Consider the following 70175-nt stretch of genomic DNA (forward strand, 5'->3'; position numbering starts at 1 on the left):
TTGATCAAACCTTTCTTCTTTATTTAGGTTAGTTTCTAAGAATAGGTGTGCTTGTGGAAAATTTCTCTCTATCATCAATTGGTGCTTTTCTTATTGTACTCATGCGCCCCAAAACCAAGGAAGACTTTTGACAGAAGGAGTCGTCAGTCGGTCATCATGATTAAACTAATCATTGATTTTGATATCACTTGTTGGGGAGAAAAGGGAGCCCACGAGTCAACATCAAGACCACCAAGAAATTTGAACACCAGAACTTTACATAAAACCTTAAGACGTTGAGTTTATGAGTCATATTCTTTATAGAGTCTTCACCTCACTCATTCTTAACCAATATGAAACTCGAACTCACACTTGAGTTCTCAACATTTATATCATTCGTTTTCATCTTGTAACCTGAAAAAATCTTATATCATTCATTAGTTACAATGCCTTCTTTTTCATGGGTAATTTTTTCTTAATAATAGTTATTCCACTATTTATGACTATTGAGTTATTAACTAATGTATTCCCTTATAAAAACTAATATCATTATAAACATGTAATATATTCATATCAAACTTTGTACTATATTAATTATTTATTATTTGGTACGTTGAAAAGATAAATTGCAAATCGATCATTGAATTTTCTCATCCCCAACCCATATGTCTCGTATTAATTATATTTTACATAATATTATCCTTATTTAATTCTGATTAATTATGCCGCATTGAAACCTTCACACACTCCAACCGCAGTACTGTTCAGAGTCAATTCTCTTTTATTTTTCACTTTTACCGTCCCCGAAGATAGCATGATTCATTCTGGTGAAGCTGCCAAAGAAGATGAAGAAATCAGCGAGAGTTTCAGCACAGAGGGGAAGGGGCGAGGAAGAAGAGTTTGTCAAACATTTTTACTATTTTATCATTCATCAAATCTGACCATCCAACTAAAGAATATCCATATGTAATCATAATGCATTAGTGTACCCAAATTTAAAACGCTCACACGCTCGTTTTAACCTAATCTTAATCATATAGTAAGTTATATCTTTGAAGTCATCAAAATATCGTTATTATTATTCCCCTGTTCTTGTTGTATGATGTATCAATTTTAACTCTTCAAACTTGCTTCATGGCAAAGTGAACTTTTACTGGCACACGTCACACCGCGAATGACAAACAAGTTTCATTTTCTTCTCCGAAGTTGTTTGGAAGCAACGATGCATGCCGCCGGTACAGAGAAATTGGCAAGAGTTTTCCGCAAATTAATATGAACATAAATGGGTGTGGAAATACCTATACAAATGGAGTTTGACTTATATGATGGAATCTTCAAACATCCAAACACGTCTTAGCTATAGTCGTCAATATTCACGCACCCGTAGCAACCACGAAAGGGTGAGCGTATACCCCCCTCAACAGTCAAAAGTCAAAACTAAGAATTACAACCAAAATTGAAAACAAATATTCATTATATTATATATATATATATATATATATATATATATATAGTTTTTCTAGTCAAAATTATTCAATATACTAAAAGTATAGTTTTTTAGTAAAAACTTTGGTGAATTTCCTAAAGCTTAAAATATTCTAACACGTTCCCTTACATAAGAGTTGAAGAGTAGAGTTAATAAATACACAAACCTGCACAAACCCGCCTATAATGTGCTTAAATTCCATTTTTAAGTAGAAAGTGAAGGAGTAAGGATCGAACTTCAAACCGTTAAGTCATAAAAGCTCTGATATCATGTCAAACAACCTATTATCCAAAAAACTTAAACTGTTGGATAAAGGTTAAATGAATAATTTTATATTATATTTTAAATTCTAACAACTTATAAGGTACAATAGTTCAGGTTGTTGTTTAACGATGGAAGTCGAACACACAATCTTTAAAAAAAAATACGTGAATCCTCATTCCTAACCCGTGTCAACTGAGGAAATTAAGAAACAAGTGTTAGTTATTCATTATAATATAATATTGTTGTCTTTGTTTATTTAATTTGAAAGAAATATTTCATTGAACGCATGGTACACGACTAAGCCAACCAAGGAACCTTCCAAACGCGTAGGGACGCGCAGTTTAACCACTTCCCACAATATATATACCCCTCTTGTTCCTTCTCTTCTCTTCAGCAATCCTGATTACATAAACAATAAGAAAAGAAAACCTTAAAATTTTGTGTATCCTCTTTCACAAAAACAGTTTCTTTATTTTGCTAAACTCAACCCATCATGTCTTTCTCAGCCAAATTGCCTTTGGTTCTTTTACTTTCTTCCCTCTTCATCCATGCATCTTTTGGTACGTATTATCATATCCTAATTAACAATATTTATATCTTTATAATTTCAATGCATGTTATTCATTCATTTTAATTTCTTTAATATGTTCTAAAAATCTCATTATAAAATTCATGAATTTATTAATTGCAGCTGAGATGGTATGTGAGGACTTGCCAAAGGAGGTGTGTGCTTTCTCAGTGGCTTCATCAGGGAAGAGATGCTTGTTGGAGACGGAGAAGGGCGCCGATGGTGGCGTCGAGTACCAATGCAGAACATCTGAAGTGGTGGTTGAGAGGATGGCAGAGTACATAGAAACAGACCAGTGTGTGGAGTCATGTGGTGTTGATAGGAGCTCTGTTGGGATTTCTTCTGATGCTTTCTTTGAGCCACAGTTCACTGGCAAGCTTTGCTCCCCTGCTTGCTACCAGAAGTGCCCCAACATTGTTGATCTTTACTTCAATTTGGCTGCTGGAGAGGGTAAGAATAAATAACCATTATCACTTTACACTTTTGTCCAATTCAACAAAATACAATTGATTTACCTCTCTTCCACTTTAGAAGATAATTAAAGTAAAGAGTTAATTATAATAATTAAATAAATAAATAATTAACTAGCAGAGTGAAATTATATTGTTGTCATGTATACATACACACATAATGAATATGAAAAATTATTTTAAGGAGCTAAATCAGAACAAAAAAATATGAAACTTGAAAAGTCATTTTTAAACCTATGAATAACATTAGTATTATATGTTTTAAAATTACGGTGAACAACCTCAAAAGTTAAGAAAAATTATTTGTGTCTTGTGTCGTGATTTTTCATCATATACTAAAACATTACTTATTTTTTCTAAAAATCAATTTCAACACTCAGGAACTAGAAGCTACTATGAAAAGTTTTTCCTCATAATAGACTCTAACTTCACAATTAATTTTGTAAATGAATTTTCAAATAGTAATCTTGGTCTTAGGTACATAGAAAGAGAAAGAAAGAAAATGTGATATCTGAATGACTTTTTCAATGATGGAAGTTTAACAAACAAGAAAAAACCATGGAGGAAGTTCCTGAGTAATAACGCGTGTGTTGTTTGTTTAGTTCAACGCTCTTGCTTGGATTTTCCTTAACTAACAAAAATAAGGCCATCTCACCAAAATAACAAAAATATTGCTTGTTACCTATGTCCTGTTGAAAGCGTCAAGGTACCAAAGCATAGAACAATTTAATTAACTTCAATCCTAATCAAGGTATATATGGTTCTTATTCCTGACCAAATCAAAGAAATCATTAAGAAAAGGTGGAGGGGGTGCTTTGCTTCTAATTGTGGTTTTTTCTGTTCGATTACTTGCACAAGACTCCATTTTATAAAATTCATTTTGTTTTTCCATTTTTGTGTAACTAAGCTTGGTTTGTTGTGATGCAATTGCAGGTGTATTTTTGCCAGAATTGTGTGAGAAGCACAGAAGCAACCCCCATCGTGCCATGGTTGAGCTTGTAAGCTTTGGAGCTGCCCCTGGCCCTGTTTCTGATGTTTCATCAGAGGACATTGTGTCGGCACCAGCCCCTGCCCCTGAAATCTTCGCTTAATAGCATGTTTGGATTAATTTCTCTTTCCTCATAATCAATTCTAGCATCCAGGAAGCTGCTTGTATTCCCGGAATTGATTTTGGCTACAGAATGTAGAAGAATTTTCAAATCATTATTATATGCATATTACTGTATTAGAGGATACAAAGGGAATATATATGTGTTCATTTTTACGGGTTGGGTTGTATAATCAAGATTGAGTTGGGAACGGTGTTGAATATTCATTTGTAGCTTATGTTGTTCTATAAATTTCTTAGATTTCGGATTTGTTTTTGTATTTCGTTTCTGAGGTATTGTGAACTTGATTTTGTCTCAGCAAGGCAATTTTCTGCTTAAATACTCTCATCATCAATAAGGTATTTGTGAAATTTTTCTCCAATTCTGATGAGTATTCCTTTGTAACAGAAAGCATGTGGGTTCATTAAGATAATCATACATTGACAAATAAAAGAAAACATTCGTTACTCCTAGCACGTAGTATTTTAAGACAAACACGGAATCGGATCATAGAATAAGAAAATTTAAATAGGAAAAGAAAAACGTGTTTGGCCCCTTTGTGAACTTGGAATTGACCATTATTCAATAATTCAACCTTGGAATATGAAATGGAATTGCGCCATCATTTGAGTTTCAACTATGATTTAAGAATGGAAACTCCAACTTCTCATAACAATTTTAAAGAACTGAAAACAAGAAAAACCCTTCCCAAATTTCACATCAATCCCACATATTTACTACGGTCTCTCACAAACACAATTCTTACATCGAGAGTGAGAGTCGAACATAATTTTCTAAATGGAAGTGGTTTGTTCTTACCAACTAAGCCAAGTTGTCTTTATAATTTTAATTAGGTTTTAGATGAATATATATGCTAGACATATATTCACATGTTAAGCTCTAGAAGCTTGTAGAAGCAACAACAACCACTTGTTAAAATTGATAGATAAGTAGGTAACTAATGAACATCAAGTCAAGTCTAACTCAGCATGAGCATCAAAGCCTTGTCATTTTTTTATCGGTCAATGCCCTTTTTTTCTTCAAAGCAGAGTAGGGAAAAGTTAACTTCGAAGACAACTTCCTCCCGAAGGTCTTGTTGCATGGAAAAGAGGCTAGCGTGAAGGTAACGTCGTCTCGCTCAAGATGTGGGAGAAGGTAGGATTGAAAATCGGCCAGGAGCCTTGGTTCCACTCAACCAGAGATACGACATCATATTAATTCAACCAATTTCATGAACAACCCTCTCGAGTCAATGTCCTTATACTAGTTATTTACTTTAATTTTAATCCATTTATGTCCATAAGATTAATATAATTTAACTCTCACATTAAATATATATATATATATATCATTAGAATAATTTGAAATTAATAAAATTTACTTTATAAAACAATATAAAATATTTTGTTGAGCTACAGTTATGTGGTTATATTTTTTTTGAAGCAACACTAATTTTATTAGTCAAAACAAGACTTGAAAACAACAAGTGGGCTTTTATTATCTATACATATACGAAAATGAAAATGATTAGTAAACTACTATACAGTATAAAACACTCACGACACTTATGTTTGTAGTGACTAAAACCGCCATAAAACATGTTATATGGTGTTTTTTTTTTCACTTTATAATAATCTAAAACTTCTACATAAGTGAGTGTCCTTTAGTGGTTCACTATCACCACTAATACAAATATTCGTTATATAGAAATCCCTTTTTAGTTTTTACCAGCCCATAAATCTTGTTGTCTGACCACATCCTTATTCGGCCAAAGGCATCAGCAAAATTTATTCCTTCCCTACCAATGTAAATAACCTCCACATAGTGAACCAAAATTAACCTCTTAAGATGTTGATCCTTCTTAAGGATCTTTAACAACTTCCATAGTCTATTTGTATCCTTGTTCAGCCATCAAACAAGTGAGGAATCATAACAATGACATATATTTGGGTCGCATGATGATTTCTTTAAAATGACTTCAACTTTTCCATCAAAAGCCTCTAAACACACTGCCCAATGATTTATGAGAGCCGGCCCAGAACAATTTTAAGGTCATTTCTAACTACCCCATCAATTGGACCAAAAATAAAACAACCTCACCAATTCCAATAGGGCCATATGTTACCTCGGTAGCACCTATCCCATTGACGAAAAAAGAAAAGGACCCGTCTGTGTATGTTTAGAAGAAGAGTTTAATTTTAATGCACCGACGGTGTAAAGTTTTTTTACACCGTCAACCAATTAGATTTCAAGGATGTGACATGTCAATTAAAGAAATTAAATGAAAAGAAAGATTTTCTCACATCCTTGAAATCTGATTGGTTGACGGTGTAAAAAAACTTTACACCGTCGGTAGATCAAAAGAGTGATAACAAGAAAAAAGAAAAAAGTGATTATAAAATTCATATAAAAATTGATTTTATTTTAATATATTACCAACGCTAAAATGAGTGGGTAAAAGATTGGCTAGGATTGTTTTTTCTCTTTTTTTCTTTGCTTCATCTGAAAACTAACAAAGCTACAAAAACTAACGAACAAACAAAAAGTCCATAAGGACTAGCGTTTCAACATCTGGAGGAGGGTCTTCCAAGAAGCAAACGTCCACCAAAGCTGATCGAACTCCTGTCTTGACGAGGGAATCCGCTGGCGCATTGCATTCTCAACGAGCTACATGAATGCTCAAGCTCTAATCCCTGGTCTTGAAGCTGCAGATGACGTTCAAGATGGGCAGAAAACAGCAGTTCTCTTCATCCTCCATCGCCTGCAGCAGCTCCCCACAGTCCACCTCCACCATGACATGAGGATGACCCCGATCCCACACCAGCTTCAGGCTTATCAACAGTGCAGTAACTTCTGCAATTAACGCATTCCCCCCTCTTTGGTGAGCATAAAAACCGGACCACCATTTGCCTTGATCATCCCGAATCAAGCCACCCGCCCCCATACAACGATCCTGCTCCCAAAAACTTTCATCCACGTTCAGCTTAACAATCCCTTGCCTCGGCGGTTGCCACCTGGAACTCAGCCAAGACCCAGGATCCCATGCATCCCCATCTGAAAAAGTAATGAACTCATCGTGCTCATGGTTTTCGAGGATTCACCTTGGTCAGTTGATAAAGTTTTTGCTATATTATAATGGACCAATATCATTAAAGATAAAAAAAATAAAGTTATCGAATTTTTTACTTACCCATTTATCTTAAACATATGCATTGTTTGGAAACACAGCTTAATTAAGTGCTTATGATTATAAGCTATTTTAAAAATTATAATGAAAGAAATAAAAAATAAGCTATATATAATCATAAACTCTTTTTCATAAGCTATCTTGAGTAACTTATGAAAATAAGCTCAAAACAGTTTATGATATATAAACTCTCCCAAACACTAACATAAGAGCTTATGTTATCAAATAAGCTCAAATAAGATCTTCCAAACGGGGTCATCGGCTCTGATACCATGTGTTGGTTCTCAAGCGCTTACCACTACGACAAAAGCAACTGTTGTTAATGAGGGGCACCTCTTATCCCTTAAAGCGTAGCAGCTGGCGCCTTATTTTAAACTCTGCAACACAACAGGCAAGATGCTAACCAACAAACCCCCTAGCGCCTGTCAGCCAACCCAACTGCAAATAATGTCTTCCATGAGATTCGAACATGAGACATGCTTTTTTTTTTTTGATAACAAGAGCTTACAAAAACAAAAACAAAAAGGAGAGGGTTAAGCCCGCAAGAACAAAGTGCCCATTTGGTCCTCTCTCAATAAGCGCAGAGTACCCTGAATGGGGGTATCCCAAATCAGAAACTCAGTCATAGATGATGCTCCCTGCTTTGCTAGGAAATCCGCCACCGCATTTCCTTCTCGCAAGATATGCTGGCACTGAACACGCCATGGCCGCTGAATCAAACCTTTAATCTGACCAATAATGGAAGCATATTGGTGTAACACAGGATGGGGCTCCCGAATCAAACTCAAAGCGACCAGAGAATCAGAAAACAAATCAACAAACCTATGGCCACGGTCCCAACACGTTGTAAGCCCACGGAGAATAGCTAGCAGCTCAACACATAAACTGTCTGTTTCACCAACATGGCCTGCGAATCCCAGGATCCAGTTGCCATCCCCTGAACGCACAACACCACCAATGCCAGCGGCTCCCGGGTTACCAAGCGAACTCCCGTCAGTGTTAAGAGCAACGTAGCCTTCCCTAGGAGACTGCCAACGAACCCACCGCTGCACATGAGGGGGAACCTCACGGCGATAGACATCAGCAATAACCAGCCACAGTTCTCGGGCCTCCCGCACCACTTTATGCACGACGAGAGGCTGCGCCGAGAACACAAAGCGACATCGCTCCTTCCAAAATACCCATGTTGTGGCCAAGACAATGATCAGACCAAACCCATCGAACTCCTGCAGCACATCACCGAAGGTCTGTAATGCGAAGAAAGATTGTGGCAACACGAAACCAGTTTCGCGCCAAATAGGCTTGACGGCGACACTGTCCCTGATGCAATGGAGAATTGTCTCCTCACCGATGCTACACCTGGGGCACAATCCATTCACAGCCAGGTTGTGTCTAACAAGCAGAGAGCAAGTGGGGAGTGCATCATGCAGAACTTGCCAGAGGAAAAGACGGATATTTTCAGGGGCACGCACCTTCCAGACGGAGCTCCATCGCTCCCCAACTAATCCAGCGTCAGTAACAATAGCATCAAGACCAGACAACCACTTGTACCCCTCTTTGACAGTGTACTCCCCATTTAAATTAGGCTTCCAAATAAGACAATCACTAGTACCTGTATCAAAGAAAATGTGTTTTAAGGTGAACAAGAAATTGCTAACCTCAGGAGGTAGCGTAGTATACAGTAACAGCGGGTTAAACACTCTCGTCGAGAACACATCTCTCAAAGACAAATCCATATCATGAATATCAACAATCAGGACCCTGTCACACAAACGACCCAGCGGTGACCAAGTTGAGAACCAGAAAGATAAGCTGCCATCCCCAACTCTGACACCGTAGCCATTCCGCAACAAGTTACGAGCCTTGAGCATGGATCTCCAAAAATAAGAACCCTCCGAAGGTGCACAGGAAAGCAAAGCTGGACCAGCAACATGATGGGCACGGACAATACTCACCCAAAACTTATCATCCTGCTGCACCAAGCTCCAAACCTGCTTGCCTAGCATGGCAACATTATTCTCCCTAGCCCACCGCAAGCCTAAACCCCCATGCTTCTTAGCCCGAGTCACCTTGTCCCAAGCCGCCAAGGGGATACCATTCGTCTGCCCATTACCCCAAACAAACCAGCGAACCACCGCATCCAACTGGTCACACACAGCTTGAGGTAACCAGTTCAATTGCATCACATAAACTGGGATAGCTGACAAAACAGACTTCGCAAGCGTAATGCGCGCCGGCTTATTCAACAGATTAGCTTTCCAAGAGGCTAACCGTGAGGTCACCCGATCAATAATGAAACCAAAGTCCTCCTTGCGAACCCGACCGAGGTGAATAAGGACCAATGTTATTTGTGAACGGAATGGAAGTAACAGCGGAGATCCGCTCTTTAAGAGCACTGTCCACACACCAAGATGCCATAGCCTTAGATTTTGAAAGATTAATTCTAAGGCCTGAAGCATCACAACATGCTTTGATACCACTTGTAGTATTAATAGTCATTTAATTTAATTTTTAATAATACATTAGAGATCCCTATGAGAACCGCCGCTCCCTCCTCGCCCCAATATCATCCCTAAATGACTAAATCATACTTCATCCGTTTCTAAATATAAGACATATTCTAAAAAATTACGCTTATTAAGAAAAAATGTAAATATATTAATTATTGTATTGGTTTTATAAAAAGTTAAATAATCTTTTCTTTTTACCCTTGATTTGTATTGGGTAGCATCATAGAGAATTAAATGATATTCCCTCTGTTCCTATTTATAAGACCTAAAATAAAAATATTAATGTTCTTTTATATAAGAATGGTGAGGATTAGGGGTTATTTGGTTTTAGGTTTAATTTGGGGAGAAAAGTGGGTTTTTTTTTTTGGAGAAACAACTGAATGAATTATTTTTGGTTAATGCTAAATGGATTTTGGCCCAAATTAAAATTAATAAGATCAATTGAAATATATTAAATTTGTTATATTTGACAAAATTTGTTATACTGTTATCGAAAATTTGAGCATGATTTAATTGTTTTTTAAAGAAGCATGATTTAAATGTCAGATAATATAATTTAAATGTTATATTGTTATCAATATTTAAATTTAAATCATGCTTACATGAACATAAAAAATATAAATATATGAGATATAGTAGTGCTCAACTAAAAGTAAAATAAGCAATCGTGACTGGAGCGAGATTTTGGACCCACCAAAATAGTGTTTAAACAACTCAACTACCAATCTTGCATCGGAGATGCTCTTACAAAGTTTAAGAAACATTTATTATTGTTTTTCAATTTATGCCCTCGCATTTAGGTCTTATAAATAAATAGGAACGGAGAAATTAATAGATTGGAGGATAAAATTGTAATTGAAGGGGACACATGGGCATGTTCCTTAACCCCTGACTCCACAGTGTCACTCACTTGATGTTAAAAAGTACCGAGACATTGGCGCGTACAATTCTACTCGCTGTCTTTCTCTTTCTCACTCTTCTCTTTGTCAACTGACGTCAGAAATGGAACCGGAAGAAGCCGCCGACGGAAGCGGCGACGAGGGGATGCCGGGGTTAGCCGAAGGTGGCAGCAGCGAAGGCGGCTGCAGAGACAGAGTGAAAGGTCCTTGGTCTCCGGAAGAAGACGCCATTCTGAGCCAACTGGTGAGCAAGTTCGGCGCCAGAAACTGGAGCCTCATCGCTCGCGGGATCGCCGGAAGATCCGGCAAGTCTTGCCGCCTCCGGTGGTGCAATCAGCTCGACCCTTCCGTCAAGCGCAAGCCCTTCACCGGTGCGTAACTAACTAGTTTCCTTGGAATTTGATTCTGTTGTGAAGTTCTTATCTATTTTGAATTTGGTAGTGCATTTCGATTCTCAGTGTACATTGTTGTTCCTTGGTTGATCATTAGTGTTAAGTAATGCCTTTCACCTAGATGTTACTTGTTACTTGATCAATTATCAAGTGTTAGGTTATTGGGATGGTGGTGGTGGTGGTGGTTACTGTATCTAGATTACTTGCTGAATGGTGTTCTTGTTTCTTGCCATTGACCATTGTCATGTGGTTCATGTTTGACAAGAGGTCTCTCCTCTCTCTTGCTTGGAGGAAACCAGAAAATTTGGGTAGAGGGATTTAGGAACCAGAAAAATTAGGTATAGAGATTTAACACATCAAACAAAATCAACAATGACTAATTGAAGAATGTAGTATAAAATTTTGAAGGGGACAAATACTATTCTATTAACAAAAGTTTTTTCTCCCGGGGGCGACTAACCCATTTGTAATGAATGCATGTGGTTCCGTCCATGCTCTCGTGTCTTGCACTTGAACCAATCCGGCTAGTAGGACATGCAAATTTTGTCATTGAACAGGAGGATTGCGCAGTCATAAGAAGAGACCCCTAACTGTAAATAGGGTTAGAGCCTGTTTTGTTTCCACGTGTCTGATGCTCCAAATGGCCCCTTGGTAGCAACATATTTAGAAAACAATAAACTGAATATTCTGGACCTTCACCAATTGGGCTTCTAGAACCTTGAAAGGTTTTAAATTCCAATTGTCGTTGTCCTTATGTCAGTCACAATTTTTATATCCTGGACAATTGCAGCCAATGTGGTTGCATTTGTGGTAGTGATGTGGTTGTCGAGACTACAAAAACCTTGATGTTGTGAGTGCAGTTACTTAGACCATTTAAAACCATGAAACCTTGTATTTTGCAGCTAGTGGATTTTTCTTCTGGTCCATTTTTGTGATGTTTGATTTTGAAAATAGGAAATCGAATTTGTAATTATGGTTTGTTTGATGTATTCTTTGACTTTACATTACTAATATGTGGTGAGCTTGCTAAAATGACATCCCATCAACAAGTTAAAGGAATTCATTCCTAAGCCTTATCTCAAGTGGCACAGGTAACTAGTCAATTCATAGAAAGAGAGCAGAGTATCAGAGAAGAATAGAAAAAGCACTTCTATAATGGTTTACTGAATCACAGAGGCCAAAGGATTCCAGGTAGTTCCCATTTTGTAACTGGGCCACTACTTGATTCCCAAGACTACCAAATTTGAATGCCTCTTCCTCTAACCCTCTCATCCTATTTAGCTTAAATGCCTACTTTTTACAACTGCTCAACCAATTCTATAACTGCTCTAACCAACGACTCCAGGCCCATTGATGCTATCCCCTTAAGTTCCATCTAGTCTTGAAGGTTGAAATCGGAGAACTAGCTTTTGACTGTTGCAACTTAAAACATCCTTCCCACAATCCCACTGTACTTCTACCTGGTATTCCATCTTAATAATCTTCCTATTCACATCCACCTATTCATATTCTGCCAAAACTGTAACCCTCATATTGTTTTCTTAGAACTTGTTCATGGGACCAAATGGCTGGCTGCACTGAAAACATCTAACCTCTTCCCTTCTTCCTTACATATTCCTGCTATATTAGCTGCCTAGTGATAGAGCTGGACCCGACATAGGATGAAGTGATGAACATATTGATTTTATTGCAAAAACAATCCTGGTCATGGATTAGTATTGTTGAAAAGTCCCACATTGACTAGAGATATGACCTAATAAGTGTTTATAAGTGGTAGAGAAACCCTCGCCCCTGAACTAGCTTTTGGGGGTAGAGTTAGGCCTAACTCGAGTTCTAGAAAGAGAGCATTGGGCATGTGCACTGTCCAAGCTTCAAGTTCTTGCGTGGGGGAGCATGCTAGAAATATAATATAAAATCTTAAATCAGTCATGTGTCATTTACCCAAGAGCTTTAGCTTTTGAGATAATTGTTTTATGACAAGTATCAATGCGATACAGAATCATATAGCAATAATGATGAACTCTCTCCCTCCCCCACTCTCTCTCTCTAATTCTCAGGTGTTTGAGAGACTTGGGGTTTGTTTGATTACAGTTTTTGAAAACTGTTTTCTGTTTTTAAAAACTGAAAAATTGAAAAACATGTTTGCTTTTAAAAACTGTTTTCGGCAACAGTTCTCATTTTCAGTTTTTAAAACTCTAATACCAGAACAGCTAAAAGATGTTTTCTGTTTCAGTTTTTAATTTTTAAATTACAATTTTTTAAGTGTTGGAAAACATCTAAATCAATCAGTTTTTTATTGAAAAACAATTTTCAAAAACAGTTTCTGAAAACGGTTTTTAAATACAGTTTTCAAAAACTGCAATCAAACATGCCCTTGGTTTTCTGGCTCTCCAATTTCCTATTCCAAGTCTGTAACCTCCCTCTATTATTTCTCTTGTATTGTTTAGATACACTGTCCTGTAATCTAAGTTCCAACTGACTGACTGTTGATACAGTTTTCAAATAGTCTGTCACCAAGGTGGCCAATCTTGGTACACTCTGCCTAGACTCCTTTTCCAAAACCTTCAAACTATACAACATTACCAACAACTGAGCCTTTCCTTCTAGGTGGAGTTTTCTACATGAATCAAATCAAATGACACCAAGATTCTCTGTTATGTATTAAGGAATCTTTGAACCTTAGCTACTGTCAAATTTTCGTCCAAAGTCTAGCTTTTTCTTCCTCAAGAACTGGAACCAGCTCATGGCTGCTCATTAACCCGAGTTGCTGCTGAAGAATCTCTGCATTTGGACTACCCAACCCACCGGGTTGCTGCCATCAATTTAGTCAATTCAATCTTCCTTGCTCAGGATTTCCATTCATAGCAGAAGGACTCAAAATCAATTTGCAGTTGTAACTCTACTTTGTCTTGTTTACCTGCAACTTTGGCATCTCATAAGTGGGTTGTTCACTGACTTCTTCCACCTCAAGGCTAACACCGTGGTTCCTCATTCCTTATATACCATACCATCCATCTTCTGAATCTCCATCACATTAGAGGCCAGGGTACATGATTGAACCCCGTAATCACTGTTATGAGTTATCTTCTTCAAGTACCCGACCGAATTTTTTAAAGCTGTTATCCTCTGTTCATTCGATGAGACATCTGGCAGGTCAGATCAGAATTGTTACAGCCCAGGATTGAGATAATGATAAATATCTTGGGAACCAAATACTCCATGATATGAATACTTAATGACTTTTGTCTTAATTTTTTGTGATTTCTGAAATTATAATGGCAAAAATGACGTATTAATCAAATTAGGTAATATAAATTGGATAATTTAGAAACTTGAAAAATTAAACGAACTCGTTTGCTAGTTTAAGTTTGGGACCTAATTTGTTATTATGCCTCTGATAAATCTGGTTTATAAGCAACTTCAGCAGCATATGACTCAAAGCTATTGGCAGGCTTGCACACGATGAGGACTAGTTATATCGGATTGGGTTGTTATGTCTGTCATTTAGCTTTTTGTGCTTTTAAAGTTTCTCCTATTTTAACTGAGTTAATGTTTTTTATGTTTTTACCGTTTCAGCTATGGAAGGTTTAATAATTATGTGAACCTTCACATCTACTGTCTAATGGATATGGATAGAAATCCCTGATTTTCATTTCTGAACTTTCTTAACACACTGGCTTTGTTAGGACTTAGAAAACCCTAACAGCAGCCACAAGGTAAAAGGAGGAGAAAAGGAATATTTTTTTGGTATTTTTGAATATTTAAAATTGGGAAATAGACAAGAAGAGAGAAGAGGTAAAGAGAGAGAGGGATAGGAAAAACAATTGTAATGGATTCACAAGATGGAGAACCTTCTTTCATGAGAGAATCCCTTCCAAGGGTGAAACCTCTTTACAAATCTAAGACCCAAATCATACTCTAACTTAAGGAGAGTACTCTCCTATAACAAAAGTAAATAAACAAGAATCAAATAAATCTGGCCTTTGAGAAATAATGAGATTAATGAATTCCTTGTCAAATTCTTTACATAACTCAAATCCAAAGTATTCTTTTGTACGCTACTGGTCAGCATCTGCAATAAAAAAAATGCTGAGAACAATGTTTTTTTTTTCCTTCTTAGAATATCAGTCTACATAAAGTGGTATATGAAGAAAAATTCTGATCCCTTATGATAGTATTAGAGCTCTTTACTATCCGTTTATTGTCCCACAAATGTGTTTTCTGCAATCTGCAGCTAAAAGTAAGTCCCCTTGCTTGGTATTATTATTATTATTTCTATTTTTTTTTGTGAAATTGCCAACAGGAACAAATAATAGCTGTCTACAATCTACATTATCTTATGATTCAAGGCATTATAAAATAAAATTAATGTAGAAATATGATGGTAAGCTAGCTTCCAGCATGCAATGTTGTCTGGATTAGAATTAGAACATTTATATTTGCTTCGAAACTGATCTATTAAATCTTATTGTTCCACATTCCTGAAAATCTAGACAACATAATACATTTATTTTCAGATGAGGAGGATCGGATTATAGTTGCTGCTCATGCAATCCATGGGAACAAATGGGCAGCCATCGCCAAGATTCTTCCTGGAAGAACAGACAATGCCATTAAGAACCACTGGAATTCTACTTTGAGGCGTCGGGGAGTTGAACATGATAAGATTAAGTTAGAATCTGGAAACATGGTGGAAGACCTTAGCTTGGACAAAGCCAAAGCATCATCAGAAGAAACTCTATCATGTGGAGATGTAAATTCCTTAAAATCCTCAGAGGGAAGAGATGTCAGTTCTATGGAGATCATCGATGATAAATGTGAAGACAAAGCTCAGACTGAGGTTCAATTATACCATGAAGTCAAGGATCCACCAACCCTTGTTCGGCCGGTAGCACGTGTAAGTGCTTTTAGTGTATATCACTCTTCCAATGGTTTACAGCCTTCAACATCAGTTCAAAGACCTGTTCCTATGCAAGGTCCCATGTTACAATCATCAAAACCAGACTTTGAACTGTGTAAAATGCTTGAAGGAATTTATGGTGACCAGTCAGTGCCTTGCCAGTGTGGCCATGGATGTTGTGCTGCTCCCAATGGTAAAAACTCGAAAAGCTCTTTGCTGGGACCAGAATTCATTGAATTTTCAGAACCCCCATCTTTCCCAAGTTTTGAGTTGGCTGCAATAGCTGCAGACATCAGTAACCTTGCTTGGCTTAAAAGTGGATTGGAGAGTAGCAACGCAAAAATGGTGGGTGACACAACTGGCAGGGTACTATCTAATGGATCTCAGGTACATAGTGGCCATTAGAGTGCTGAATAAATTATCAGTAGTCCATGAAGGCTATACTGATATCAACCTGTTTGCCCTGCAAATGTGCTTGTTGTAGGCTATGTGAATCATTGTAATAATGTAAATGGATTTGCTAGGTAGAAGTAGGATATGCTCATGAGTTAAAAGAACACTTATTTTTGTTTTCTTGGTGTTGACTAATTAGGACTTGACTTGAGAACCTGCAATTCCTTACACATGACTATTGTAGGGGGAAAATTACTTAAATTAATTTAAGTTGAAGGAATTTTAAGCTGTTGTAACAACAATGTTATATGTTACGAAGAAAAGTTGCATGATGATGTGGCAACGCTAACTATGTTACTTGGAGGAGATCATGAGGGATAGTTGATAACTAAAATACTTCTTGGGTTTTGTATCATAACATTTAGTATTTTTCTTTGTTGTAATGCCCTAGTTCATTTTGTTCCACAGCATGAACCCTAACACGATGGTCGTCCTTGATTGCAAGTCTTTCTTGCACCTCTTTGACTTGACCCCATGTTAGGGCATCAGAGACTTGCGAACGTGATCTTGAGTCAGTTAAGAACAAAGCCAAGATGTGAGCATTGTCATTGTATGTTTATTTAGACAGGTTACACGAGTTTGATGGCTACATTGCGGAGGAAGAAAATATAAATAAGCAGAGGAAGAGGGGAACTTTGCAAGATGGAGTGATTCAAGTTCAGAAAACAATTGAACCTTCAATGAATCCAACGGTGTTCCGGGGTGGGTTTTTTCTTTTCTTTTCTTCTTGTCATGATATGGTGTTGGTTGGAAACTTGCTATCTCAAGTGTGTTTTAATCAACCAATTCCAGTGAAGGGTGAAGAATTGAACTATTGATTCAAATTTCACCAGAAATAGAAAAAACAAATTTGGGGGTCTCTTGGAATTCGATTATTATAGTTTGTAATTAAAATTTTCCCAATAAACTATTGATCTTGTCGATGATTAATATTCTTATTCATTATTTACATGGTTGGTAAAAAAAAAAAAAAATTATGCATACCAGTTTTTCGACGACACTGGGGACATTTGCACTTTGTGGCGGTTTTTACCTGCTACCAACTGTAGCCCATAAACTAGTGAATATCACGGTATCACCATTGGTTGGTAAATGTGGTCCACCGATATATCACATAATCGGTAACTTCAACTCAAACACAACTTTATTAATATTAAATTTTATTATTGATTTTTTCTATATGTTGTCATCACACTTTTTTCCCTTGTCGTTAGTGTTGTAGTTTGCGCCTTCAGAAAACGTAATATTTTTTGTCGCATGCCATTTTTTTGCGTTTTTCTTACGTATTAAGGGTTGCCTTTCTCTTTCTTTCTAAGATGGCATCCTTGGCTTTGGAGCCTTCATGCTCTGGTTTCACCAACTCTGCAGAGTAGATATATATCCATTCTATTAAAGGAAGTTCTTGATAGAGATATGAAAAGCACAAAGATGCAAACTTAGGGGTTTCATGCTCTGTCTCATCCCCTAAGGAAGTTTTTTTTCTTCTTTCTTTCTCTTCTAGGTCTCTGAAACTATCAGCTACACAAATATCTAACATGGATTTGGAGCAAGGATGGCACCACCATTCTATGATTGGAAGTGACACAAGCATGTGCTTCTATGATGTTGGTGATGGTTCCTACCATTATCATTTATATTCTACAAATGTGATCACATATGGTAATTACAACAATGCTTGTGGTTTCAATCATGAGATCGGAAATGGCGCTGATTCTCGGAGGGTATCTTCTGTTACTGATTCATTAGAAGAGGTGGAAATTGAAAGTGAGGTTCCAGAAATTAAGGTAGAGAAGAATTGCAGAATTTGTCACCTGGGTTTGGAGAGTGATGATGGTCAGGAGCTTGAAGCTTCCATCACCTTGGGCTGCTCTTGTAAGGATGATTTATCTATTGCTCACAAGAATTGTGCAGAAACTTGGTTCAACATTAAGGGGGATAGGTAAGTGTAAAATTTTATCATTTCTAATTTGGATATTGAACTTGATTTATATGACAAATTTTCATAGGTGTGCGAAATAAATAAGAAAATTGATACTTTTTTTTTGTTGGTTTTGTTGCATTAGAAATTCTTTGATGCCAAAAAGTTAATTGTTACTAACATTTTAATGCTTACCTTAAATGATTGTTTGAACTGTATAATTATGTGTCAGTTGGGGTTGCGGAATGAGTATTAAAAGCAAGAGTTTGATGACACCTACTAGAACTATTTTGATTTATGTAAATATCTTCTCTTTTCTTTTATACATCGGAAAATAATACTCCCATTGATTTGCAAAATTTAAGTCCAACTCTAAATACCTTCTCTCCAATTGCTTATAAAAAAACATTCTCTTCAATCTCATACTTCTTTTTTTTAGAAAAGAGAATCAAATTAATAATAAGGTAGTCTTGGAAACATGCTCTTCCAAGTGAGCTTTAGGTATAAGAAAAGCAACAAAAACCAAAAATAGAAAAGCATAACAATCTAATTCAATTTCATACTTCTACATTTTCTAATATATTTTCTTGTTTTAATTTTTAATAGGACATGTGAAATTTGTCATTCCATTGCACAAAATGTTCATGGAGCGACTGAGGAGATACCAGACACTTTGAGTAACCAGAATAGTCCTGCTGAAGCATCAACACAAGCTCCTTCAGAAGAAAGTCAAAGCTTTTGTCATGACCATCACTTCTTGCCTTGTCTACTTGTTTTATTAATCTGTATATTTGTTATATCAATGATTTTTCACTTCAATAAGTCTTCATCATGATTTTTGGAGACTTTTATTTTAAAATTTGAAGAAATATGAAATTTGGTTTGGTTAAAGAGGCCAAAAGGATAAAACGAAAATGTGAAGAAAAACAAATTGGAGTCATAAATACTCTTTATTGTCCAATTTTGTCCTTATTGATAAAATAAAAATATATTTGCTCTATTGAAAGTGATTATGTGTAGGGATGGCACCCTCGCCGGCGGGGGCGAGGAGAGCCTTCCCACTCCCCATCCTCATTCCTCATGGCGGGATGAATTTTCACCCCATCCCGTTCTGTATCTCCTCACAGGTCCCCACGGGATCCCCAATATGTCATCAAAATTTTAAATTAAATATATAAAATACATAAGTTAATGTAATAAATTTAAAAAATACAAGTGATAATGCAACTGTATCAAATTCCATACGAATATATAACAAAGTTAAAATAATATTAAATGAAATTTATCACACAATATGCGAAGTTTACTAAATAATCAATTTAAAACGTAAAGTACAAAATTCAACTCATTTAAAATGGGAAGTATATTCTCTCAAGCATTTAACTCATAAAAAATGTGAAGTCTTTATCGTAGGTAATTCAATATTTGGAAGTACATTATTGTATTTTTTACTTATATATACAGGGCGGGGACCCCACAAGGAAGGGAGAGCGATCCCCATCACCGTCCCCAAATTCTTATTGGAGGTATTTTCATCCCCGTCCCCATCCCCACGGGGAAAAATTCCCCAAGATCGGGGCCTCAAACAGGGCAGTCCCCACGAGGATCTCCATCTTCGGATGGAAATTGTCATCCCTAATTATGTGTCTTTTTTTAATATAAAATCTTCCGATATATTATTTAAGTATGATAGTGTGATTTTTTTTAAAGAAAAAGTTTTATTAGATGAAATGGTTGACTGTACAAACATAACTACAAAAAATGAGCATAATCTCCTCCAATATTACACAGGAATACATAAAACCAAATTCCTCTAGTGCGCCTAATGATAATAAACAGTATAAACTTGACAACTTTATGGATTTTGAAAGGTTGGAGGATGAGTAAGCAATTTCAATAAAATATTCTCAATGAAATTAAAAATTTTATATCTTTAATTTTTAATCATCTCAGTCAATCTAGAAAAATTAAGTTAAAAGAATGAATGATCATCTATCGTGGTATGTATTTTACAAAGTGGAACTTTCGGATAGAAAATACTAAAGAAATTGTCATGGTGATGGCAATTGTACATGCAAAAAAAATTAAAAAAAAAAAATTAAATTTTCTATAAGGTTCTTACTTCTTAGACAAAGGTCAACTTTTCTAAAGTCATTAGATGGGAGTTACTTCATATATTGAAACCATGTTTGAAGTCATCTATAAAGAAATAAAAATGTGTACTCCTATATTTCCAATTACTTTTAGCTGGTAAAGTTACATAATGATGTCGAATATATTTTGTGCTGCTAGCTTTTTACATTATGTTTTTTCTTATCTTGTATATCGGATTCAAGCACCCCTTGTGTTTGGTTTAATTTAATCTGTTCTTATAAAAAAACCTGAAGATGTCGAATAAATTCATTTTTCAATTGAGAAATTAAACTATTTTGATAAATTTGATAAATAATGTAGAAATTTCCTTTCTATAATGATGACTCTTTTCTTTTCTTAAAATCATACAGGTGACTAGAAATTGCTAACGACATATATTAGAATCTAATAATTTTAACAATATTGGCTCACGAACCCTAATGATACACAAATTATATCAGCATATGCATTTAAGGGTGCGTTTTGATAGCCTCTAATGTGAAGTGTAAAAACAACATATTTATGACTATGTCAATCAGCCACAAAAGTTGTGTAAAAATACGCATGAGGATTTAGAGGCAGCTTGACATTGCGAGAAAAATGTTTTTTTAACACTTCCCATTTAGCGATGGTTGAAAACCGCCATTAAACACATATGTCAATCGAATATTGCTAATCGTCGGGCCTACAAAAGAGAAGCGAAGTGATACGTGATGAAAATGATGACCAAGATCTCAATATATAGGTTTCCGACGACTTAACCTATCAAATATAAAAATTACCAACGGTTAATGGGCAGTGAAATAATTGCATCGATTAGGTAGCATCTTTACATGTAGTCTAAGCCATCATAAAATGGCGCCATCATAAAATGGCTCTGTTGGCTAAGGTCGTCAGTAACATTTTCTGCCAAATTTTCACGCCAATTGTTTTTTTTTTATCAAGCCTTCCCTCCATTTATCGACGGCCATAAACGTCAGTATTTTTTATATTCTTCTTTCTAAAAACAAGCATTATTGTTGATTAAGCCGTCAGTAACAACAAATAATACCGATGAATTCGTAATATTGGTAATACTGTTAATAATAGCCAATATTTTTATAGTGAGTGTAGACTCACACAACATGCAAGGGCTCTACTCTATACCCTTATGTTGTAACGTATGGGTGTATGACACTCACTTTCCAGATGACATAAAAAGTGAAGCATTACTGTATAGTCATGCTTATCTGGTCCTTACACATTCAAGATAACATATAAAGCTAAAGTTCAATTTAAGTGTGCTCCACTTCATGAGTACATTATAATATAATATTTAAAATAATATTTTATTATTAAAATATAATATTTTATATCTTTATTATTTCCAAGAAATCATTAAGATTATGATGTTAGCAATAGGTATTTCACTTCAGATGCAATATTATTAATATTAAATTTTCTCTTGCTTTTGTTTCAATGGTCCACCTTTACATGTATGCAATATATTATTTTTTTCTATATATTTTCATTGTGTGTTTCTTTTATTGTTTTTAGTGTCAAAGTCACAGTCTTCGACTGGCGTACAATTTTTCGTCTGATACACCAATTCTTGCATTTTTTCTTAAACCTTTTACGTTTTTCTCTTTTTACTTAGAGCAACTCCAACCCCAAAATTCTTATTTGGTTTCTTAACACACTATTCAGCACTATTCAGCACTATTTTTGTGGGTCCTGTCTGCCACATCAGACTTAAGAAACTCCTAAGAAACTGAAGCAGATTTTGCTCCAACCCATGGTTTCTTAAATTACTATTTGAAGGGTCCCACCCGTGTCCCACCATACAACATAAATTAATAATATTTATTTTCACCCAATTTAGATTTAAAATTTAATACTAAATCAATACTTCAACTTAAAAATAATTTAATTAAAATTAATACGAATTTAATTTAAATTTAATTTTACTTAATATTTAAAACAATTAAATTTAAATATCGGCATGTTAACTTGAAACAAAAATAAAAAAGTACATTGTGTTATTTCTAGCAAAAACAATTTTATTGAATGATAGAAATAAAGACGAAAGAAAATACATGACAATGAAAAATAAGCAACAATACATTTGAAATGAAATACATAATAACACTTGAAGGTTAATTTTCATTATTCTCGTTTTCGGGAAGCTGCCAAATATGCTCCACCAAGTCTGCTTGAAGCTGGTGATGAATTGACCTATCAATTTGATGTGCTCTTCTTTCCAAGATATTTCTAAAAGCGGGAATAGGACCACTTACTACTTCAGCATCCAATATGTCATTATTGACCTGATCATAAACAAAATTACCTCGGTACGTGTTGCGCTCATCTTCAACAATCATGTTGTGCAATATGATGCAAGCATACATTATTGACTTCATCTCATTCGGATGCCAAAAGCGTGATGGACCACGAACTATTGCAAACCGAGATTGGAGAACGCCGAATGCACGTTCAACGTCCTTTCTTGCTCCTTCTTGTCTTTTCGCAAATTTTTGCCTTTTTTCTCCTTGCGGCATTGAGATGGTCTTCACAAATGTAGCCCACGGGGGATAGATACCGTCTGCTAGATAGTATCCCATGTTATACATTGTTCCATTCACGCTAAAGTTCACCATGGGAGCATTTCCACTCAAAACCTCATTGAAAACCGGAGATTGATTTAGCACATTAATGTCATTGTTAGAACCTGCAATGCCAAAAAATGCATGCCAAATCCACAAGTCTTGTGATGCCACTGCTTCAAGCATGATTGTGGGCTTTCCATGATCACCTCGGGTGAATTGACCTTTCCACGCAACTGGACAATTCTTCCATTCCCAATGCATACAATCAATAGAACCCAACATACCTGGAAATCCACGAGACTCGCCCCATTGAAGTAAGCGGGTAATGTCTTCCTGGTTCGGGCGCCTCAAGTATGTTTCACCAAATACTGCACACACACCTTCCACAAAATTCTTTAAGCACTCAATTGCAGTACTTTCACCAATTCGAACGTACTCGTCAACACTGTCAGCAGGTGATCCGTACGCCAACATACGAATAGCGGTGATGCACTTTTGTAATGGTGACAGGCCTTGTCTTCCAACTGCATCGACAGACATTAAAAAGTACGGGTCATGAGACCCAAGGGCCCCTACAATTCTGAGGAACACATGCTTTCGCATTCGAAACCTTCGTCGGAAAAGCTCTTCCGTGTACACAGGATTTTCGGAGAAGTAGTCATTCCACAACCGCTCGTTCCCAGCTTCACGATCTCTCTCTATCACCTTTCTTGTTCGCTTGGGCCTAACGGTGTTGGCACGTCGTTGATAAAACTCCATCTCCTCCTGCATCATATCTTCTATAGTCGTGTCATTGATAAGTTCGTCAATGACAACGTCGTAAATGTCCAAGTCGGCCATATTGTTTGGATCCATTCTATGACACAATGAGAAACTATCAGTATAATTGGATAGGAGGAAGACGATATGAGAGGACAAAACAACTCTTGAATGTTGAGATGAATGAAATATGACATGTATAAATAAGAGAAACAACAACGGCTATATTCCACAACGGCTATATACCCCAACGGCTATATTCCCCAACGGCTATATTCTCCAACGGCTCCCCAACGACTATATTCCCCAACGGCTATATTCTCCAACGGCTATATTCCCCAACGGCTATATTCTCCAACGGCTATATTCCCCAACGGCTATATTCCCCAACGGCTATATTCCCCAACGACTATATTCTCGAACGACTATATTCCCCAACGACTATATAGAACACATAAGTAGAAACGCAGTACACACATTAAGAAAAATTCGAATACTGAAATTACAACATTAATGCAGATTACATAAGTAGAAATGCTAAAATTACAACACTGATGCAATACACATAAGTAGAAATGCTAAAATTACAACACTAATGCAGAATCAATAAGTAGAAATGCTAAAATCACAACATTGGCACACGCTAAGAAAGACAACAACAAGAATTAAGACATTCCTAGTTCTTTCATGGCGAATTCAACTAGGCGCTGATGCGTTGCTAACTGCACCTCGTTCATTTCAGATGTGTCCTCCATAAGGATATCTTTGTATTCCTTCAATAACCGCGCCTTTTGAAGTTTGTTTTTTTCCTTTCTCACCTCTAGTTCTTCAGTCTTGAGCTTCTCAAAACTCGCAAGGAATCCCAGTTTAGCTTTCCCAATGGCTATCATCTCGGAGTTAGGAACATAATCGAGATCACTTGAAGCTGTGTCTCCTACTTTGGCCTTCCTTTTCTGGTTCTTTTTTCCCAACGGGCGGGTTGCTGGTTGTGTGGCCTCATATTCGTCGCCCTCGATTGATGCACTCCGGTCAGACGATGTTGCATACACCCCATCTACTGACTTCTTCTGCCTCGTTGAACTGGTTGTCATAAATGTTCCCTTCCACTTTGGTTCATCCTTCACCAACCGCCATTCATTCTCATGTTTGAAATCTTTACCTGTATCTACATGATATAATTGATGCGCCGTAGCCATGATGTCCTTATCTGAGTGTCCACTTTTCCAATGATTGAAGGCTTTAGTGTGGCAACCGACAAATTTTTGAAGATCAGCATTCAATTTATTAAAATGAGATTTCAGGGATAACCATGTCCTCGAAGGAGAGGCATCGTCGCGGTACTCCTCATATTGGGCTCGAATCTTATTCCAAAACAAATATGACTTTTGCTCATTTCCCACGACCCGATCGGTAGAAACGTTGAGCCATGATTGAAGAAGAAGTATATTATCTTTACCACTCCATTTGGTGCGTTTCTTTCCGGATTCTTCAAGATCAATATCATCTAGACCCCGTTGAGTAGAAAATTCAGGCTCATCGGGCATAGCCTCACATTGTGTACTTGAGACTTTTGAACTACTGCTGCTACCAGTAGGAGGTGCTTGGTATTGTGGTGGATACATGCAATATTGTGGATTGTTTGGATAAGGCATTTGTGGTGGATATGGTCCCATTTGACCCTGAGGTTGGTTTTGATGGTAGAACGATTGTGGAAACATTTGATACGAAGGATTTTGAACATTACCACCGGTGTGAGGAGGTTGGTTTTGAGGGTGACACATCTGCGGATGTTGGCTTTGTGGTTGATACATTTGCGGATGTGGGTTTTGTTGTTGGAACATCGGCTTAGGTTGGCTTTGCGGGCGAATCACCTGCGAATGTTGGTTTTGTTGTTGGAACACCATCATAGGTTGGCTTTGCGGGTGAATCATCTGCGGAGGTTGGTTTTGTGGCGGAAACATAGGCGAAGGTTGCAAACCTTCACTTGTAGGAGGTGTTTCATTGTCGAGCAGTGGATAATATTGCTCATAAGGATTAGACATTTTGAGAATTTTGAGAATTTTTGGACAAGAGAGAAATTGTGGGAGTAAATGTTGGTGTTTCAAATGGTCTACTGCACTATATATAAGGTAAAGAAGCTGAGAATTGAAAAAACGGTCGGTAAAGAAGCTGATAATTGAAAAAACGGTCAGAAAACCGGTCAAACCGGTCAATTTAAAAAAATTCAAAAAAAAAAGCCCAAACGGGCAGAAAACCGGCTCCAGCCGGTGGGATGACCGGCTCAGCCGGTCACCCACTATATAATCTATTTTTCCTCACTCTCACCCTCAGACCCAACCCTCAACCCTAGCCGCTCCTCTCTTCTTCCTCTCTTCTCTCACGCTCAGCTTCTTCAACCTCTCTCACTCACCTCCTTCCTCAAGCTCTCACTCACCTTCTTCTTTTCCCCTTCCTCTTTCCCCCTTCCTCTTCCACGACCTGCAGCGTCTCCTTTTCCCCTTCCTCTCACCCACCACCGCAACAAACACCCACCACCGCCAACAAACAACCTCAACCGCCAACAAACACCCACCACCGGCCACGATGCAGCATCCACCGCCACCAAAACCCACCTCACACCCATCGAAACCCACCTCACCACCACCAAACACCCACCACCGCAGCTAAAACCTACCCCAGCCGCCACCAAAGCTTCAATCAAGACCCAGATCGCCCCTCAAGCTTCTGGATCAGACATGCAAGGTGCTTGATCGGTGGTCCAAGCTTTAATTTTTGCTGCTCACTTTGCTCCCTCTTCCTTATTTTTTTTCATGTAACCCAGATCATGAGGGTAAAGTTTTAATTTTTATTGTAAAGTAATAATTTTTATTTTAAAGTTTGAATTTTGTTGTAATCAAATTGTTGTTTTGGAGTTCTGTTGTTCATCTTCTTCCAAGTTCCTTCAATCTGTTTTTTTCCCTCTGAATTCTGGAGCATTCGGTTGAAGAAAGTGAGAGAAAATAATAATTTTAAATGCTAAGAAACCAAAAAGCAGAGTTCCTTGTGCAAGGAACTCTGCACTGTTGCTAAGATACCAGAAGTGCCAACTAGGCATGCTCCAATGCTGCAAAAAATAGGATACGGTTTCTTAGCAACTCCAGCTGGGTTAAGAAACCAGCGTTGGAGTTGCTCTTAGTTGGTATCTTTGGGTCTGGAGTCTTCATGCTATGCTTTTGAATGGTCCACCTCTATATTTATGCAATATATTGTTTTTCTTTCTATATATTCTCACTAGTATTTTTTACCCGTGCGATGCACGGGGATATTCATTTTTTTATGGCGTAAAATTTTAAAATATGTGTTATTATTGTTATATGTATTAAAAGATAATGGACATTGATATTAATATCGCCCACACCTATCATTATCATCCCCAATGTGTATCACACTTTAAAGTGTGTTACATTTTCTACCGCTACACATTAGGATGATTGGTATTAATAAGAGTGCGTGTAGTACTTTTAACAATGACCAAAAGATAATTTACAGATTAATAAAGGATATAGTTTAATTTTAGATATAAGAACATATTAATTTGTAAATACTTTTTCATGATAAATGTGTTGGTTTTTGTCTTGCAGAAAAGAAACTATTATATATATATATATAAATATATATATATATATGTGTGTGTTTTTCATCCTTATTTATTTTAATCAATAAACATATAAAAAGAAATCTAAGAAATAAAAGGGAGTAAAAAAAGAGAGAAAAAATGAAAATACATAAGAGTTTTAAGCTAGGCAAATTTGATGTGAATTTAGGTAATTTTCATATAGATTTTTATTTTTTGTTTCATGTAGAATGAAAGTAACTTTCCCCTAAGAGAGATAACCTCATAATGATATGAATGTTCTGGACTCGAATCCTTCAAAGAAAGAATTCTTACCCAAAAAGAAAGTAATTTTCATTTTTCTGTGTGGAGGTAACAGTAGTTTTCATATAGAATAATTGTTCATTGAGCACAAAAACATTAAAAAATGGAAAATATAAATAGGTTTTGACTCGGGAAGTTTTAATTCAAGTCATAGTATTGTGACCCGTGAAATACATGGAGATATTCATTTTTGTTTATCATGTGTATTTTTTCATATTCTTAGTTATTTTTATAGATTTACTAAAAGAAGAATCATGAATTAAAAGAATACAATTCATTTTAAATATAAAAATTGTTGAATCTGCTTCACACTGGTGTTGTCATGCCTGAAGTCGATGAGTTTAGTGGATGTTCTTGGAAGTTTATTCATCTTGGAGTTCTGGCGGATTTGTTTTGCGTTTTTTTAAGCCAGGAAAAGGTTTTTACTTAGATATCCAAATAACTTTACTATGGAGTATGTATATGAATCTCACATAGAAAAGAAGAACTTACCTAGAAAAAATTGGCGCCCTTGACTGACTATATCCCAAAATAATTTGTGCACTTGGTATTTTCATCATTGCACCTTGAATTAATCTCAGTTGCAAGGTCTTCAGAACTTACACTTAAGCTACTTAACGCTCAATTCCTAATATGCTTCTACCAAACATGGTTCCTTTCAACTGTGTACCCAACCTCGAACTTCATCATCAACATCACAAGTTTTTGGTCTTACACGGATGAACTATCACAACTAAAATTTCTTCGTTATTTTCTTGGCTTAAGTACACCACCATCTGGTCTGCGTATAAGCCTCAAAGTGTACACACCAGTTGATTGCCTCTGCAATTTTCATTCTTATTTTAACAAAATAAACCTAATGATTTAGGGGAGTCTAAAAAATTTAATATAATCAATCAATGTATTAAAAAGACTCACGCCGAATCGTGCAGCGCAACATTTATATGCATATTTGTCTTCCCATCCTTTTCACTTTCTATTAATCCACCTTTTTTCAACTAAATGCCCATTAACATCTAACATAAAAAAAGATAAAGATTAATAATAAACTACAATGTGGAGCATGCAATTGTTGTTGTATGAGAAGTAACCTAGCAAGTATTAGTCATTAGCAAAACCCGTTTTGCTAGATTTTTTTAACCGTTTGGCAAGGTTTTGGTAAGGTCTGCAGAATCCTAGAGGGTATTTTTTGGCTGGTTTTGCTTTTTGTATCCCCTTTGAGGAGGGTGAATATCATGTATATCTCCTCATCTTTATTTCAATACATTTTCACTTTCAAAAAAAGTATTAGTCATTAGCGGTTGTCTGAATTTTAGGAAGTGGTACATTATAATATTTTGCTCCATAAATTGTGTCACTTGTAGTCTCTTTAACTTTAGAGATGTCCATTAAAGTAATCTTGTATTTATACTTTGTGACTCTACATTTCTTAGCAGATGTTTGAGCCATAAAATTCTGAATCATATAAACTTGTCCTTCACACAATGTGTCACTAAACTGTGCTATTTGACTCCGGCCAAAGGTTGCATGGATCATCGAGATCTGTTTTATTTTCAAAATGAAAATTTCCAATTATAAAAATTCATGGTTTTGTATGGTAAAAATAAATAGTTTGAATTAGGTACCATGAAAATGGGAAAAACTATTAAAACAGAATACATGTTCATCGATTAAGAGCAACTTAATACTATTAACAACTTGAGGTTTTTTGAAATCTCTTATTTCCCACACATGGAGCACACAAACTCTGAAATATCGGATACCTTATGCAAAGTTTGGGCCATCAAAAAGAAATATTTTATTAGGTGTTTCAATTTTACATGATGAAATCAAGTTGAAAATCATCATGAAAAAAAAAATGTTAGAACACATATAAACATTCTAGGCTAGTACGTCAATAGTTACCCCTTGAATATATGTACATGAGAAAAGGGCTTGAACCTTGAGCATTTGAAAAAACAAAAGCAAATACATAAACAAAGATTATGTGAATAACACATGTTGAATGAGTATTGACACTTATTTATATACTTGTAGAGAGAAGGGTTATCGTATTATTTTGGTAAGATGTTATTTAATATTAAGTTTGTCTTTTTGAATTTCATAACCCATAAGAAATAAATAATAATAAATTTATTTAAAATATTTTTGAAGTTAATAGTAGAACTCTATAGAATGGCATTGATGAAGGAAGTTCAAGAGGAAGAGATATGAGAATTTTTTTATTGAATGACCTTTAACTTTTAAGGTTTAGTATTACTATTAATTATGAGTTGATTAGAGCTTAAACAAATCTAAACTAATAAAATGTATCTTATGGAATGCCCTATGTTTTTTAGTGATATCATATTTAATATTAATTTTGTCTTATGAAATTTCATAACCAATATGAATTAAATAGTAATAAATTTTTTTAAAATAATATTGAGATTAATAGTAGAAAGTTATAGACTAACATTGATAGAGGAAGTTCAAGGGGAAATGGATAGGGATGTTTTCTTTTCTTTTTCTATCACATGTTTGGGATATTTATTTTTATAATTATGTATATTTTTATTTAATATTAAATTTGTCTTTTTAAATTTCATAACTCATAAACAATAATAAATTTACTTAAAATAATTGTGAAGGTAATAGTAGAAGTCCATAGAATGACATTGATGAAGGAAGTTCAAGAGGAAGGAGTATATGAGTGTTTTTGTTTATTGAATGACCTTTAACTTTTAAGGTTTATTATTAATATTAATTATTAGTTGATTAATGTTTCAACAAATATAAACTAATAATATGTGTCTCATAGAATTCCTACTCTCAAGCGGTTAAAACTATAAAGACGAAGAAATGAATTGAAATTGAAACCGAAAGTTAGTATTTAAATAACATTTAATATACTTATATTATGGTTGAGTTATAACATAAAAAATTAAGATTCAAATAATTTAACTTGAATGTCATTGGTCCTTCAATTTCAGTCAAAAAATTAAGGATTTCATTTCAATAGGGAAATGAACAAAAACAATGAAGTACACTCAACCAATATAGTTGATATTTATAAAAAAAAAAAATAGAGTTGATAGATAAAAGAAATAAGAAGGTAGAACAAAACCAAAAATTGAAAAAATAATGTAAAATTAGTGCATTTGTAGTGTAAGTGACACCTAAAAATGACAAAATAAATTAAACCTAATGTATTCGAAGAGAAGAAGGACGATGAAGATGACAATACTGTATAAAGTGAAATAAAATAAAGATGACTCTCATTCAGTAGACCAAGTTGACAATCAAACAATTAAAAAGTACAAAAGATGCAAGAAACTTACATATTTTCAAGATAGTATATTGGAAGAACGGTAACAATAGCAGTAAAACCTGAAAGAAGAAAAAATTGAAATGAAATCAATTAAATGTAAAATAAGAACAAAGACTTCATTGTATTAGATTAGAAGAAAAGAAAATCAGTTAGTTGATTTAGTTGATAATGAAAATGAAAAGAAAAGCAAGAAACTTACATTAACTAAAGATTGAACTGTCAAAGAAATGGAAATAACATCATAAAATTGTGCATGAAAAAAATGAAACATAATAAGAGAAATGATAAAGAAGAAAACATAATAGAAGTTAAGAAAATATCATAGTAATTTTATTAATCCATAGAAAACTCTTACCGGATGGACGATGATGATGGAGAAGAACATCAATGCCTAAAGAATGAAAATTGATTGATGAAGAAGAAGTGACTGATAAAAAAGAAGAGATGAAGTAGAAATTTTCTAACCTGACAGAAGATCTTCTTATGTAGGGGATGATGCTTTTGGAGAATTCAAATGAGAGAGATTTCTTCCATAGAAATAGAGGTTCTGGAGATCAAGATGGGAAAGATGAAAGAAATCTGAAAGTGGAATGGAAAGGTGTTTCATATCTGGTAGAAAAAGGAAGAGACTCTTGCTATTTTTGTAACCACATTCAAGAGTTACAAAAGCAATAAAGAAAACAACCAAGAATGTCAAAAGGTTTCTCAAAGAGTTTTGTAAGAAAATGATGCACGGTTAGGATTAGAAGCAATCAACGGTCAAGATTGATTTTATAATTAATTATTCACAAATTTACATATATGCCCATGAAAAAATATTCACTCATGTGCATTGATTTATTGAATTACTATCTTACCCTCAAAGTTGCAAAAACTCTCTCTTTATATAGTTTATAGATTGTGTGTTTCTTTTATTGTTTTTAGTGTCAAACTCATAGTCTTCGGTTGACGTACAATTTTTCGTCTTACACACTAACTCTTGCCTTTTTCCTTACACCTTTACATTTCTCTCTCTTTTCTTAGTTGGCATCTTTGGGTCTAGAGTCTTCATGCTATGTACACTCCATTTAGGATATGTAGAGAAATATTTCTTTTAATACTAGAAATTCTTGATGAAGAGTTATTAAACATAATGTTAAAAACTCAAAGGTTTCATGTTTTTTTTAACCTCTGAGAAAACATTAGCTCTCTCTCTCTCTCTCTCTCTCTCTCTCTCTCTCCTGGGTTTAAACTAATAACAATTTAAATCTCTAGTATGGATTTGGAGCAAGGAAGTACATCTTTCTATGATTGGAAGTGACACGACCATGTGCTTTTCAAATGTTGGTGATGGTTCCTTCCACTTCCATTTATATTATACAAATGTTGTCACGTATGGTAATTACAATTCTGGTTTTGGTTTCGATTCTTAGGTTTCAAATTTTGCTAATTCTAGGAGGGTGTCTTCTCTTTCCGAATCGTCAAGAAGAGTGGACATTGATTTTTCAGAAATTGAGGCGGAGAAGAATTGCAGGATTTGTCACTTGGGCTTGGAGAGTGATAGTCAAGAGTTTGAAGCTTTCATCACTTTGGGTTGTTCTTGCAAGGATGATTTATCTATTGCTCATAAGAGTTGTGCAGAAACCTGGTTCCACATTAAAGGGGACAGGTGAGGGTAATGTTTTATCATTCTTATTTTGAATTATAGAACTTAATTTTCTGGTAAACTTACATGGGTGAGGAGAATAAACAAAAGTAGACAAGTTTTTTCTTCATTAGAACTTCTCTAGTATATGAAAATTCATGCATATTAGCATTTTACATTCATGGAAAGGGTCTGACTCCTCTAAAGTGAGATTAAGGGTAAAGTAAGTCAGCGCAACAATTGATTGAGTTGTATTATTGATTTTTTAAAGTAGGGTAATCACCAACAGTTGTGATGACTTATTTTACCTTATCAAGTGACCACCTCGCTTTAGAGGATCAATCCCCTTTGAAATATATAAGAGCAATGAGATTTCTTGTAATTTTGACCCTTTATATAAATATAATAATTTTCTAATATTACTCCCTATTGTTTTAGTAAAGTCTCAAGTTAGATCTCTAGAGCTACACCGATTATCGTACTAGTCCTCTAAATATTTTACCAATTCCATCTCTTAAAGATTTGAAGTTCCCAAAATTAGTCTTTTAATCTTTTAAAACAAAATAGCTATTCAAAGATCTAAAATTTATCGTATTCAACTTTATGGAACACTATAATAGTGGTAAAAAATTGTGAATTTGATCACAAATTAAATGTTATGAGACTAATTTTGGCAATAAGGAACTTGAAGTAATGTAGGGACATTCTAGATTGTTTCAGAACTAATTTGATGATCAATTTTATAAAGGTATAAAATAGTGATCTATATATATAAACTTAGAGGACTGATATAAGAAACTTATCTTATTATTATTGTTGTTGTTATTGGTTTTTCAGACAATATTTCTACAAATTTGTTTATTAGTGAAAAATAATGCATGATGTTTTATTTATTAGTTTTTAAATCGGTACACAGATATCTTAAATAATAACATACGTTATCAAATTAGAATTAAGTTTTTAAATCAATATATAGTTAAAAGAGATGGAGGAAAATGATTTTTACAGAAGGAAGGGAGAGATTTTAATTAGATATTTTATTTTGTTAAGAGGATGATGAGGGTAAAAAAATTCTTGTGTAATTCACAAAGATTACTAAAATATTTTAAACTCATTATTTTTTCTACTTTGGTATGTCCTTAAACTTACCTCCTCTATTATGACTTTTTTTCTATTAGGACTTGATACAAACAATATGTAAAGATGATATCAATAATTAGTAGTTGGTTCTCTTTTTCATACTTTCTTTGAAGCATTAATATGATAATATTTTTAATGGTTGTTTGAATTGTATAATTTTGTGTCAGTTGGGGTTTGGGAGACAAGTATTAAAAGCAAGATCTTGATGAGTAGTGACATAGTCAAATTTCAACCTTAGAGGGCGAGTACCAAAATGAGAATTATTGCAAGGATAGAGAAAGAGACAAAAACCAGCATCTCACCTTATTATTATTGTTGTTATTGGTCTATTTTGTGAAAAAATTATGCTTAGAGGAAAGAAGAAAAAACATAGTCTTCTGCCTCAGCTCACGAGGCACTAGCCCAAAAACACTAGTCCCAATAGGCCGACCTTGCTTGTACAAGCACCATAACATTATTATCAAACTTGACCTTTGTTATTCTTGACTCAATCTTTATTACATCAAAGAACAACAATTTCATTAACTAGGAAAAGGAATGAACCTAAGAAGTTATTAACATTAGCTAGAATCTACTATTTCTACAACTAGGAAAATGCTTAGGAAGAGACAAATGCAAACATATTGTTCTCAGGAATTAGAACAAAATTACTTTGTTGCCTACATATGAAAGAAACGCACCAAGGTTATCAACCTACATCACAAAATACAAACCCTCATATTAGAATTTATACAAAAACTTGCAAAATATTGGGACAGGGGAGGCAGGGCCCATGTTGGTCACCCTGCATCTGCTTATGTTTGATGAGATTTATCAGAACTGCTAATTTAATTTCTAATGCTCTTGTTTAATTTCACGAGTTTAAGATTTTCTAGTATGTTCTCTTATTTATTTAAATTGCAATAGGACTTGTGAAATTTGTCACTCTATTGCACAAAATGTTCATGGAACAGAGGAGATACCGCAACCTTCAAGTCCTACTGAAGCATCAAGCCATGCTCGTTCAGAAGAAGCTCAAAGATTTTGTCATGACCGTCACGTCTTCTTTTGTCTACTCGCCTTTTTAATCTTTATTTTTGTCATTTCAGTGTTTTTTAACTTCATTTGGCCTTCATCATAATTTTTTAGGGCATGTTTTATTTTAGAATTTGAAAAAATTGAACTTTAATTAAAGGATCTAAAAGATAAAAAAATAAATAAGTATTGTTTAGTTGTAAATGGCGTCCTTATGATATAATTTTGACAACCTCCACCAAAAGTGAGTAGCATTTTTTTTTTCCGGGTAGTCTTTCTATGTTATTTAATATTTAGGTATGACAATGTGTTTTATTTAAACAATACTTTCTATAAGGAAGAAACAAGTTTTCTTAGTCTTTTTTTTTGTGAGCAACAGAATTTAAAGACAAGAAAAGAGCAAACTAAGTAGAATCAGCAGAACAACGCCGATTCAAAGCAAGTAAATGATTTAACTCAGCTAAAGGCAAGGACTAATTCCAGAAAGAGATCTGAAACGGCAACCCCAAGGGACTTTCTTAGTCTTAACTTAAGCATGTATTTTTTTTTTGAAAATAACCTAAGCATATAACTTCAAGGTTAATATGACATTTTTGTTTTTAATATGATTTAAAGGTTTGTGTATCGTTAGTATAAAGTCATCCAATTGCCACAATGTCATCCAATTAAAATGAAACTTACTATTCTTTTTACATGGCATGATATGATTGATTGTCAGTGTAAAATTGTTTTGCACTAATAGTGCATATATGGGTGTTTGCGGTTCAGTTTGGACCGGTTTTATATGAAACCAAAATCTGATCCAATCAAAATTTATTGGTTCGGTTTTGATCGATTGTTAGCAAAAAAGTTTCCAAAACCGAACCGAACCAAACCAATGATGAACGGTTTGGATCAGTTCAATTCATCGGTTTCACAACTTCTTTTATTTGTCAATATCAATTACACAACTTTAAATATATAGCAATCAATATGATTCACAACTTGACAATGCATAAAAATGGCAAATCAATAACTCAATCATAGCTTAATCAATAATTCATAATCCATAATCAACAAATTAAGTATTTAACAATGTATACATGCTTAATGTAGTGTTTAATATTGAAATTCAGGTTCCCTCAGGACAAATGTCCTACGCGATGCTGGGACAATAAGTTCGACAATCGACTAACAGTAATATCAGTAAATAAAACACATGTAAACCAGACACAAGAATTGTTAACCCAGTTCAGTGAAAAACTTCACCTACGTATGGAGGGTTTGCACCCAAAGAAAGGAAATCCTCTATCTCAAGATTCAGGAATTACAGACACTCATGAACACCACAATTCATAGTTCACTTCCTAATCTACCCACTGTATTTCTGCTTAGTATTTCAACCTAAGTATGAGAGCCCCTCTCACTTTCTCTCAATCACTGCCACAATGATTAGTAATAAACAATCAACACTCATAGTTTGAAGAATCAAACAACATAGATCACTACTTTGCTTTATAGAACTAGGGAGCAAAGTATGATCACAAATAACAAGGACAAAGAACGATGAACAATCCTAAAACACTTGATCTCTCTATTTGCTTCGGTGGTCTTCAAGATTTAGGTATTCATCATTTTATACACTTCAGTAGCGGTAGCATAGGCACTAGGGTTTGCTTGGACTGAAGTAACAGATTGCAACAACCAAACAAATCAAAACTGAATCTCCAAGATATTGTTGCGTTTTTCCCAAGTAAAGATAGAAACAAATCTTTTAACAAAGATTGTTTCAACAAATAACAACTCACAATCAAAACCCTTCTGGTACAGCTACTTGATCCTCAAGTAACTACAAAAACATATCTTCATAAAATCTTCAGGACCCACAATCACGTTTCAAGCAGAGGACTGATGTCCTAGCAACACAAAGTCAGATGCCACGGCATCGGCTTCGACATCCGGTTGTTTATGACAAAATGCAAGATAACAAAGTAACAACAAATATTAGTACCATTACAAATTAATAATAGAAAACAAAAACATAATAAGTCTAACCAACATAAAAATATAATAAGTCTAACATAAACAATATCTATTCAAAACATTTCTTAAATAAATATATATACATATATGTATTTTAAAATATTTTATAAATAAATATATATCATTGGTTCGGTTCATCAGTTTATTAAATTTTTATTTTTCAAACCGTGAACCGAACTAATCTTCATTGGTTTTTATCGGTTTTTAATCGAATAACAAAAAAAAACCAATTTAATTATTGTGGTTTGGTTCGGTTCGTCGATTTCATCGGATCGATCCAATCCGATGAACACCCCTAAGTGCATAGTTGAACGATTCAATTTGTTACGTATTTTGATGATTCTCATATTTTTAATTTATACTCTTTATTATACAATTATATTTTGGTTGATTGTTGAACAACTACAGTTTTAAAAGGTCAATAGTAAAGTAGAAACTCTTTAAATTAATAATGTCATGCCCATAGAAATTTATTAATTTAGAGAGTTATTAATTTATCGATAAATTAATAATTATTAATTTAAAGAGTTTTTAAGTAATTATACTGTACATACCAAACAAAAAGGCAAATTAGTCTATGCCTCTTAGAACTACGTTGCAGCGAATCTTGGGACTCAACGTAAATTAGTAACTACTGTGTTCATATGCATTGGAAATCGATAATGACTTTTGAAGTCCAGTAAATGTAAACAAGAGGGACAAATGTTAGAGATGAACTCCAAATAGACTTGAACTTTAAAGGAGAACAGACAACTATTGAATCATATTTCAATAGAGTGTAATATATTTTTTTCAGTTTCTATGAATTATTAATTTATGATTTTCTTGGGACCGAAAATTATAAAGGGATCTCCCGAAAAAATATTATCTTATTATTTTATCGAGTTTTTCAATTTTTTACATCGGACCAAGTCGGGACCAAACAAATTTATTATTTTAGAGAGTTTATTGATTTACCGAGTATTAATTTAAAGAGTTTCTACAGTAATTTGGTTATTTTGCTACCAAAGCATGTGTGAGAAATGAGAATGAGTGTAGAAAATAAATAGAGAGAGATTTTTATGTTTGAAACAAAAAGACTCCATTGCAGAAATAAAAAGCCCATTCACTCTGGGCCTGAATGAAACCCACATTTTCCCTCCTAATTTCCCAAACCCTCATCTTGTTTCCCTCCTAAATAGTTAACTGGGGAGTTGGGTTTGGCACCCCACCTATGGGGCTTGGCACCCCACTTTATCAAATACGGAATTTAAAATTCCGTATTCTCCCTATTGAATACGGAACTTAAAATTCCGTACTGTATTTAAGCATGCGTGTCACATTTTCAACCACTCATTATATACTAAAATAGATACGGAATTTTATTTTCCGTATTGATACGGAACTTTAAATTCCGTATTTAATAAAGTGGGGTGCAAAGCCTAAGGGGTGGGGCACCAAACTCAATTCTCGTTAACTGAGACAACAAGTGAAGAACCCTAAACCTGTGAATCAGAGTCAACAAGCCCCTTCATCATCAGCTTCTGGTTAGTTACTTAGATCCCTTCTTTTTTGTGTTTAAGAATGCTCATTTTTCATTTTTGTGTTAAAGATTGTTCAGTTCCCTTCTTGCAATTGCTTCAAGTTTTGGCGTTGTGATGTTTGTCGTGCTATACTGCTATATGGGTGTGTTTAATTCGCTGAAAGGTGTTACCTTGTGTTTGATACCGTGGCGGCATTTTGCAATGGCCATTGGTACTGTGGTATAATCTATTGATGCGTTTAGATGCTGTTTGTGTCACATTCAGTTCTGGGTATTGCTGTGGGGTATGTTTTTATTTACTTGTAGCTCTTTGAAATAGGATATTGGGTTTCTTAGAACTACACACTTGGCTTTTAATATGACATTTAGGTACTTGTTGTTGAAATGTTGGAGGACTTGGAAGTAAACATCAAACATGGTTCTTCCTTTGCGTTTTTTATTTGATTTTAATTGTTCGAATTTTTCTGAATTTTGTTTTATATTCAATTTTTTAGTTTTAGACCTAGCTTATTCTTATTCTTATGTTTATCTTTACATTCATTTTTACTCCAATCTCCAACATTGCAGAACGCCCTTTGCCTACACCATCAATTTCACTAGCTAGAATGGCCGAGTCCCACACCAGCAACGGTTCCGAGATCCAAGAGCCATCACCCAAGATCCCAAAGCTCCACCAAAATGATGACATTTCTAACATCCCTCCTCTTCTTCGAGTGAAGAAGCTCTCTGACAAGGCTGTTTTGCCCGCTAGGGCTTCCCATCTCTCTGCTGGTTATGATCTCTCTAGGTATAGCCTCCTTTATCATATTAGACTATGTTTGGATATCAGTTGGCACCAGTACAAAGAGACGTTAGCACACACTTTGGGATAAAAAATGAATGGAATTTTACTTATGGATTATGATTAAAGTCCATTCATATTACACTTAACTGGTATCCAATCACATTCTATGTTTATATGTATCAAAATGTCTACTTTTGACTTAGCTTTTTTCTTTCTTTCTGTGTGGTAGTGCTGTGGAGACAAAGGTACCTGCTAGAGGGAAGGCTCTGGTGGCTACTGATATTAGCATTTCAATTCCAGAAGGAACCTATGCTCGCATTGGTAATTGTAAATTTTCTCTATAAATCAGGCAATTCAGGATTTGTTTGTTGCCGCGTTGATATAATTGTGAGTTTGATTTGCAGCACCACGATCAGGGTTGACTTGGAAGCATTCGATCGATGTGGGTGCCGGGGTGATTGATGCTGATTATAGGGGTCCTGTTGGGGTCATACTGTTCAATCATTCTGATCTGGACTTTGAGGTGAAGATTGGGGATAGGATTGCACAGCTGATCATCGAGAAGATTGTGACCCCGGATGTAGCTGAGGTTGAGGATTTGGATTCCACTGTCAGAGGTGAAGGTGGTTTTGGATCTACTGGTGTTTAATTAGGATCTTGTATTAATGGGATGTGTACAAAGCTTGCTGGTAAATTGACTAGAAGGACACCTCTTCTGGATTGGTGCTGGTGAAGGGCTCTCTGTAGGAACTTTAACTAGGTGTGGGTGTTAAGTAATCGTAGTCACAACCTTGCTTTGCATATCCATGAAGTGTTTCTTTCCTGAATATTTACTTACCTGAGACTAAATTTTTTCACTTAATAGCCTTTTATACAGCATGTATTTAACTTAACCATTGAGATAAGAGTTTTAATTAAGTTGATCAAATGTATAAAATTTAGAGTCTTAAAACTGATTGTTACTTTGGATAAAATTTTAAAATGTAGGTAAATTCAACTATAAGATTACATGTGAATGTCTTATTTAATCAAACATTGATTATTATGTTCTTTTGATTTTATGGTTAGATTTACTAAATTCATATTTCACAAAAGAAAAAAGCATGCAGGTGCCCAGAAAATAAGGAGAAAAGGCATATAAAATTCCAAACCAGTTAATATCTTTTCTCCCTAATGCATTGCAGAAAGCAAAATGAATTAAAAAAATTCACTGATGGACGAATAACAAAACTACCAAAAAAGCATCGCATAATGCTGAAGATAGCAAAAGAAAAAAAATCTTTACAAATTTCAGTTTTTGTTCTTTTTGGCCTCCATGTTAGTCCCATCTTTGAGAGTCTCTTGTGCATCATTTTCCATTCCAAGACTGAAAAGACAAGCTGCCTGAAGATACAAAGCAGTAGGCCACTCAGGAGATACAGCTTGTGCTTGCATAGCATCCCCCAGAGCTTCCTGTGTCATACCATTCATCAAATAAGATAAGCAGCGCCTTGCATACACTGTAGGTGACACCATAGTCCCTCCATCTATGAACTGAAAAACAAAATTTGAGATATATTTATATTTATAGTTGACTCCTATTTGCAACAAGGAAAACTTTTACATTTCAATAATATGCTAGAAAGAACATACATGACACAGGACAGGACACAGAGATATGGAACAAAGTATTTATGCTGTTGGAAAGTTGAAAATTGAAATCATAATGTGGTTTTATTCCAATTTTAGGGAAGACTGGCAGACTTTTAGTAGCTTCTTCATTTAAGTATTATTACATTTTCAATGTAGTCCTATTTGGTTAAATGATCCTTTTAGATGTTAAGCAAGATAGTGTGCAACATCACAGTCACTGCAAGTTTGCAACATTAACATTATGCATAACATCCAATTTATGAAATAGTCCTCTTACTTGCGTGTAGCATTTAATGGCAGTGGCAAAGTCCTTAGCTCTAAATGCAGTATCACCATGCTTCTTCAAGTTCAAGGTTTCCTGCATTTGACTTGTCCACAATTGAAAGGAAAGCTGCAATTTCATCATAAAGAAGGATCAACATTGGAGTAGGTAACTGAAAATTAGAGGGAAAAGTGTGTAAATAGAGTTCATGTTCCAATTTATTTTAGGCAGTGACTATTTGCGCCTCCTATTTTGCTAAGTGCGTCATCCCCAAAACTGAAAAAAGACCAAAATACCCTTCAGTAATTTAAATTAAAAAAAAAACTACCGTATCTTTCCCTACAAACCCTCCCCCCTCTTTCAACCGTATAACCCCTCTTCCTCTCCAACCCAATTTCAAAATTTTCAACCCTCACAAAATCAAGTCTCTCAAACCCACATTAACCATGGGAGGTTGTATTTTGTGTTTTCATTCAGTCCCTCGATTTGATTCTGCCATGGGAGGATGTTTCGTGACTTGCCCGCACTCTAAACTGCGGACAGGTTTTATGACTACCGCATATTTAAGTGCGGTTAGCCTGTGGATGGTCAATTTTTTTTAATTCTCTCTAAATTTTCTCTGAATTTGCCTTCCGCAGTTTAACTGCGGAACTATTATTCCAACACATCACGTTCCGCACTTTTAAGTGCGGGAAAATCAATTTTATTCAGGTAGCAGTACCAGACCTTAACACGATTGAAATGACTAAGTTTTTCACTTCCGCTAACAAGTTAGCGGAAGGTATAAATTTCACACTTCCGCACTTATGTTAGCGGGAGCGTGTAATTTGTTTCACTACCGCATGTTTAAGTGCGGGACTAACCAGTTACGTCGGGAAGTCACGAAATCGCGATGAAAGCTCGGAAAAAGGTAAAAACTTACATGAGTAAGCTTCTATTCTTGACTTGAGATCACCCAAAAGAAGTTGGGAGTGGAGGATTAAGAGGAGGGTGAGGAGGAGGGTGAGGAGGAAGAAGGAGATGGTGTGTGGGAAGTAAAAATAAAATATTACCTTTTTATGTTTTTTTTACTAAGGGCAATGTTGGAATTTTTAAAAAAGGAGATGGCGGACTTAGTAAAACGGGGAGGCGCAAATAGTCACTGCCTTTATTTTATATCGTATTTAAGTGAGATGAAACCCTCTTGTATAAGTTGAAGATGGGCAAACCTCATTGGCAATTCCTTCATCATCCTTGTAACCAGTCTTCTCTAATATTTCATGTATGGCAGTTAGATCCAGTCTCAAACATGCTTCACCAAAAGGTGTCAATGATACTGGCTTTGTTGAGGATGCAGTTTCATTCCGGAGACCCATCAGAACATATGAAGGGACCTGCTTGTTCAAAGGAGAAGTTTTAGTCTTCCTAAGATAGGTATCACACTTCTCACATTTCTTCAACACAAGTATAGTACTATAGTAGTTAAATATATGTAAACATTTCCTATTCCAAATTGAGTGAATGGTCAATTTGGTACTTAACGATTTTTCCGTTGGAAAGTTAGTCTCTGAAAGAAGGAAATGCATTCGAAAGTCCCTGAATGTGTAGGGACTAACTTGACTGACCTTTTAGTTGACAAAACCGTATGGACTAGCTTGACTGACGTTTTACACATTCAGAGACTTTCAAATGTATTTCTTTCTTCCGGGGACTAACTTTCCAGTGGCAGAATCTTTCAAGGATCAAGTTGATCATGCACTCATTCCAAATTACATGTTTAGCATTACCATGCATGATAAGCTTTGGTAATTGCTTGTGTATAGATAATAGGTCTAATTGATCTGTTATTGTATATCAATGCTTTGATACCTCTGTTTCTTTCTGAAGTGGCATAAGAGATGCAACAAGGGACTTTGCATTTGGCCTCTCACGACCTTCATACTGTAAGCAGCGCGAAGCCAAACGAACCAACTCAGTTCCATCATCTTTTGAAAAGTGACCCTCTAAGGCAGAATCCATCAGCATCAAAAAGTTTTTGCCACGTATCAGGTCCAGTGCCTGCAAATGAAGAGAAGTGAATTCTGCAGCAAATATAAAATATTTTCACTTCATCAAATTTACCACATCTCTAAGAAGAATCTCAAGTGACTACCCGTTGGCACCAGAGCTAATGCTTTAGCACTACTTTGAGGTAAAAAGTGAGCGAAACTCTTCTTTTGAATTAGGATGATTGTGATTTCACATTATCTCAACTGGTGGACACACACTTATAAACTGTTTAGTACCAATGATCATTTTGTGAGCAAGTGCAATACAAAATTTCTTAATGATGATTTACATGTAAATGACAATATGTCCTACTGCTACATGCTGAATGTGTATTCTTAAGCAATTATATCAGCCATTAACATTCTTGTCTAAAATCAATGGTCTGAACATAAATTAGAGTTTGTTCAGGACTTAATAATGGATAGAAATTAAAACTTACATGGCTTGGGGGAATATGTTTACCACTCAAGAGGTCTAGCAACAGGGTTCCGAAACTGTAAACCACACTCTCTTGCGTCACTCTACCTGCATATAAGGTCAAATGTACAAAAAAATAAAATTGTCACATACCAATCCATGCAAGCATATGCAGACTGATTCCACATACGTTTCTCTCAACATGCTTTCTATTTGAGAGAGACCATACAAAAGGAGTATTAACCTTAGGGTAATGAAACAAGAAAAAAAAAAGAGAGAAAGATGTCTTTTACAAGATGATTTTCAACATAAATATCCAAATAATTTAGCCAAAATTTAATATTCCTAAAACTGAAAACAGAACAATTAAACAAAGCAATATGTTTGCACAAGAGGATGTAAGACTAAATGCATTTTGACAGATAATTTAAAGCATGTAGTATTGCTACTGCAGAGGGGTGTAGAGAGTAGTTGGCTGCAATTGATGCAAATTCGAGAATTTGTAGCAGTTTCCTAGATTTCTCTTATTAAAGTTATGCCAAAGATCAAGGACATGCTCCCATGCATCACACACTAACATCCTAAGAGCTATACCAGTTCTTAAGTACTCAGGAGGAGTGAAAGCCAAGTTAGTACTGTAACTCTTGCCATCTCTGCTGTTCTTCATGAGCCCGAAGCAAGACAACCTAGGATTGCCATCCTGTTGATACAACATAAAAAGCAAGAAACAAGGATCGATTACAAAGGGAACTTGAAGCATATAGAGCCCGTTTGGATGTGGAACAAAGAGCACATATTGGAGCTTATCCAGTGATTTTTCTAGGTGTATAAGCTTCAATAAGTGCTCTTTATTTCGTATCCAACTGGGATCATGATACAAAGCCCTCATACCTGATCAAACAAGATCCTATAGGCATTGAGATCATGATACAAACCCCTTCCTTTACTGGTGCAATATTCTAGAGCTTGAGCTAAGTAGAAAGCTACCCTCAACCTCATTGCCCATTTCATAGGCTGTGCCTCCCCTGCACCAAGTTAACCATAATATATTTTTTCCCATGTTCAGAATTCAAAGACCAAAGACAAACTTAATGAAAGACTCGGTGTGTGTTTGGATAAGGCGTTAGCAGAATTGATTATGGAAAGAACTGATTCTACTTAAATTGCGTCTGACAAACGTGAGTTTAAATGTTATGATTTATGTTGGGGTACCTTTTTGAAAAAGGGGGCTTTGTAGGGTAGTATTATGAAATTCAATTAAAAAAATCTCAGAATTGATATGTTCAGCGCATAAGAAACTATATGTTGTGGTAAGTGAATCCAATTCTTGACCCATGAAATCAATTTTACCGGTACATTCAAACATAACTTCAATGGGTTTAAATTAATTTCAACCAAGTAGAATTGATTCTGTTTTCCAAACATGCTATTTAATCTAACATAGTTGCAAAAAGTTATAGTGATCACAAAAAACCCACAATGAAAGAGATGTTTAGCCAGAGTTTCATGTGGCATAAACTCTGCTACTAGCAGCCTCTCATCCCCTTCATAGCAGTAACCAACCAAATTGGCCAAACGTTCACTTCTGAGGCTCCCCACTTGTGTGGCTTCTTCCTACAACCACACACAACACAACATCAAGCTCAATACAAGAAACCAAATACATGAATGGTAAGAGTAAATGAAGCACTGAAAGTGCAAGTGACAAACGATGAATTGGCGAGAATCAGGCCAAGCAAACTTGTTGAAACGTTTGATGGCAATCCACTGTCCATTCTCAAGTTTCCCTTTGTAAACCACGTTTGGAGCTTTCTCACCATGCTCAGAGACTATGTTTTCTGAGGAGAAACCATTTGTGGCGGCCTTCAGTTGCTCCAAGCTGAACTCAGCAAAACTAGGCCACAAGATTTTTTCACCCTTGCCACCATTTTCTGCAATATAGATAGCATTTTTAAGTGGAACAAGAGGTTCTAGCCAAAAGGGTGTGTGTGTGTGCTGAAAACAAAAAGATAACAACATAAACCTTGGTCAGAGGATTCAAGGACAGAAGGTTTAAGGTGGGAATGGAACCAGCAGAAGGAGAATTTAGAGCAACGAGCCCCCATGTAAGTAAGTGTAAGGTAAGTTTCAGTTGAAGGTTGAATGACTAATGAAGAATGATCAGACAGTGCTCATTGTTGTGAGCCCATTTGGTCTATGACTCTTATGTGTTGTGTTTGAATGTAAATGGAAAGAGTTAAGGAGTTGGCAATTGAAAAGGTTTCTAATTTGCTGATATACTCAACATAAATACAAGCTGTGTATTGTTATAATGTAAAACTTGCTTGTTTACCTATCTGGCTTTCAATTTTTTTCTTTCAAGCCTTCCTATTTCTAACTTTCTGTTTTCATCTTTTTGCTTTTCTGCTTTCTCATCATTTTGCTTGACACTTACTAAAAGCAACTTAAAAATACCTTTCTGTGAATTTTATTATTATTATTATTATTATTGCTGCTGTTAATTTTAATGAATGTTCTTACTGTTCATGAATTCCATTTCTAATATAATAGCCATGAGAAACTGTTTAACTTGAAACAGAAACAATTCCATTGATGAGAAGACTAGGTTAAGGAACATAAGAAAAGAAGACTAAGTGCATGTTTGCCAAAATCATAGTTAACAAAAGCAACTTCCCTTAGTTTTGGTAGTTGTTCACCGTGATTTGAATTTCACCTTGGTTTTCCACCAATATTCAAACATGCACTGATTTTAAGGTTTCTTTTTTTCCTTAAAAATGCATGAATTTCAAAAAGTTTGGACAATCATAACCCAAAAATCAGAATGAACATATCTCCCACCTGAAAAGAAATGTTACAATAATTTAATAAGAAGTTAGTAAAGTGGATTAATGTATCCTTGGATTGGAATATTTGTTATTTGACAACTTAAATTTTTTATTACACTCTTATTTTTTGTAAAAAACAAATATGTGTTTGTCCTATATATTGCAACTTCAATAATTCGTCAAAACATTCCCCTTTCTCACTATAGTGTGGTGTATGCGTGAAAAAGAAGAGTAGTCTTAGGTACAACCAGTTAAGGTTTAAGAAATTGCACAGGACTTAATTAATTGATAATCATCTCAGCCCTCAGGTGCTATTCCAATAAAGCAGCAGTTCATGACTTTTGACCAATAAATTAATACAAATTTGAAAACACTAGTCAATGATGTTGTATATGAAAAAACGAATTTGTTCAGGTGGGGATATGATTCTTTGTTAATACTTTTGAATATAATTGAAAAGGTATTCTAGATGTCTCATTTTTCTTAAGATAACCACTCTTTGGAGCACGCACCACCAACTATAGGCATGAAATTCAATGCAATTTCTAACAAAATCAAAGAAATCATAGCTCTGATATGATATTCCCCCCCCCCCCCCCTCTCTTTTTTATAGCCTACCTTGGAAGCAATTTTCTATTGATCACTTTACCTGTTTATAGTTCTATTTGAATGTTTAACTAAAACTATGGTGTGTTTGTTGGGGTGAAATCAAAAGAAATCAAAGTTTTTTTTTTCATTAACCACTGCAAGTCAATGACTGAGTTTTCCATACAAAAGCCTTAGAGGATGAGAGGATGAGCTCCGCTAGGGCTCCGCCTTCGCAACCGTCGGCGAGGCGTTTTCAAACAAGAGAGGATGTGCATACAAAGGGGATGTGTAGGAGGGAGGATCAGAGTAGAGTGCAACATGGTGTAGGCAGATCTGGAGGTTCCTTTTCAGTTTTTATTGATGGCTTAAGTGATGGGGTCACGAAGGATATGGTGACAGCGATTTTTGCTAAAGCTGGTGTGTTGACGGATGTCTTCGTGCAGTTTAAACGCCGGGAAGGAAGGCGATTCAGGTTTGGATTTGTCCGGTTTCAGAAGGATATGGATGCGAGGCGTGCTATAAGGATGTTCAACGGCATAAAATTCAGAGGAGCCTTTCTTACTGTTAAGAGGGCGCGGTATCAAGTCAATCGGGGCTTCGCGACGGCCCCTTTGTGCAATGATTCGCGTTTGAAGTTTGCTGTAAGAGGCAAGGTGTGGAAGCCGAAGGTGGTGGTGCAGAAGGACACGCAAATGAGAATGGAAGATGAGTTAAATTCAAATGTAAGTTATTCCTTGGATGAGGAGGATGTTGAGTGGGTGAATAGGTGTGCGTGTGCCACTATGCACGGTGTTCAGTCCATGGAAGCTGTGTGGGAGAAGTTGAAGATGTTCGGGTTAGTTAATATGAAGCTTAAAGTGATGGGTGCGCGAGAGGTGCTTCTAGAATTTGAGTCGAATACAGAAATGCAGGCAACGCTCTCTGAAGCAAAGGCGGTTCTGGATGAGATTTTTGAGTGGTTTGGGCCTTGTTCGAAACTAATGGTGGGAAAATCTCAATTGGTGTGGGTGAGAGTTTGGAGAGTACCGGTCGGAGCATGGAATCATTCTTTCTTTGTGGCAATTGGAAATACGCTTGGCCATTTTGTATGCGTCGATGGCATCACTGCCAAAAAGGAGAGGCTCGACTTTGGGAGGCTCTTGGTAATCACGGCGAACCCGCTCATTGAACAGCATATTGTAGTGGCAAAGATTGATGGAGAATGTTGTGAAGTGATGGTAGAGAAAGAGATGTCAATATACCAAGATTGGTCGGGCTTGAGACAGGAAGTAAAGAACCTCAAGAAGGCAGATTCATCAGATTCTGAGGATCAGATATCAGAGATGGGGATGGAAGATCAGGGCCTGATAAAGATGGTTGAGGAAGTTCCGGCGGGCAAACATGCGGTGGCAGCAGCGGAGGCGCCATTTTCGGTGGTGGAAGCGTTACAACACTTGAAAGATGCTGGTTACGGGGTGCAGGAGTTAATGACATTAAAGGTTTTTCAAATTTTAAGAGAAACGGAAGAAAAGTTGGAAAAGATTCAGGGACATGCGTTTCTGGAGGGGTCCAATGGTGATTTAAAAGATTTGAATGGAGGGGAGAGTTTTGAATCAGGTGTGGAAAAAAGTTTCAATGAAATTAAGGGTTTGGGTGGGGCTACTAACGTATGTTATGGGGAAGAATGTCAAAGTGCACAATATGGAATAGTTTGGCAAAATCCAATATTTATGGAGACTGGGCCCACGGGTGCAAAGGATTTTCAGATGAAAAATAATAGTTTGTTGGAGGGTGAAGATGGCTTTCAAGTGGTGCACGTGAATAGGAAGGAAGTGGTACATTGTGATCTGTCGGTCCAAAATAAATGGACAAAAAAAACGTTATCGATGAGGGCATTAGAGGGGGTAGCGAGATCCAAGGCTTCTATGGAATTGCCAACTGTGGTTGAATCAATTACGGCGGAAAATAAAAAATTAGTGGGGACACGCGATTTGGAGGTCATTGGTGATCAGGAAAATGGCATGGAGGATATTTTGGACAAAAGGAGTGTGCAGAGTGTGGCCGTAGAGGAGGATCAAGATATTTTATTGGCGGACCTGCGAACTGCCAATAGGGAGAGAAAAAAGTATTCAAGGAAAAAACAGAATAACAAAAGGGTGGGGGACCAAGAGGGGAAGTCAAAGGGGAAGAGAGGGAGACCAAAGGGTAGTAAAAATAAGCCTAAAGGGGTGTTGGTAGCAGATGTCAACTGGTCTGTAGGTGCTGATTGCATGATGGACTTAGAAACCAGGACTAACGAGACTTGGTTGTTGGGGAAGGAGTTGGGTTTGGTGTACAAAGGTGATGAGGAGGTGGCTATTCAGGGTCTTCGAGAACAAATAAAAAACAACCATCCGTCTCTGTTCGAGTGATGACTTGGGGATGGTGTCTCTATGGATTTCTTGGAACGTCTGTGGCTTGGGGTGAAAGGCAAAAATATTTAAAATCGAGTGCTGCAAGTAAAATCGAGTGTTCTATTGCTCCAGGAAAATAACTGGATGTGTCGCGGGAGAAGCAACTGGGGAGCTGGGCAAGGATCATAAGTTGTTATTTTCGGTTGTATCGGCGATTGGCACGGCGGGTGGGTCAGTGTCTTTGTGGAAGGATAGCGAATTATTAGTGACAAGAGTGTGCAGGCGGAGGCATGGTTTGTTGCGGTGATGGTTTCAAGGCATGAAGGGGGCTTCCAAGTTTTGTTGTGTTGCAGGTGCTTCGTGGGAAGGCATGATAGTGGATTTTGTTGTTAAGGCTCATGTATTGTTTCGGTACTGATGTGTTTTAAAATTTAGGATATGTGAGGTGGTTTTGTGTGCTTTAGTTATTGCTAGTTTGTTTTTGTTGTTGGGTGGAAGGTTTTTTGGATTTGGTTTGTTGACATGCTTGTGATCGTGGTACTCTTTTTCCTTCACTAGGGTTTTTCCCATTGGGTTTTTCCTAGTAAGGTTTTAACGAGGCTCATTCACTTGTTGTGTTCATCAATTGAGAGGTTTTGGGTTTAGGTTCTACTTCCGTGAGAGGTCTGTTCTCGGGAAGTTCTTGTTCTTTTTATCAATAAATTTCTGCTTTCAAAAAAAAAAAAAAAAATTAACCACTGCAAATTTGTTCAGGAAATTGTGATAGACCCTCTCAATAGACAATTTTCTCAGAGTTCTAATATCTTCACTTTTATGGGAGATCTAGTTTATCTACTGCTACACCATCAAGATTTTGGTTTAAGAGGGTTAGTGATTTTTTTTAATGAGGGTTGGTGATTGAATAAACGATGGTCAACTAAAGTTTATCTCCAACAAATTAATATGAAAAATCCAGCTCTTAATATATTTAGTCACCTATGCAAAAATTGAAAAAGTTAGGAGCAAAGTAAAGTTTTATTTTTTGAATACGGAGCAAAGTAAAGTTAGTACGTGAGAAAAAGCACTCATGCTTTATTTTCTACTGAAAATTCAAAACAATCTCGATCAATCTCTACACGTATTTAATTTTCAAAAAGTGCTATATTCATAACTTGTCTCTATGTGATCACGTCATGTTGTAATCACTTTGAAGTCGAAAATAAAATAAAATTATGCACATGTCAACATGTGTAACCTATCCATGCTTTGTAGCTTGCAACGTAGCCATTTGATGCTACCATCAGTGAAATGTGATTGAAGTCACTTTTGTCCATAAGAAACATTATCACATGTATCCTTTTCACAATCACTTGTTTTAAAAATATGGCTTAAAAGTATTTCATGCCCTTGATGTAATAAGTTTGTGCAAAAGTCACCCCTATTTTTTTTTCGTCTACGTTTGTACTTTTCATATTTCTAAAAAGTGCAATGAATACCCCTCGTCTACTCTTGTGTTTCTTTTGTGTGTGGCTAAATACACTTATGAAGTGATTAATGCTTAAAACAATAGAAGGGATGGAGAAGGAGATAAAGTGCACTAGTTTAATTTGGGGATGAGATGAAGGAGATGATGGTTTCAGGAAATTAGTGATTCTGATTTTACTTTTTTCTGGATGTGATGTTTGGATGAAGATAGTGAGAATTATCTGGGTTTATGTTTATTGCATTTTGATAAATAAGCATGATATAAATAGAACTATGGGGCGACATCAATAACAGACACGTCGTCCATTTTTTAACGTTAACGTGACGGAGGGGCATTCATTGCACTTTTTAGAAACATAGAGGGTACAAACATAGACGAAAAAAGAGTAGGGGCAACTTTTGCACAAACTTGATACATCAGGGGCATGAAATACTTTTAAGCCTAAAAATATTCTCCTATGCTTGTTCTGTTATATTTATGTCAACAACTTTGAAAATTCAATAATTTCTTAAATTTACTCAACTATATATATTACTAAATCAGATTACTGAAAACAAAACACAAGTGTTGATCAAAGTTATAAGATTGTAAATCACACAATGCTTACTAGCTAGATACAAGCTGTGAGAGTGCATGACATGATCACATGCATATTAATCTATTGAAACCAAAGCAGAATCGAAAATGAAAGTGATCATTAACCATCAATTATCCCGAGTTGCGGTGGTTAATTGTTTACTTATCTCTTAACTATGGGGTTGTCTAAATGACCCATGATAAAGTTTGGGTTAAATAACTCATCATCCAATCACATTGGAGATAAGTGAGTTGGAAATAACAATCACATTGGAGATAAATGAGTTGGAAATAAATTAATAAATAAAATATAGAAATTCCAACTCACTTATCTCCAATGTGATTGGATGATGGGTTATTTAACCCAAACTTTATCATGGGTCATTTAGACAACCCCTTAACTATATATTAAGGTTTGATTATTGCACGTAGAAATTAAGCATATTTTATGGTTAGATATTTATCACTAACTATGAGCACTTACGACAAGGTGATTAATCAATGTTATTAGTGATGAATAGCCTCATCACAACAAAATAAAATGAAAGTGATTATTGATACCACCTATATGGGGATCAAGAGGACCCTCATACAGGGAAAGGAGCAGCACGTAAAGGAAGTTAGTTGGAATGGATTTATAGACATGCCTTAATGATGCTATGGTCTTGCATCACTCACCTATCATTGCTATCTCCATGAGTTTGTTTGTGTGACTGTTTGTCCCCCTCATGAGTATGCCTCCCTTTTCTTCATTGACTCAATTTTCCAGCTTAAATTGCGCAAGCACCACCTTTTTGTTGCATCCCACCGTTTTTGGTGTACACTCATTAACGACACTTGGAATTTGTGGCACATTTTAACTGCTGTAAAATTTAATTTTTTTGTAAACTCTGTAATTAGTAGTTAGAAACCCCACAAATTGCAAATGCAGGTGTTGATGGATGTCCATCAGAAATTGTGACTACCAATCATTTTCGTATATAATATATGTATATATGTAATAGACCCTTTGTTCTTTATAAAACAGGAATGGCCACATCCACACATGGATGACCTGGCTAACTTAGCTGTAATTTGTAATCTGTAGCTTCAAGTTTTGGAATAAGCAACAATGTGAGGGACATCATCTTGGTGGATTATCATGGTAGCTTGACTTTAAAATGGATAGATAAACCTTTTCTCATTTGCCTTTTCTCATTTGCATGGTGTCCTGGTAAAGCTTAAGTATATAGGCATCCTATATGCCAATTAGGAAAGGAAAATTGGATCTCTATGTTCCCTAATATTGCACATATGAACTAATAATGATGATTTGGAGGCGCCGTTAGCTTTCAATTAGGCAACAAATACCGCAAGCTAAGAGTAATGCTACTTAGTTGTAATGAATGAGGATGCCACAAGCTTGAAGCTTTACTAAGACAACTTTACTATATTTAACTTTGCTTCGAAAAGCCTCAAAAAGTACTTTAAGACCAAAAAATGACCTTCTGTACTTCTTTCACATTCAACGCTATTGGAATGTGTGACAATGAATCAAATTCACACTTGTACAATGTTTGGTTGTGTAACGTAAGGATGGCAACTTACCGCAAAAAATATCCACAATGAATAAAGTAAAAATTAGTTAAACGGATACGGGGTTGGACATGGGTAGATACTCGTAAAAAGTAGTGAGTGTGGGTACTATAACCCGCTTCATACTCACACACACATAATTAATGGTATGTATATTAATATACTTAAAATATGATTTTCTAATTTCTACTAAAAAAAAATGTAAGTGAAGTTTTATTATGGTTGCTAATTTAATCTCACTTATTTTTAAATTAAATAAGTAACCTACAATTTTAGGAGTTTATTAGCAAATCTAAAATTATAAATTTAGAGTTAACTTTCTTGCTTATTCTTTTTTTTTAAATTATTTGAATGATTTTTCTTGTTAAATATATGGATGGTCTTTATTATTTTTAATTAATGCTTATAATAGTTATTATATTTGAGTTTTCTATTGAAAAAAAATGTGAAAAATTATATTTTGGTTAGCTAAATTGCAGGTAAATGTACGGGTATAAGCATATAGGTACCCAGAGGGTACAATCACGGGCAATCATGTTACTACCCACACAGGTATAGGGACGGGTACCGGTACTTTTTGAAAACGCGGGTTTACGGATGGATACTATAGTACCCTACCAAACCCTACCCATTGCTATCACTGCAATAGGATGTCTCATAATTACTTTTGGAAATAAGTTACTCCCTCTGTTTCTAATTATAAGACCTAGTTTTATATTTTTCATGTTGCTAAATATAAGATCTTTTACAACAATCTAGCAAAAAGCATTGTACTCTTTCATATATACCCCTTATATTAATTGTGTGTTTTCATTTCCAAAATTTTAATTACCACTACCATTAATGCAATGATTACTAGTGAGAGAAAATGACAAAGGATAAATATGAAAGAATATATGCTGCATTATTTTAAAACCAAAGCACTAATTAGACACATTTAATGCTTTCTTAATAAGCGCAATTTTTTGTATTATGTCTCATAATTAGGAACGGATGAAGTATTAAGTGTAGCTTCTGAAGTCACTCATTCTAACACGCTATTCATGTGTTTGATTTTGCAATTTACATGTAATCCAAAACATTTTTCCTTAAAAGCAAAAGTGATTTTCCAGAATTTCACCATATAGGCATAGCTTGAATAATGTAAAAAGGCCAGAAACCGCGTGAAGAGGAATAGAGGGGTGGTCCATGTGAAAAAGGAGGTGATGCATGTGAGGGACAAGGAATGGGACAATCGACATGTAGCATTGTTATGCATAGAAAAGCACATGCAAAGTCAAAACATCATGTGCTGATTGTGCTCCCTCATGTCACCATTTTTAAATTTAAAGGTTCTGTGCATTTGAAATACCACCAAACTCATCATTTGAGAGACCAAGAACCTACAATGCCAAGTAATCGCTATGGAGTCCATTTGTTGCGAAACAAAAAACGCTTATTAAAGCTTATCTAGTGTATTTTTTGGTAGAGAAACTTCAGTAAGTGTTTTTTTTTATATTCAAATGGGCTCATAGTCCTCTAACCCATTTCCACTACCAACCCCTTTTCAGCAAAGTGTTAATGGATGCATTCAGCTTTAACTAGGCATAAGTTGCTCTAGGAATCAAAATTACTCTGCTTTACATTAAAAGTTAGTATTGCATGTTGCTGATCATTAGCATGTGAATATGTAAGGAGAATAAAAAAACCAGCAAAAATAGACTAGGCAGAAAGGTGCACATGGTTTCAATGATGCAGATGAGAGAGATTGGATACTTTCTATGGCATATGCTTTGTGCCAGATAATTTAACATGACAACGGATCAGGGCTGCAAAATGTTGAGAAGCATCACCCAGTTTCAATTTCACATACAAATCAGAGGTACTAATTTGAATTAAGAACGTATGTTCACGCAACAAGATCTTCCAATTGAAGGTTGCAGCTTTCCAATAGCAATATTGCAGTAGATCCAAATTGTTCGGCGGAGGCTCCTATATCTACACACCGTTAGTGACAGAGTCGGTATTGCCGTCATCCATGATCTTGCCATTTACTTGAGTTCTCTGCCTCTGAGAAAGCCAAAATAACCATGTTATGTCACAGACAAAGACATTGCATAAAAGGAACAAGGGAAAAAGGGCAAGCATATTCACCATACCCAATCCACAGGGTCTCCAGAATTCCCATTCAATAGCTTGTGGTTCTCCTCTTTGATCTTTCCATCTTTGTCTTTCGTGCTCAATGGTAGCAGGGTTGTAGCCGCATTTGACCGGTCCGGCAATTCTGCAGAGAACAACAGTCAGAACAACAGCAAATAGCGGCTAAAGTAAATGACGATAGCACATTGCAAGTTTGCACAAGTTTGCTAACCTGGTAATTTCTTGTCAACAAAAAACACCACCAAATTAACAGTGTACCTGCCAACCAGGGACCAAAAGATTAACTCAAGTAACATAGACCACAGTTTTCCCCATCACAAGGCAAAGAATGCTCCTTACCAGGCAACAACTACGTCAACCGTGTAATGTTTGCGAGATGCTATTATCAAAAGGCTCTGAATAATAGCAAGCAACCACCCTAGCTGCTTGAGGGATCTGGTGGCTCAACAACAATCAAAATAAATCAAAACTTAAATTCAAACATAAAAAATGACATGACCAAACAAAAGTTACCGTGGGTGTGTGACTTTTAGGTTAGGTCTACCTCTACCCTAAAAGTTAGCTCAGAGGTGAAGGTTGCTCAACAGTTCTCTTTATAAGGACTTATTTGGCCATATCAATAGTCAGTGACTAACTAAATTCTTCCAAAAAGAGTTCCATAAGTAAATTTTACCTTCGAGTGCCATATTTCTGATATGTACGCACAAAAGTAAGAGTGAAGATCATATGTGATGAAAATATCAAGTCACCGCATCCATACAAGATACCACGCCGAACTGCATATTAAAATATTAAAATTGAATAAATTCCAAAACAATCATCACAGCATCATAGCTAAAACTGCAATACAATAACATGTACTAACAATTAATCACGAAAACTTCAAGGACAGTATCTGGACGAGGCAATGTGGCAAGTTTGGAACCCTGCATGATAATTAAGAGTGTAAAATTATAAACAAAATGGGAAAAATTTAAAAGATATTACACACATGCAATTTAAACTGATAAAGAAAAGTAGAGCATACTCTTAGACATTTATACCTCACGGCAATGGTAGTTTGGACCAGGAAGCTGTGTAGAATAAAATGTCATTATACGAAGAAACTGAGAAGCCTGCAGTAAACAAATACACAATAGCTAGACATAATAAGAAAATTTGCATATTTATAAATGCCAAAAAGGTACTTGATCTAAAACATTAAATGGCCAGAAATATACTGCGCTGGTCATACAAGATGAAAAAGGAAGCAGGGCAAAATGACATTACAAAGTAATCAACAATTCAACATTAGTCGTGTGCGCATTACAGGCTGCATTTTATGCTGGCAACTCACCTTGATCCATGAATTCATTACCCTAAGCACCCATCTATTCAACAATGGTTCGCAAAAGATTAAACAATACTTTAATGAACATGACATGGCTTAATCAACACTTACAACTAAGAAGGCGAGAACCCTGCACCATATTAGAACTGTATAGATCTTTCTGCTCTTCAATATGAAAGGATGAAACGTCCACTGCAAAAGCACATATCAAAGAATATATCATAAAACTTCAACAGGAATTAAAAAAAAAAAGAATACTTGCTGAAATGAGAATGTCACCAAAAAAAATGATACCGATCAAATTGGTACAGGAAAAAGGGAAAATAAGCAACTTAAATAGAAAGGACGGTACACTTACTGAGTTTGATTACATGAACTCTTGCACTAGAAGAGTATCAAGCAAAGATAAAAAAGGAATAAATCCATAGAAGTGAGAGCAAATAATCATTCTCCAACATCAGTACTCAACTACTATAAGAAAACTTCAAACCAGAATCATATTTGCTTTTATTTCATTTATCATTCTTTTATTTTTTTTTCTTTTACTAGTAGTTCTCAACAGTCAGTCAGTACCTACATACACCTTGAAAAACTTCATTTGTAACTTCTAAAATTCACAAAGCCATGACGACAAAATATATATGGCTATGACTGTTTATAGCTTTGACTTGAAGGACACACCCGAGTATCAGATAACTTGGGGCACACATTGATGATCAAGCCATATTTACCTAGGAGATTTGTCACGCCAGTAACTAAAATGGTAATTCGCAGTAGAATATAGCATCTGTCTTAATGTTTTGTGATGCCATAGCTATGCAAAATATATGAAAACGGAGAAAGAGGGGGAGGAGTTTCTTACCAAGGCAAAGGACACAAAGATAGAGGTGAACAGTGTTTCACTGATGTAAGCTTTGTCTTGCCCAAGCTCCTGTAGCAGCATCGAGAATAATATTAGTATTATAAAGAGTTAAAGACCTTTTTATCATTTTTATGCATAGATTTTTTGAGGGTGATCGAAAAAAAATTATGGAATGACAATCACGAACCGGAAGAAGGAAGAATCCAACATCTTGCAGAATAGGACCCGGCCTATGAAAATAATGAACCCCTCGGGCAGCCAAACCGTGTATATACTGTAGGGAAACAGTTTTAAATTTAGACATCAAATAGAAAAACAAAATAAAAATATGTCAATAAACAAAGTACACCAATGGTTTACCCAGTTACACTTTATGCACAACAAAGACAAGGATAGAAAACACACAAACAGATACAATTTTAAAAAAATTGGCCATTCTAACTTCTTTCTCTTTATTCAGTAAACATTTGTCCTCAATATTTTCACTCAACAACTTGCTGCAAACTGTAAGCCTTTCCTAATGAGGAAAATGAAACATTAGATAACCTGCAGAGAGCCCAGAATTCCATATAGAATTGAGAACAAACTTGTATTTCAGATGAACAAATAATTGGAAATCCCAATTCTAAAGCATGCATCACCAAATGCCAAATCATCATAGCTGAAGAGTATGACAAAAAAATCATTTAATTCCCTCATCAACACACCAAGCCATCAACCCTGATACTTGATATAAGCACTGACAAAATAAAGTTCAGTGATTAAATCAAATAATAGAACTATAAACCTTGTTCTTAGTTCTTAGTTCTTACCTACCCATAAAACACCAAAAATATATATGCAAAATTTCAAATAACCTCCCCAACAACAATAACATGAAGAAGAAAAGTTGAACTTTTTGTAGCATGCAAGTAAAGTTCACAGCCAAAAAACGCTTTCAGAAATTTTCTACTAGTCACCAAAGGAAAAGAAAAAGAACCTTAGCATCCTTTACACAAAAGGGAAACCACAACTTGAAGAATAACGTTCGAGGTTGATAAAAATAGAACAAACCTGACCAATAAGACCAGCGAGAAGGTACTTCCAATTCTCAGCAAGGAGGTTGAGCTCAGTAGTTGTCTCTGAGCAAATTCTCTTCCATAGCTACACAAACAGATATTCAAACATCAAACACCAAACATACACAAAAAAAGAGCAATACACAAATGAATAAAGAGACAAAAAGCAAAACAAAAACCTTTGAAGCCTCACGACCGATGTAAAGAGACATGTTATTGTTGTTGTTGTTGTTCTTGTAGTAGTAGTAGTTGTTGTTGTTGTTGGATTATGCAAGCAACAAGCACTTCCATATTACTTCATAACCACACTGTTAAAGTTAACAAGATTGACCAATCTGTGCAAAACCCAGATTGAATCAATCCCTTATTTCAAACTTCACCCACTTCGCAAAACCGAAACTTTTGATGAAAAACAGTATACCCAGAAAGAGAAACGCAACTGGGTATCCAAATCCAAATTGGGAACGGGAAAAGATCTGAGACTTGTGAGTGATCACAATTCACAGAGATAAACCCAGATATGAGATGAACGATCACAGAAGAAAGGCTTTGGATGATGGAATCAATGGAAGAAATGGAAACGGAAGCGCAATGGTCAAAAGGGGTTTTCCTCTCTCTCTCTCTCTCTGAATCTCTTCTCTCTGCGTTGCTGTGTTTTTCTGACTGCTGCTATGCACGCGAGATGAACGCGGAGAGACAGTTGAGAAGAGAGTAGAAAATTATAATAATTTTATAATTATAATTAATTAAAGAATGCACACTTTTTTTTTTATATATTTCCAATTCACCTATTAAAACTTTAATTCTTTTTGTGAGGTCCAATATTTAATTTTCTTAATTATTTACACAAAATTACAATAGAATGATTTTTTTAGGTTAAATAATGTTTTGATGGTTTCAGCTCCAACCATATCATTGTTGCATCTCTAAAATCATAAGTCGCTTACCGAGGTACTTGAAAATCGCCCGTTAATACCGTATATAAATCAGTAAGTGTGGCTGTTTCGAAATCCAACACATCTTATCTTTTGAGAGGAACTGGTTTGGTTGGTGTTGGTTAATGGTGAATGATTTGATATTTAGTTTTTTCTTAAAATGAATTTAAATGATAATAGCAACATGATATTTGATTCCTAACAAAAACAAAAGAGTGCAAAGAAAAATTGAAGGTTGCCGCTTGCTTATTTTCCTTGACGTCATCCCTCTCTCCTATTGATGCTGTTACTAGGAAAGTGAGTGAAAGAGACCAAAACAAAAAAAGAACCGATAGAATCTTCGAGCTTCTGAAAGATAATTAGTAATTAAGTGTATTTGGGTTATGTGAATTGTGAACAACGCATTTAACACACATGTTTTGGCTTTTCAATAATTATTTTGTACAGAGGAAAGTTGTAGGATTAAAAGGAAAAAAACAATACAATTACATCTATTTCAATGCATAAACAAACAGATTCACCGCTAGCAAGCAGAGCCGACTGAAGAGTAAGGGCTTTGGGTTTCTCAAAAATAAGTTTTTTTACTAAAAAAAAGACCTAAAAAATATATTTTTTTACTAAGTAAAAAAGACCCCAAAAAATCAAGTATTAATACTAAGTTAAAAATGCCCAAAAAAAAACCTAATTTTAAAGTTGGTTTTAGGCCTTATTTAGTGTTGGACCAGCCCTGCTAGCAAGTTAAAATTTCAGGGCAATTTTTATTTTTTTTTCTTGTTTGGGATATTTGTTTCAATAGAATGATTCCATGATGATTTGATTCGGTCAGACTTGACTTGAGAAGAGAACAAATAGTTGCCATCAACGGCCTGGGCCTGCAACTTTGTGTAGCCTGCCTTGTAAGTGATTTCCTCCAACAAAATCCAATGAACTAAATCAATAAAACATAGTAATGCAATGCAAAATTACTTATATTTGCGGATACTCACAAATAAAAAATTATTATGGGTAAAATTACACATACATGTGAATATTCGGGGATTTTTCAAATTAATATTTCAACTATCTAATTATTAATCCAGCGAGTATGAATATTGTTATACTTATAAATAGGATTATCCATCGTTCAGTTTCGGTCGGGTTCAGTTTATTAAAGTTAAGTTTGGTCGGTTCTTAATAGTTATGTTAGGTCCAATTCTGACCGTCTACTTGGTCGGTTAAATTGGGTGCGGGTTGGGAGGTTCAGGCGGGTGGGTTCAAACGGTTAATGGGCCTATATTGGGCCTGATTTCTCCAAAAAAAAAAAATTAATTTTTTAATATTGACTGATTTCTTTCTACAACTTTTTTTACGAAAGGTTTAAAAAAAGACCTTCAACACTTCATTGACATATTTGGCTGCCACTTTTTCCAATCCAAGATTAATAATTATAACTTTTGAACATTTAAAAAACTGTTGTTGTCTATTACAAAAATCACATTATCAAGGCATTTAAAAACACATTAAATTCATACTTTAACCCCAATGTCATAGCACATTAAATCCATACTTTAAACAGAGTATCATAGCTCACTAGCCCAATAAAAAACAGTAAAATAAATATTTTGAGATAAATTCAAAGAGCAGCTTAAAAGTTTTTATAATAACTGATTTAGAAAATGTAAGGCCCGAGTTTTTAAGTTCATGCTAAGTGAATAAACTTCTTATTCACGATTATGGTTGATGTAATGTGAAGGGAAACCTGAACGAAAGTTTATTAAATGAAATATATTTATGAAGGAGAAAGTTCAGGAAAAGTTCAAGGATTGCATTATGATCGATAAAAGTTATAGCACGAACGTTTTACGCTTAAACCTAGGTCAGAAACCCTAGTATATAGCTAATTTTCACTTTTAGGCACGATGGCAGTTAATTCCAAAAATCTTCAGAGAAATGTTAGAACTTCTCTTTTTCCATATATCACAATCGTTTCGAGGCGAAACTCTAGGATCTACGAACGTCCGATTCCAATCATCGGAAGTTTGCCGAAACCGAATCCCTGGTATTTCAAAACCCTAGAATCACCCGACTATGGGGACTTTATCTATTCAGAGCTTCAAATGAATATTCTACACGCGTACACCCATTTCTCTTGATGATTTCAATCTTTCTTCCGAAGGAAGTTTTCTATTCCGACATTCGATGCAAAAAGCAACTTATCGGGTAAAATAGTTTTATACCGACTATGCATTAGTTGCCAAAAATACAAGGAGACCTCTTTATAGTTTTGGAATTCTTTTGCCAAAACATATCTATTAATTCACGGAGAATGACGCCGGAAAAATCAGATTCGCGAAACTTTCATTTTCCCGCGAATTTCCAACCTTTATATATAGCAAAGAAAGGAAGAAAAACTCAAATTCTCCTCCATTTTCTCTCTTCAAACCCGCGGCCAAGAACAAGGAAGAAGGAAGAAGAGTTTTTGTTCAAACCTTGCTTGATCGTCGATCAATCAGTTGCTACTTCAAGGCTTCGAGGTATAGTCGCTAATCCTTACCTCTGATCGCTTTTTCCATAGCTTTTCTGTAGAGTTTTCTGAGCGGATAGTTTATGGGTTTTTGCAAAACTATCCTGAATCTTTCATTTCTGATTCTAAACCTCTTCTATATGTGCCCAAGATCACTTCTGCCGGATTAGATTTTCCGTTATGTCGCCGGAATTCCGCCGGAATCAATTTTAGCCTAAAATACCCATTTTTGGAGTTCTTGGTGTAAAGCTTCAACCTTTAGGCTGAAAACTATCGCCTTAGCTTAGTGCTAGTAGGATTAGTTGTCATAAACGTCGTTGGTGACGTCCCTGCAAAATTTTATTTTTGGGATTTCAGTTTTGAAAATCCTAAGTTAAAAATCATGACCAAAATACCCCTGCGACAGTTTTTGATCTGATAATTTTTCCGAGTTCAGAATACCCTTAGTTACGGCTTATGAAAGCATAGGAACCAAGTTTGATCGGAGAAAAATCGAGCCCCTTAATTGTGAAAAGTGGCCGAGCCTATTAGAGGGGGAGGAGGAAATTTCCTTTTCCGAAAACTTGTCCTTTCGCGCTAGTTTATCGTACCTTAGGGTATAGATTACTTCGAGTAACCTTAGTAAGTATCGATAGCTTAGTTTCCGATAGATTCTGATAGTATTTCTGTGGTTTTGCTCTAAAGGTGATTTTGAGGAATTCCCTGAGGAACAAGGCTTTGTTGGTGAGGAAGCACTAGTTGATCATTCTGGAGATCTTTCAGGTGAGGGCTTCTCACTGAATCTCTAGTTAATGCTTAGGGTCGATGTTTCGACATTGTTTACTGTTTATGCACTGGAATTGTGTGTGATTGGAAAATGTTTTCTGAGGCTTCGGCTGACAATGTAGATGATTCATCTACTGAATGTTTTTGAGATTGACTTACATGCTATGTGCTATGTGGGTAATCTAGGATGTGTGGTGCATGCTTTATATGCTAAGTGCTAAGTGTTTATGATGCGATTTATTGATATATGACATGTTGTTGATTGTGATGATTTAAATATGCTCTATACTGGAATCTGAGATTCTGAATGGTGAGAATAGCGGGCAGGTCATGCCGATTTTATTTTGAGAGTTTTGAGAAAGTTTGATAGGACGAACGAGGTTCGGGCCTTGATTTTGTTTAGTGGATCGAGACATCCTCTGGAAGCGACTTGGGATTGGTAGATCCTGTAAATGTATAAGACTTGCGATAAGACAAAATGGAATCTATTTTATAAAGAAAACTCATAAGACCTTAAATAACCTCTAAATCTTTAAGTAATGATAATAACCTCGAAGGAAGGCATTGGAAGTCAAATCTTAGTTTTGGAAAAATGAGGAGTGTCGTCGGATCCAAGTGTTGAGTATGTCGTTGTTGTGCTGTCGGAGCAGCGTTGGTTGTTGTGTTGTTGGAGCAGCGTTGGTTGTTGTGCTGTTGGAGCAGCTATGTTGTGGGGCTATCCTGGGGATAAGTCCGGGGAACCGTTAGTTCCCGAGTATGTGATACTCTTGTGCTGTTGGAGCAGCTATGTGTGTTGTGAAGTGTGTCTTTTGTCGCAGAATCGACTTTGCCTTAGGGTAAGATTTTAGAGACTTTAATTTACCTAGAACACGTGGCGACGTGTCGAGTGAGGACGGAGACGTTGTTTGACTAATCATCCTGCATTCATACAACATTAATGGGGTATTAACACAGGACGTACCCTGGACCTCGTCGGATTCCAAAATGGTCATAAGACCCGGATTTCCGTGATAGAGCGTCTGTAGACGTCTCTTGTAGCAGACCGAAATGGCAGACCTACGGGTTACGGCTGATCTGACTACCGTTGTTGTTGGAGTAAGAGGCACGCGGGCCGAAATGGCACCACCGTGGCTGGTGAAGGGCTGATCCGTTGATGTCCATCCGTTCCGGATTGCATATTGGTTGACTGGGTTAACCTGCATACATATCATGCAACATGCATACTAATTTAGTTGTTGAGTGTGATTGGTAATTGTTAAACCTATTTGGAACATGCTAATTGCTATTATTGCGTTTATGTTATTGTGGAACACGCAACCCTAGGAATGACATCTCTAGCTATAAGCCTAAGTGGCTATCTATTACTTGTACCTATTGGGTTTATTATCTACATAGTTCTTTAGAGTTGACCCTCGCGTCTTCTGTGTGTGTTTTGGCGGACAACGCCTTTTGTCAGATGAATATTGCGGATTGGTTCACCATGGTCCACCCTTCGGGGGGGATTAGGTATGAGATGATCGATCAGGACGACCCCGGGTCGTGGGTGGTTGACCCCGCGAGCCATCGAGCGACGTATTCGGGGCGCATCATGGAGGACCACGTGGACAGTGGAGGACTCTTGAGGTCAGGAGTGTTGAGGCGATGCTCTATCAGCTTCAACTTGCCACCGGGCGTTCACTGCGGACCAGGATTCGGAGGAGCACCGCCGCCACCGTCATCTTCAGAGGAGGAGGATCCCTCAGAGGAGATTCCAGTGGGAGTGCCTTCGGCAGGGTCTAGTGCACCCTTTGTTGCGATCATTGATGATCAGGGTTCGGGCCCTAAGCCCGTGAGTCCAGCATCGGAGCGCACTGCGGTTGCGAGGGGAGGACGGATAGGGCTGGTAGACTTGGTCGTTCTGGATTCTGATTCAGACGACGATCATGCTAGCACATAGTTTTGAGTGTTGGTATGAGCTCCTCGAGTTAGGATTAGTGTAGGAGTAGAGTTTTAGCTCTGACAGTCTTGCTGCATTTGTTACTTAGGGGACAGGGTAGATCCGCCTATAGATTTTTGTGTGGTTTCCTTACGGGAATCACAGAGAGTTGGTTGGACTTAGGAGGTCTTATTTTCAGGCCATTGGGTCAGCTGATTCTCAGTTTTGAGGGATGGTGTTGCGGGCACTTCACCCTTTTCATTTGGTTTGTATATATTGCCTACGGGCGTTGCACTTTTCTTTCCGTCACTGGAGGTTACTCGTGACGAGGTTGCCACTACAGCGGGGGCTGTTTATATATTGTATATTAGTTCTGGTTTTTGTTATTGTTGGGTTTTATTTAATTCCGTCTCGTCTTAGTTATTATTATATCGAAAAAAAAAATATTCACGTTTTTCCGCATTAAGTTTATTTTGGTTACTAAAGTGACGCCACCGAAATCGGGGTGTTACATTATGGTATCAGAGCACGGTCGAGTCTTTCGGGAGTTGTTGGGGAATAGGTCTTCTGTGCTAGGTTGTGTGACTCTGCAAAAAGTGAAAATTGATTGTCTGCAAGCGATTTTTCGCTTAAAAATTGATTGAAGTTATTGCTTACTCATATTGTATAGTGATGCTAGATGCTATCTTATGATAAGTACTGACTGTTTGCTTCCTTTAACAGAATATGGTGAATACTAACCAGCTAGCTGAGATGATGGCCACTATGGCCCAAGCGGTAACAGCGCAGGCCCAAGCGGTAACAGCGCAGGCAAACGATAATGCCATGAGGCGTGCTACTGAAGAAGCACGTGAACAGCATCAGCGCCAGAGGGAAGTCACTCTGGACCAGAACAAAGGCCTCAATGACTTCAGGAGGCAAAACCCACCAAAGTTCTCTGGTGGTACTGATCCAGACGCAGCGGATCTCTGGATCCAGGAAATCGAGAAGATTTTCGGCGTTCTGCAGACTGTAGAGGGTGCCAAGGTGGGCATGGCGACTTATCTTCTGCTGGGAGATGCTGAATACTGGTGGAAGGGCACCAGGGGAATCATGGAAGCCAACCATGAAGAGATCAACTGGAACTCGTTCCGGACCGCATTCTTGGAAAAGTATTTTCCGACAAGTGCCCGGGATGAGAGGGAGGCGCAGTTTCTGACACTCCGTCAGGGAGGTATGTCTGTACCGGAATTTGCTTCGAAGCTGGAGTCTTTGGCGAAGCATTTCCAATTCTTTAATGATCATGTTGACGAGCGCTACATGTGCAAGCGCTTCGTGAATGGACTGAGACCCGATATTGAGGACTCAGTGAGGCCACTGGGAATCATGCGATTCCAATCATTGGTGGAGAAAGCCACGGAAGTGGAGCTGATGAAGAACCGGAGGTTGAACCGGGCTGGAACTGGAGGGCCGATGAGGTCGGGCTCTCAGAATAATCAGAACAGGGGAAGGTTTCAGAACAGGAGGCCGTATCAGCGTCCTGCTGGTAGAGGGTTTGCATCAGGATCTTACAGGCCCATGGTGGGTGCTGCTGGTGGTTCAGGAGGTCAGACTCAGAACCGGGAACTGACTTGCTTCAAGTGTGGGAAGCCAGGGCATTATGCTCGTGATTGTCCCGACCCGAGGCCTCAATGTTACAACTGTAATAAACTGGGGCATACTGCGGCACAGTGTAAGGTACCAAAGGCGGAACCAACCGTCAACACAGCTCGAGGGAAGCGTCCTGCTGCGAAGGCGAGAGTCTACACCATGGATGGTGAGGATGCTGAGGGAGTCGATGGACTGATTAGAGGCGACTGCGGGATTGACGGTAATCTTCTATCCGTACTTTTTGATTCCGGTGCAACGCATTCTTTTATCTCTAGAGAGTGTGCGATCAGATTAAGACTTCCTATTACTGCTTTGAGCTTCGATCTGATAGTTGCTACTCCTGCCAAGACTCTACTTGCTAATTCAGCATGCATGTATTGTCCGATAACATACAACAATAGGATCTACCATGCTAACCTAGTATGCCTAACTCTTAAGAACCTAGATGTTATCCTAGGAATGGATTGGTTGTCCCGCTATCATTGTCTTTTGGACTGCAACCGAAAGAGAGTGGTATTCCCTGATTCGGATCTTTCCGAGTATCTATCTGCCAATCACATCAGCGTCGCTTTGAACGAGGAATCTCAGGAGTATTCTGTTTTGCTAAGCTTGGAGAGCAAAGGGAACCCAGAAGTTGGCAGTATTCCAGTGGTGAAGGAATTCACGGATGTTTTTCCTGGCGATGTACCTGGATTGCCGCCTGTACGCGACATTGAGTTTGCTATAGACATCGTACCGGGAACAGGGCCGATTTCGATTGCACCATATCGTATGGCACCTGCGGAGCTAGTGGAACTGAAGTCCCAACTCGAAGATCTTTTGTCGAAGGGATTCATACGACCAAGCGTTTCACCTTGGGGAGCGCCAGTCTTATTGGTGAAGAAGAAGGACGGGAAGTCGAGATTATGTGTCGACTACCGACAATTGAACAAGGTAACCGTCAAGAATAGGTATCCGTTACCTAGGATTGATGATTTGATGGATCAACTACGAGGAGCTACAATATTCTCGAAGATCGACCTGAAGTCGGGTTATCATCAAATCAGGGTCAAGACCGAGGATATCCAGAAGACGGCATTCAGAACCCGTTATGGACACTATGAGTACTTAGTGATGCCATTTGGGGTGACAAATGCACCAGCAATATTCATGGCTTACATGAATATGACCTTCCATACATTTTTGGATCGATTCGTCGTGGTGTTTATTGACGATATTCTGATCTATTCAAAGAATGCTGAAGACCATGAGGAGCACTTGCGACAAGTTTTACAAGTGCTGAGAGAGAAGGAGTTGTATGCCAATCCTTCTAAGTGCGAATTTTGGCTCGAAGAGGTAAAATTCTTAGGCCATGTGATCTCTAAGGAGGGGATAGCTGTGGATCCAGCAAAGGTAGAGACCGTATTGTCGTGGGAACGGCCGAAGACAGTGACGGAGATCAGAAGTTTTGTCGGTTTGGCGGGATACTATCGTCGTTTCATCGAGAACTTCGCGAAGATAGTTGGACCTTTGACTCAACTGACGAGGAAGGACCAACCTTTTGCATGGACTGAAGCGTGCGAAACTAGTTTTCAGACGATGAAGGAACGGTTGACGACGTCACCTGTACTCGTCTTACCGCAACCGGAGGAACCTTATGAGGTATACTGTGATGCTTCGCATCAAGGTTTGGGATGTGTGCTGATGCAGCATCGGAGGGTGGTTGCTTATGCTTCAAGACAACTGAAGGTGCATGAGAAGAATTATCCGACTCATGACCTGGAACTAGCTGCAATCGTATTTGCGCTGAAGATTTGGAGACATCACTTATATGGATGCAATTTCACCATATTCAGTGATCATAAGAGCTTGAAGTACTTGTTTGAGCAGAAGGAGCTGAACATGAGGCAGCGCCGGTGGATGGAATTTCTCAAAGATTACGAGTTCACTCTGCAATATCATCCTGGAAAGGCGAATGTTGTTGCTGATGCCTTGAGCAGGAAGATGCACATCTCGTCGATGATGGTGAAGGAGCTGCAGCTGTTAGAGCAATTTTGAGATTTGAGCTTGGATGTGAAATTATCCGAGGGAGAACTGAAGTTCGGGATGATCAGAATTACCAATGGGTTGATGGAGGAAATCCGAGACCAACAGTTACAAGATGAGTTTCTGCTCGGGAAAAGAAATTTGGTAAGTCAAGGTAAGGACCCAGAATTCAAGGTGAGAAGTGACAATATCCTACGGTGCAAGGATAGGGTTTGTGTACCTAACAACCCTGACTTGAGAAGGTTGATTATGGATGAAGGTCACAAGAGCAAGTTAAGCATTCATCCTGGAATGAAGAAGATGTACCAGGACTTGAAGGTGAATTTTTGGTGGCCAGGAATGAAAAGACAAGTGGCTGAGTATGTAGCTGCATGTCTGACATGTCAGAAGGCGAAGGTGGAGCATCAGAAGTCTTCAGGTATGCTACAAAGCTTGGATGTGCCAGAATGGAAATGGGATAGCATATCGATGGATTTCGTCGTGGCTTTGCCAAGAACTCAGAAGGGATACGATTCTATTTGGGTAATCGTGGATCGACTGACTAAGTCGGCTCATTTCGTACCGGTGAGGACTACGTACAACGTGGAGAAACTATCAGAGTTATATATAGCGGAGATTGTACGACTTCACGGAGTACCGACAAGTATTGTATCCGATCGAGACCCGAAGTTTACATCACATTTTTGGGGAGCTCTTCAAGAAGCTTTGGGAACGAGGCTGAGACTAAGTTCTGCTTATCATCCGCAGACTGATGGACAGACTGAGAGAACTATTCAGTCGTTGGAGGATTTGCTACGCGCTTGCGTTCTGGACAACAAGGGCAGTTGGGATACCTTATTGCCATTGATTGAGTTCACATACAACAACAGTTTTCATACGAGCATTGGTATGGCACCGTATGAGGCTTTGTACGGCCGCAAGTGTAGAACACCTTTGTGTTGGTACCAAAACGGAGAAAATCTGTTGGTAGGACCGGAACTTCTGCAACAGACCACTGAGAAGATCAAGCAGATCAGAGAGAAGATGAGGACTTCTCAGAGTAGACAGAAGAGTTATGCAGATCAGAGGCGCAGAACTCTGGAGTTCGAAGAAGGAGATCATGTATTTCTGAGAGTTACTCAGACGACGGGTGTTGGTCGAGCAATCAAGTCAAAGAAGCTTACGCCCAAGTTCATTGGACCGTATCAGATCACTCGTCGAATTGGACCAGTCGCATATCAGATTGCACTACCTCCATTTCTATCAAATATTCATGATGTATTCCACGTGTCACAACTGAGGAAATATATTGCGGATCCGACACATGTTATCGAGCTGGATGATATTGAGTTGAAGGATGATCTGTCTTTCGAGACACCGCCAATTAGCATCGGTGACACCAGGATAAAACAGTTGAGAGGAAAAGAGATCGAGTTAGTGAAAGTCATTTGGAATAAAGACACCGGTGATGCGACATGGGAGCTGAAGGAGAAGATTCAAGAACAGTATCCAGAACTTTTTACTAACCCTTAAGTTTCGAGGTCGAAACTTTCTTTTTGGAGGGTAGTAATGTAAGGCCCGAGTTTTTAAGTTCATGCTAAGTGAATAAACTTCTTATTCACGATTAGGGTTGATGTAATGTGAAGGGAAACCTGAACGAAAGTTTATTAAATGAAATATATTTATGAAGGAGAAAGTTCAGGAAAAGTTCAAGGATTGCATTATGATCGATAAAAGTTATAGCACGAACGTTTTACGCTTAAACCTAGGTCAGAAACCCTAGTATATAGCTAATTTTCACTTTTAGGCACGATGGCAGTTAATTCCAAAAATCTTCAGAGAAATGTTAGAACTTCTCTTTTTCCATATATCACAATCGTTTCGAGGCGAAACTCTAGGATCTACGAACGTCCGATTCCAATCATCGGAAGTTTGCCGAAACCGAATCCCTGGTATTTCAAAACCCTAGAATCACCCGACTATGGGGACTTTATCTATTCAGAGCTTCAAATGAATATTCTACACGCGTACACCCATTTCTCTTGATGATTTCAATCTTTCTTCCGAAGGAAGTTTTCTATTCCGACATTCGATGCAAAAAGCAACTTATCGGGTAAAATAGTTTTATACCGACTATGCATTAGTTGCCAAAAATACAAGGAGACCTCTTTATAGTTTTGGAATTCTTTTGCCAAAACATATCTATTAATTCACGGAGAATGACGCCGGAAAAATCAGATTCGCGAAACTTTCATTTTCCCGCGAATTTCCAACCTTTATATATAGCAAAGAAAGGAAGAAAAACTCAAATTCTCCTCCATTTTCTCTCTTCAAACCCGCGGCCAAGAACAAGGAAGAAGGAAGAAGAGTTT

At 36.6% G+C, this 70175-nt stretch overlaps 8 protein-coding genes across 11 annotated transcripts; 5 read left to right on the forward strand and 3 right to left on the reverse strand.

Annotated features, from left to right (window-relative positions):
* The first annotated feature begins 2112 nt into the window (after window positions 1-2112).
* LOC130749445 (uncharacterized) lies at window positions 2113-4125 on the forward strand. Its single transcript, XM_057602801.1, has 3 exons — window positions 2113-2289; window positions 2421-2747; window positions 3701-4125. Exons 1-3 carry the CDS (start codon window positions 2223-2225, stop codon window positions 3856-3858), a joined length of 552 nt encoding a protein of 183 aa, XP_057458784.1. The 5' UTR covers window positions 2113-2222; the 3' UTR covers window positions 3859-4125.
* A 6343-nt stretch (window positions 4126-10468) lies between these two features.
* On the forward strand, window positions 10469-16416 carry LOC130749447 (transcription factor MYB1). Its single transcript, XM_057602803.1, has 2 exons — window positions 10469-10822; window positions 15361-16416. The coding sequence occupies exons 1-2, from the start codon at window positions 10555-10557 to the stop codon at window positions 16146-16148; spliced, it is 1056 nt and encodes a 351-aa protein (XP_057458786.1). The 5' UTR covers window positions 10469-10554; the 3' UTR covers window positions 16149-16416.
* Window positions 16417-17629: 1213 nt separating this feature from the next.
* On the forward strand, window positions 17630-19030 carry LOC130749642 (uncharacterized). Its single transcript, XM_057603014.1, has 2 exons — window positions 17630-18135; window positions 18721-19030. Exons 1-2 carry the CDS (start codon window positions 17732-17734, stop codon window positions 18947-18949), a joined length of 633 nt encoding a protein of 210 aa, XP_057458997.1. The 5' UTR covers window positions 17630-17731; the 3' UTR covers window positions 18950-19030.
* A 3181-nt stretch (window positions 19031-22211) lies between these two features.
* LOC130748260 (uncharacterized) lies at window positions 22212-23744 on the reverse strand. The gene has a single exon (XM_057601446.1). The coding sequence runs from the start codon at window positions 23685-23687 to the stop codon at window positions 22383-22385; it is 1305 nt and encodes a 434-aa protein (XP_057457429.1). The 5' UTR covers window positions 23688-23744; the 3' UTR covers window positions 22212-22382.
* Window positions 23745-31860: 8116 nt separating this feature from the next.
* Window positions 31861-34751, forward strand: LOC130749736 (uncharacterized). The gene is made up of 3 exons (XM_057603109.1): window positions 31861-32139; window positions 32230-32465; window positions 34488-34751. The coding sequence occupies exons 1-3, from the start codon at window positions 32104-32106 to the stop codon at window positions 34699-34701; spliced, it is 486 nt and encodes a 161-aa protein (XP_057459092.1). The 5' UTR covers window positions 31861-32103; the 3' UTR covers window positions 34702-34751.
* Window positions 34752-37832: 3081 nt separating this feature from the next.
* LOC130749450 (deoxyuridine 5'-triphosphate nucleotidohydrolase-like) lies at window positions 37833-39816 on the forward strand. 3 transcript variants are annotated; one of them, XM_057602807.1, is made up of 4 exons: window positions 37833-38143; window positions 38707-38926; window positions 39153-39244; window positions 39328-39816. In XM_057602807.1, the coding sequence occupies exons 2-4, from the start codon at window positions 38745-38747 to the stop codon at window positions 39570-39572; spliced, it is 519 nt and encodes a 172-aa protein (XP_057458790.1). In that variant the 5' UTR covers window positions 37833-38143; window positions 38707-38744; the 3' UTR covers window positions 39573-39816. The 3 variants fall into 3 exon arrangements, with proteins under 3 accessions (XP_057458790.1, XP_057458791.1, XP_057458789.1); XM_057602808.1 differs by lacking the exon at window positions 37833-38143 and adding an exon at window positions 38276-38423; XM_057602806.1 differs by lacking the exon at window positions 37833-38143 and adding an exon at window positions 38505-38557.
* A 228-nt stretch (window positions 39817-40044) lies between these two features.
* LOC130749448 (serine/threonine-protein kinase BSK6) lies at window positions 40045-45573 on the reverse strand. 2 transcript variants are annotated; one of them, XM_057602805.1, is made up of 10 exons: window positions 45286-45573; window positions 44973-45193; window positions 44741-44876; window positions 44154-44287; window positions 43857-43962; window positions 43285-43370; window positions 42666-42854; window positions 42026-42190; window positions 40833-40946; window positions 40045-40375 (listed from the first exon to the last, which is right to left on the reverse strand). In XM_057602805.1, the coding sequence occupies exons 1-10, from the start codon at window positions 45365-45367 to the stop codon at window positions 40214-40216; spliced, it is 1395 nt and encodes a 464-aa protein (XP_057458788.1). In that variant the 5' UTR covers window positions 45368-45573; the 3' UTR covers window positions 40045-40213. The 2 variants fall into 2 exon arrangements, with proteins under 2 accessions (XP_057458788.1, XP_057458787.1); XM_057602804.1 differs by having other exon boundaries at window positions 40045-40456; window positions 45286-45568.
* Window positions 45574-54392: 8819 nt separating this feature from the next.
* On the reverse strand, window positions 54393-58752 carry LOC130749452 (phosphatidylinositol:ceramide inositolphosphotransferase 1-like). Its single transcript, XM_057602812.1, has 12 exons — window positions 58232-58752; window positions 58048-58137; window positions 57182-57268; window positions 56995-57063; window positions 56244-56324; window positions 55846-55917; window positions 55668-55728; window positions 55476-55578; window positions 55142-55237; window positions 55014-55060; window positions 54802-54926; window positions 54393-54712 (listed from the first exon to the last, which is right to left on the reverse strand). The coding sequence occupies exons 1-12, from the start codon at window positions 58262-58264 to the stop codon at window positions 54641-54643; spliced, it is 936 nt and encodes a 311-aa protein (XP_057458795.1). The 5' UTR covers window positions 58265-58752; the 3' UTR covers window positions 54393-54640.
* Between the last annotated feature and the right edge of the window lie 11423 nt (window positions 58753-70175).

Source organism: Lotus japonicus, chromosome 3, assembly GCF_012489685.1.
Source record: "Lotus japonicus ecotype B-129 chromosome 3, LjGifu_v1.2".
NCBI classification, from domain to species: Eukaryota; Viridiplantae; Streptophyta; class Magnoliopsida; order Fabales; family Fabaceae; genus Lotus; species Lotus japonicus.

Coding starts and splice junctions, on each gene's coding strand:
- LOC130749445 (XM_057602801.1), top strand. CDS start 2,223: ATGTCTTTCTCAGCCAAATTGCCTTTGGTTCTTTTACTTTCTTCCCTC. Junction 2,290..2,420: donor CTTCATCCATGCATCTTTTG/GTACGTATTATC, acceptor TATTAATTGCAG/CTGAGATGGTATGTGAGGAC. Junction 2,748..3,700: donor CAATTTGGCTGCTGGAGAGG/GTAAGAATAAAT, acceptor ATGCAATTGCAG/GTGTATTTTTGCCAGAATTG.
- LOC130749447 (XM_057602803.1), top strand. CDS start 10,555: ATGGAACCGGAAGAAGCCGCCGACGGAAGCGGCGACGAGGGGATGCCG. Junction 10,823..15,360: donor CAAGCGCAAGCCCTTCACCG/GTGCGTAACTAA, acceptor ATTTATTTTCAG/ATGAGGAGGATCGGATTATA.
- LOC130749642 (XM_057603014.1), top strand. CDS start 17,732: ATGGATTTGGAGCAAGGATGGCACCACCATTCTATGATTGGAAGTGAC. Junction 18,136..18,720: donor TTCAACATTAAGGGGGATAG/GTAAGTGTAAAA, acceptor AATTTTTAATAG/GACATGTGAAATTTGTCATT.
- LOC130748260 (XM_057601446.1), bottom strand. CDS start 23,687: ATGGATCCAAACAATATGGCCGACTTGGACATTTACGACGTTGTCATT.
- LOC130749736 (XM_057603109.1), top strand. CDS start 32,104: ATGATTGGAAGTGACACGACCATGTGCTTTTCAAAT. Junction 32,140..32,229: donor CGACCATGTGCTTTTCAAAT/GTTGGTGATGGT, acceptor TTCGATTCTTAG/GTTTCAAATTTTGCTAATTC. Junction 32,466..34,487: donor TTCCACATTAAAGGGGACAG/GTGAGGGTAATG, acceptor AAATTGCAATAG/GACTTGTGAAATTTGTCACT.
- LOC130749450 (XM_057602806.1), top strand. CDS start 38,524: ATGTTGGAGGACTTGGAAGTAAACATCAAACATG. Junction 38,558..38,706: donor GGAAGTAAACATCAAACATG/GTTCTTCCTTTG, acceptor CCAACATTGCAG/AACGCCCTTTGCCTACACCA. Junction 38,927..39,152: donor GCTGGTTATGATCTCTCTAG/GTATAGCCTCCT, acceptor TCTGTGTGGTAG/TGCTGTGGAGACAAAGGTAC.
- LOC130749448 (XM_057602804.1), bottom strand. CDS start 45,367: ATGGGGGCTCGTTGCTCTAAATTCTCCTTCTGCTGGTTCCATTCCCAC. Junction 44,288..44,740: donor GGCTAAACATCTCTTTCATT/GTGGGTTTTTTG, acceptor AACTTGGTGCAG/GGGAGGCACAGCCTATGAAA. Junction 40,947..42,025: donor ATGAAGGAATTGCCAATGAG/GTTTGCCCATCT, acceptor ATGAAATTGCAG/CTTTCCTTTCAATTGTGGAC.
- LOC130749452 (XM_057602812.1), bottom strand. CDS start 58,264: ATGTCTCTTTACATCGGTCGTGAGGCTTCAAAG. Junction 58,138..58,231: donor TCGGTCGTGAGGCTTCAAAG/GTTTTTGTTTTG, acceptor CTGTTTGTGTAG/CTATGGAAGAGAATTTGCTC. Junction 55,579..55,667: donor TGAAGTTTTCGTGATTAATT/GTTAGTACATGT, acceptor TTTAATATGCAG/TTCGGCGTGGTATCTTGTAT.